Source organism: Aplidium turbinatum, chromosome 1 (genome assembly GCF_918807975.1).
Source record: "Aplidium turbinatum chromosome 1, kaAplTurb1.1, whole genome shotgun sequence".
NCBI lineage: Eukaryota > Metazoa > Chordata > Ascidiacea > Aplousobranchia > Polyclinidae > Aplidium > Aplidium turbinatum.
The window spans coordinates 7,744,146-7,816,234 of NC_137472.1; the positions used below are offsets into that span (position 1 = coordinate 7,744,146).

At 37.0% G+C, this 72,089-nt stretch overlaps 1 protein-coding gene and 1 long non-coding RNA gene across 2 annotated transcripts in view; both read left to right on the forward strand.

The window, feature by feature from the left end:
- The first annotated feature begins 10,218 nt into the window (after positions 1–10,218).
- LOC145784461 (uncharacterized) lies at positions 10,219–60,140 on the forward strand. Its single transcript, XR_014291005.1, has 4 exons — positions 10,219–10,344; positions 37,350–37,431; positions 59,007–59,207; positions 59,814–60,140. It is a non-coding gene; the product is annotated as an uncharacterized LOC145784461 (long non-coding RNA).
- An 11,320-nt stretch (positions 60,141–71,460) lies between these two features.
- LOC145771018 (E-selectin-like) overlaps positions 71,461–72,089 on the forward strand; it is a 1,311-nt gene continuing 682 nt past the window's right edge. Inside the window, exons 1-2 of the mRNA XM_082582790.1 lie at positions 71,461–71,539; positions 71,597–71,773. Of these exons, the coding sequence (XP_082438916.1) occupies positions 71,461–71,539; positions 71,597–71,773 (256 nt within the window). The remainder of the gene's footprint in view (positions 71,540–71,596; positions 71,774–72,089) is intronic.

Consider the following 72,089-nt stretch of genomic DNA (forward strand, 5'->3'; position numbering starts at 1 on the left):
CATAAGACCAAAAACATTGTTGTCAAATCTTGCAATTGGGTAAAATCTTGCAATTGGGTTTCATGGGGACGCCCCACTCTAGTAGTGAAATATTTCAAAGAAGGAAATATGCTAGAAATGTAAAATTTCTTGACTTTTAGTTTTTATTCTTTGAGAATTTTCTCCACGTATACTATCATTTCTTTACTTTCCTGCCCTTCACAATAAACATTTCGTCTCAGGTGGCTAGACATTTTCGTGTAATGGTAGTTATATATATGTTAATGTTAGTGCAATATAAATGGGTATGCGGTCTTTTGGTCGACAGACAGTTGGTCGACAGGACGTTTGATCGACAGGACGTTTGGTCGACAGGACGTTAGGTCGACAGAACGATTCATTTTAGGGTTAGAGTTAGTTAATTAACCTTAACCCAAACCAAACCCTAACTCTTACCCTAACCCTAACCCTAAAATGAGTCGTTCTGTCGACCTAACGTCCTGTCGACCAAACGTCCTGTCGACCAAACGTCCTGTCGACCAAACGACCGTATACCATATGTTAGAAACTCGACTCCCTTTCTTAAATGATTAACTTGTTTTACGCTCGGTTGATTTTCGAGCACACGATATTCGCATTTTGTTGGTAGCTCTTTCTTTTTGCTTCGTCTATTGTGGAGGTAAGAGCTGCCATTCTTATTGTAATTGTTTCTTATAGTTTGTGTTTGTGTCTTATTGTGTCTTTAGTTGTGCCATTATACCTTTGCTAACCTAGTGGTATTTGAAATAGAGAGGAGTATAGGGCAACTAGCACTTAAGCGACCAGACTTTGAGAAGTGATCTGCAATTCAGTTCAGGCAATAGACGAAAACTTTGGCCACTTGTTGGCAACTCGTGGAGTTAACCTGTAGTTAGGGTTTAAACTCTACACCATATAAATGGTAGTGAAATTACTTTGAAATGTAGAAACGTCCAAAAATGCATTATATTAATGAGCAAAATAATTTTTTGTTTAGTTTAGTTATAATTCAAAAATTTCAATTTTGAAGCTGAATTTGAGTAAAAATTTAACTTCTATACGCACAATACACATGGCTATTATCATGTAAAATATTTTGGCTTGGTGATTTTCCTAGCTCCCGTTATTAGCGATTAATTAGCACAGGGCTGAGATAGCCCGTGACGTGCTTTCCGCGTACGAAAACAGCTTGTACTAAGATAGGGTTAAAAGATTTATTCATAAGAAAACCTTCTAGTCTAAAACGATACAAATCCATTGACTTCACAATAAGAACCACCAAATAAACTGAAGAAGCCACTGATCTGCTGCTCTATACCAATGGATAAACCAATGAAACCCCATTTACTTACCAAGACTTAGAATAAATGTATAACCAGTATTTGAAATGATCTGAGATCGAACCGGTACCTATCATAACAAACACACAACCATATCTCACAGGAATAAACATAAGAAACATAACTATTTTTTTTTTAACTGAGAGGAACATAAACCACAACATGAAAACATGTTGCGTGGATATCATACCAGTCTCAATTCATAGGACAACAAACAGAGCCATCTTATCTCTAAGAAAAATTATGACGCATTTGCATTGCAGAAACCACAGCTTCGACGTCATCTCTCGTTGTTGTTTCGTTCATATTATGCTTGTTTGTTGTATTAATTAAGCCATAAATGAAGTTAAATGTATGAAGTCACTATATAGACCATATGTTTCAACTAAAACATATGTAAATAGCAATAAGCCGATTCAAACCAAAATGAACAACAATTCTCTTACAACAACATGTTTGGCTAAACCCCAAATTTTGAAACATGTAAATGTATAAAATAATGATGAATTTACATAAATCGTGCTTGTCACTGTTTCTTTCTTTCTCTTACCAGAAAAGAGACTTGGAAAGGCTCAATTAGCTTAATGGGTTATAACCGAAAAGCAGTCAATTAAATGTCGAATAGTTCTACTAGTGAAATGATATATATGAAAACGCTTGAAGTACTCCAACGAATGGTTCACCACTTCCAGCAATTAATCAAAGTAACAGTAAACAGCAATAGATTCCAATACTTGCGACTATTGATCGAGTTTAATGTAATCCACTCACAGCTTCTCATACGATTCTAATTTCAATCAGAAATTATATTAGCATCAACTTTGCTTTACTCGCATTCAATAACTTCAACTCTCGATCAACAATAATCTTTGCGTCTATTACCAACTGCCACTACTACAACAATGATCTCTCATAATAATGATACGCAAATTGCATCACTATTTATAGCAGGTTGTCTGGTCTAGTAACTTCGAGAAGGTTACGTAATGTGAAAGAACTCATTGTTCTGTCAATTTGCATTGCACGTAAGCATCTGGGTGATGTCATAAACTCTGCACCTGGCATATATGAGAAGCAAGCAAGAGCAGCTTCCAGATTCGCACGTAAGGTAGTATGTTCTAGAATGGCAATTGTGAAAAACAAGAGAATATACCAGATGAGGATGCTACAAATTGTTCTGGAAATACGTTTCATAACAAATATTTCCCAATCAAAGGTTACTACAGACAATAACCAGAATTTTACAATCAAAAAAACACGCTGGGTCAAGACACAAAGCAGTCCATCGTGAGGCCTTGCACATTGATTGTGACAGTGCCACTATGCAGTTTAAAACATTACTTGCGCATTTCCGGCAGGATAATGAATAAGTTTGAGCTGGTATAGCATTCACTAGTAAGCAAGTTAAGACCGTTTGCAAAAACAGATGTCGACAACAAACAAACAGGCTATCGCATAAGCTTCGCTTTCTACAAGACAATGTATATAGAATTTCAAACCATAGGATAGAATCAACAGGCATACGTCATGAGATGTTTTTAGATCTACCAGCATAGTTTTTCTGCCACAGAGGGGAATTAAATTTTTCAATTCAAGTTCACTTACGTGGCATAGCCTATACAGAATTAAATTGCTTAACCTGATTGCAGTAAACTTCCTTGACAGCGCGTAGGGAAAGTCCCTTCGTTATCTCCATGTATTGCCTCTGACGTCATTGTTTACCAGCGCTGCTGATTTCCGACTCTCCGAAGGCTTGCAAAACAAGCGGAAGACCTCTCGGAGGACCTCTGATCCTCTGGACCTCCGAAGTCGGACCTCTTTTACTCCTTCTACCAGCCTTACACTATTATTTATGTGTCCTGGCCACTTTCCATGCTTTGGTGTCCTCTCTGTGGTTATTTTGGCTCACCTGTTGTCTGGCATTCTTTCTACTTGTCCTGGAAGCTTGGCATGTCTTGGTGTCCTCTCTGTGGTTATTTTGGCTCACCTGTTGTCTGGCATTCTTTCTACTTGTCCTGGAAGCTTGGCATGTCTTGGTGTCCTCTCTGTGGTTATTTTGGCTCACCTGTTGTCTGGCATTCTTTCTACTTGTCCTGGAAGCTTGGCATGTCTTGGTGTCCGCTCTGTGGTTATTTGGGCTCATCTATTGCCTAGCATTCTTGCTACATGTCCTACCGACTTTGCATATCTTGGCGTTCACTTTGTAGTTATATAGCTCAACACCAGAATGGCTGGATTTTTGATTTACCTACAACCCTCAAAGAAGTCATTTTTGCTGCTTGTTGTTTTGTGCCTGACAGATATTGCGATTGTGTGTTTTGATGATAGCATTTTTAAATGTAGTTTATTTGCATTGTGTTTGTACACGGTTATCATCTTCAAGGGCATAAAATGGCTTTAACCCTTTGCTTTTCAACGTTTTATTGCAAGTTAAGTGTTCAAGGGGAGGCAGTTTTTCGAGCAAATTCAACGAACTGTTTCGTGTGATCCGCTGGTTCTATTTCAACAGAAGTTGCACTGGTGTGTAGAAAAATCAGTTGTTTATAAGTTTTAAAAGGCAATATTTTAAAATTTTATACGTTAAACTTTATATTTCAATTGTTGCAAAAGTACCCGAAAACAACACTTTTGCTTTATATTGCCACCTTTCAATTACCATGCTAATCCGATATTTGAAAAGCTGTTTATATCTTCGTTTGTATATGTTAGGTTTGCAGTAGGATTCGGGGTATGAATATTTTTAGTAGAAACAAGGCAGTTGTATAAACTATTTACTGTTGTTGAATTAATGTAAAAGGACAGAAGGTGAACAAAGATGACAAAGCGATGCACCAACGAAGTAGCCTAACAATTTTAAGAAAATGAAAGACTAATAACATACGATGAGTTTAAGAAAGCAATTGATACATTAAATAAGAGTTCAGCCCCTGGTTCGGATGGCCTCAGCGCAATCTTTTATGAAAAAAGTTGGCACATTTTGAAATATGATTTGCTTCAAATGTATACTAACTGTTTTCTAAAGAACACTATCACCGTAACGATGAGAGAAGCCATTGTTAAACTTTTCACAAATATGGAGATAAATCGTTTCTCAACAATTAGAGACCAATCTCAACATTGAACACTAATTAAAACTTTTTAGGAAAAGTCAATAGGATCACCCCCTTAATGAAAACACTGATTCTACCCAATCAAAAATGTGGTCTACCGAGCAAACGAACTGAACACGCTGCAATGAATATTCAAGAAGCCATCGAAGCAGCAAAACTAAAAAGCAGAAAATCATATATAATGATAACAGACTTTGAAAAAGCCTTTTACAGAGTGGAACATTCTTTCTTGTGCAAAATACTAAAAAAAAATCGATTTTAGCCATTGATGATTTCATACTTAACATTTCTACCCAAACATTTCTGGACGAGTTGAAATTAATTGAGCATTGACACAAATATTCTATAAGGCTAGGTATCCGACAAGGATGCCCTCTGAGAATGTTCATTTTCATAATATGCGCCGATGTACTCACACGCTGCATAGAGAGCAATGCATTAATAAAAGGCTTTTCCATAAATAAAAAAGCAGTAAAAATCGAACAACTCGCAAACGACACAACATTTATCACAAACAACCTTAATTAAATTACTGAAATACTTAAAGAATTAAAAAACTTTTCCAACAAATGTCAGGAGAAAGACTTAACGAAAATAAAGCACAAATGCTTGTATCAAATGTTTTTTTACAAGTGAGGTAAAACAACATTTCTTGGAATCTGATAAAGAACAACAACAACAAAAACTAGATACCCTTAACTGGAAAAAAAGTGATAAAACAAACTGAAACGACTGCCAACATCCATAAATTTCGGCAACTCACCCATCTCGGAAAAATCACCATAATAAATACGCTCATGCCTATATCTCTTTACAGTACATAGGAAGGGCTCTCTACTCACACAAAAAAAACAAAAAAACATTTCAAATCCTTACAAAATCTTATACAAGTTTCTATGCTATCCATATCCAATTGAGCAATTAAGCAGAACTAAATTCACAGCAGAAGTTAAAAACGGAAGATTAAAAATGATTGGGATAGAAACAAAACTTAAAACCAATAAAGCTCACCCAATTAGACACCTGTTCAAACTCGACAAAGCTACAGAACTATGTCACGAGTGGGCAAAGTGCAATCTAAACTATAAAATAAAGCACATCAACCCAAAAATATATAACCTAAGACTAAGTGAACTACGTTCTAAATGCCCAAATCCGTTTTATTCTGATATCTTCCGTTCCTTTGTCCAACTTCGAAAACAAAATCACAAAAAAGATAATAAAACTGAAATAAAGAACCTAAAGAATGAACCAATAAGCTGATCAGAAATACTCCTTACAAAGAAAAATATCAAACCCTATTTCTTAAACTCTGACACATCGATGTGTCAGAGTGCCTCCTCAAGCTTTTTACTTGATAACTTGATTCATTGGCGTAGCCAGGAATTTTGAAAGGGGGGGTTGACTGCCCGACGGCATTATCGCCAAATGCGACAACCAGCGGCGGGAGTCTGGGGGCTACCCCCAGAAATTTTTGAAAAATTACTTTGAATTTGGTGCATTCTGAGAGCACTTTCAAGAAAAATGTGAGTATAAATATTCCTGTAAAATGGTGCTGTCCAGTGGCATAGCAAAAGGATAAGATCATGTTTTCTTTGGCATTTTTCGGTGATAAACCTAAGTCTCTATTTTTACTTGTTACTAATGCCTAGCTGAGATATTTGAATGTTTGGTATTGGCAAAACTCGCTCTTTTAATGCAGTTTCGTTTAAAATTAGGCAAACTTTGTTTTGAGACATAAAGACTGAAAGCATCATTCGCAATATCGTGACGTCACACGCGTGCCAAAGGGAGGTTGTAACCCCCAACCCCACCCTGGCTACGCCACCGTCTTGATTGTTCCTTTTATAACTTTTAGGCATGTTTTTGTAACGAAATGTGTGGAGATTAACTAAACAACACTGAAAAAGTAAACGATTTTTTCATTTCACTTGATGAAGTATGATCGGGGTGATTTGTTACACACAGTAACATTTCACCCAAGAGAGGTGCTGGTAATAGTTGCATCTCTAACAGTTAGAAGTTGTTTGATACATAAACTAGCATCACTAACTATGCTCAAAACAACTATAAAGTTTATAATAGCTTGTCGTGAAGCTGAAGAACACACTTCTAAAGAAGGTCTTAACTTTTTCAAATAACTTTTTTTCAAAATTATTTTCTTAACCTCACAACCTTTTAAAAATTTAAAAAGAGCACGCCTTTCTGTTTTTTCTCAGATTGTGTGATATGACGCAATGAACATTTTGACTTAAATCACGCGGTTTAACTCAGTTTACTTTCGTTTTTATAAAGGTTGTAACAACCCTTCCGTGCAACATTTCTCCCCGGTCTCCCTAAAACGCATTTTAACTGAATGCACCTTCACGAAATCAATTTGAAAAAAAAATAGAAAAATTATATCATTCAGTAAAATAACAAGTGATTAAACTTACAACTGATCAAATCCTATTCAAACATTTTCCAAGCAGACAGGCAGACAACCAATTGATTCTGCTGATCCTAAATACAGTTAAGAGTAGCATAATTTAAAAAAAAATTCACTAGACATTGGAGATAAATATATGTGGGACAAAAATGAAAAATATTTTCAAAGTGACACCTCTTTGATACTGACGCTCCTTACAAAATCCTCACACTGTAGCATAAGTTGAATATGCCAAACAAACACCCACTGTTTCAAAAAAAATAAAAAAATCACTAGACGTTGGAGATAAATATATGTAGGACAACAAAAAAATTGCCAAAACAACCCTCTAGGTTTTTAAAAGGAAAAATGAAAAATACCTTCAAGGTGACACCTCTTTGATACCGACGCTCCGTACAAAATCCTCATACTGTAGCATAACTTGAATAGGCAAAACAAGCACCCACTGTCTTCGAAAGAACTGTGCTATTAATAATTTATCATTTACTGTGTATGCTCATGACTTATGAATTATATGGAATGCATAATAGTAAATAATACTTAATTCACATCCTCCCTATATGAGTAAGAGCTGTTTTTCGTACGCGAAATTTTATCGTGATTTTTAGCCCAAACTGTATTGATGTTATATCGATGACATTTTTGCCATTTTTGATGATGATGAATCGTGCAAAGGTGACGCTGGTTCGGTATTGCTCAAAATCTCTAAATTTGGAAATAATTTCAATAAATGATAATATTCTGCAACAGTTAATATTCTGCAATCTTATCGTGGCTGGCAATAAAGCAGATAATTTGCTGTCCCAACAAAAGCATTATTCATTTTGTATTTTCAATGCGACCGCACCTAAATTATACACCAGATGAATAAACAGATGAATGCGGTGCTTGTACTATTGTGACAGCGAAGACCACATGGTCAACAAAATCAGCTGCCACCCACATACAAACAATAAAACAAAGGTAAATAAGCAACAAAAACACAAAGTAAATAATCAATAACATAAGCTTCCAAACCTAATTGTTGTAACGTTTGAGCAAGTAGACTTTGATTTTTTTTGAAACATTTCAACAAAATAATCAAAATATAAAAAGCCAAAAAGGTAGAAACTAAACTCATGTTCAGTAAGCAAACATTTCGAAAACTAATCTGTCTTCATCTTCAATGCCATAAATGTTTTATATGCACTGGACATTTTTATTACATTGAAGATGAAGACAGTTCAGTTTTCAAAAGGTTTGTTCGCTAAACATGAGTTTTGTTTCTACATTTTGGGCTCTTTATGTTTTGATTAGATTAACCAGGCGCTCCAACCATTTTGCTCCTAAGTTTTAACAAATTGTTTTTCATTTCTGTGAGAATGGTGCTCACGCACATAAATATATGTGACAAAATTCATTTGAGTTTGGGAAGTGAGATATACTGCAATAGATTACAGGATGTATGTACCCTGCCAAGTTTGTGACATGAATAAAAGTTTTTCCGTTATTTCCTCCAACCTTGCTTGTCTCAGTTCGATTGAACTTGTCGGTAATATTTGAAATAACTCATGAAATCAATGCCACGTCACACATTTTTTGGCTATGCTCTTGCTGCTTATTTCATTTGTTCTTGCACATTTTCTCTTCTTTCACTGTCATAACCGTGTTAATTGCAAGTACATGTTGAGCGAACAGACAAAATAAAACGATTGGACTGACTACTGGGATACCAAAAAACACAGCGACTTCTATCGCAACTCACTGCTATGATCAAAAGTATTAACAAAGTTCATGTCAATCTAATCTAGAGGTTATTGGTACTTACACGAAGTAAAGTGAAAATGCTCAAAACTGTCTACACCTATTTGAAAACTCTATGTCAGTGCTTTTCAACCTTTCATACAGCGGTAGGTCTACACACTTCTTCATCTGTTCTTGCGTTATCATAACCTTGTTACTTGTAGTTACATGTTGTTCGAACAGACAAAATAAATCCCTTGGTTTGATTAGTTTGACGAATGGATACAAGAAAACTCAAAGACTTCAGTCACAACTGCTTTGAAAGTACCGTATTTATTTTTGGTATATATCTAAGACAGAGATTATTGTATCTTGCCCAAAGTGGCGAAGTGCGGTGAAAAAGCTCAAAATTGTCTACAGAAAAGAAACTAAATGCAAATTTATAAGTCAAATGCTTTGATGAAGTTTTATTAGAATTCTACTTTGCATTAGTTGTATGTGTTGAGTCTTACTGGCTAACACTTTTACAAACCAAACAAAAGTATGATTTTTAATTCCTTTCATACCTAAGCAAGACCGGGTCAGAGGTATCTATCTATAAGCTAACAACTTCATGTAAGTATCTGCAAATAAATTTGTTTTCAAAACAACAACGTTTTGAACTGCCATTGCAAAAATAAAACGTGCTTTGACTGTCTATCATGCGCACTGCACCAGGTACTGATGATATCAAAAAAAATATTTTTAAAAATGTTTGGCTGTCGTTGTTTGTGCGGAGAATCTATTACTTATATCAGGCGAGACAATTGAAGAGAAGAGAATCCATTGGACAGAATCCATTGGAGAGCATCCAGTCTTTGGTTTCATCGTTGAAGACACACAGGCCTTCTGCTCCCTTTGTTAATTCATTTCTTCAATTCAACTGTAGCGGCATTATTTAAGGATAAGCCGCCTATGCACAGCTGCAGTAGTGCAGCAACATCCCGAGCACGTAATGGTTGAGATAAACAGAGAACGGCGTCTATATTCTTCGTAATGGTTTATTGTGATAACACTTGATACATTTGCCAACTTGATAACACAAGCCAACTTGATACATTGGAACAAAGAGAGCAAGACCGGTCTGACGAAATTAAACCAACAACGAAATGAAAAACTTGAAATCAACCTTAAAACTGGAGCCCATGATGAGAGTTTCTATATAAAAAAAATAGAAACATATATAAAAAGACGTATGCAGAGCACGCAGGCGCTACTCAACTAAAGTCGAAATGAACAATCAACCGAAGCGAGATGTAGAAGATGGCTATTGATTGAGTGGACCAGCTTATTATTTATTGCGACAATGAAATTCTCAATCATATGTAGAAAGGTAACGGGAAAGAAGTGATAGCTTTTAAGATAGATTTTGATCTTAAAAAATATTTGAAAAGAAAATGTTATGAATAATAATTGCAAAGTCTACAAGTTTTTTGAGAATTTAATTTATCCAAATATTTTCATGTAAACGCAAAACAGCTCCTACGCAAACTGGAATGATGTCACAATTGTATTGTGACGACACTGTGTAAAACAAACACGGGGAGATGGGAAATAAATCGTTCATGGCAGGGATTCAGTAGGATGGGTCTACCTAATGTTATTCCTGCAATAGAAGGACCAAACAATCGCAGCGAAACAGGACAAGTTGTCTTTTTTCGTATGAGACAGGATTGCTCAAGTTTCAGGGCTGGTGATGGAAATCCAGGTGAGTGTAACTTTGTCCAGTGTTGCTATACCATGTATTCCGTTTGGTGCTTTGTAAATAGAACATTCAAAAATGACATGGCCAGCAGTTTGTTTCGCCTTGCCGCATTCGCAGACCGATGAGGGAGCCAAAACCCCACTTGTTGTAGGACAAGTTATCGTAGACAATTTATCTCATTTATTTAAACGGGTTTGTCGTGAATTTTTCTATTAAAATGTTATTATTTCATACTTGACCTTTTTAGATACAAATTTTTTCTCGAATCCTTCCACCTGAAACATAAAGGGAGGTAAATGAAGCATTTTATGTATCTCCTTTATTGCTTTTATTGCTTGTAACATTACACATTACAAAAAGTGTGTACTTTTGGTTCGTTTTTGCAGCAAACTTAAACCTTCTCAATTTACTTTGGATGAAACTAAGTAACGTCATAGACGTCATTGTACAGAAACAGACGTCGTAGCAAGCTACTAAGTAACATCGTATACGTCATTGCACAGAAATAAAAGTTAAAACATCTAGAAGAGGTCAGTTCAAGTGCAGTGAATTTGAAAACCTTTTTACGTCCAAAGTCAATAGTTTCCTGTGAGAGCTAGAGTCATGACATGAAGAAGCTACTTCGTTTTTCTTAACTTCAACTTCCTTCAAAACAACTTTAATTGTTGAGAGCAGGCAAACAGCTTCGTTCATCAATGCCATACACACACAAAACGTTATTGCTTGTTTCACTTATTTTGTGAAGCTTTTCGATTTCTTTTCAATCAAAGACGATTGGGAGTGGAGACAATCGCTCCCACATTGTTCCACTCGGGAGTGAACGCAATGTTCAACTGCTAGTAACATCCCGTAAAGTGTGAGAAACATTTGAAATTGAAAGAAGTGTAAGTGAAAAAGTGTAATAAACTTTTCGAAAAGTCGTTAACAAATATTAAAAAAATTCTTGGTTGTGGTCTTGGTGTCCATTGTCCAACGTGTGGGTCCCTGCCACACCACGTGGGGTCGCCATAGCACCAATGTTCTTTTTAAAAAAGTGAAAGAATAAAACATTTTAAAATTTTTGTAACTTTTTCAATACTGCAATTTAGCCTCGGTCTTGGATGTGACGTTGCGATTGTATTCACTCCGACAACAATTGATAGGCCTTATAATAGCAACAGTCACTATTTTACTACAATTTTTAGGCCTTTAATCGAGTAGTTGAAAACAAAAGTTAGCCATACCAACTACAATATGTTTAACCAAGTTGCTTGAAAATAAATTTGTTTTTTGGTAACCTCGATTGATCAAAAAATGACAATTTTTAAGTATAGAAAATGTGATCTTGATCTTCAATGAGCGTAAACTAAATGTCCACAACAATGGAAAATCTCTATTCTTCTGTCTCGAACTAACATGCCTTGAGGTGACATTAGACAGATGGTCCACCGAACTTATGAATCTAGTGCGTAATGCTTCATCTAACGGTTTAATAATCGAAAAGAAATTGCATGTAGCGGCTGTTGTCAAATTCCTCGGATGACAAAGCGTTTGGGGTCAAAATGAGAAGAATTTCGTTCATACTGAGTTGGTTCATGTTCTTGCTGCCTGCGTTTTAAGCGGATAGATTGAAAAGCATTTTATAAATATTTTTGACTGGTTACTAAGGTGAACGTGTGCCTTCTTTGTATCTTGAACGGAGTGTGGTTGTTGTATTTCCAGACGTTTAATATAAAATAAACAATAATAATTGTAGCGATAGCCAACCAAGTGAGAAAACCATTTACCTCTTGTTACTTACTGATTCAGTGTATGAAATCAACACAATATATAGTAAGAAAGAAACGCAAAGCAATCAACTGAGGAACTTGGTACAGAACGCTCAATTGATTACACGCGCAGTGCGGTGGTAATCAATTCCAACGTCTGTACCAGAAAACGCTGAACTGTGATTATGTAGTGACGCTGGTCACGAGTTACATATATTCAACGTAAATAAAATGACGACTATAACACCTCCACCGATAATTTTTATACACAAAGAAAAATATGAACAAGACACCGAATTAAACAATAACTCTCAAAGTCCGAAACGGGCCGGAAGTCTGCGGCGACGGCTCGACCTTCGTGGGTTGTGTGGCCCGAATTCCGGTACAGTCGGTGTGTCGTCCGAATCCGTTCGAGCTGAGGTGGAGACAGCGGAGGAGTCGACTGTTGGTGCAGGAGTTTCTCCCGGCTCCTGGTCCTCCGATGATGCATAGCGAGGTTGCAGTTGGTCCATACGGCGCCTCCACGTCGGACCATGTGGCAGCAGACCTACCAGGAAGATTCGGCTACCCTGTCGCTTAATCACCTCGGCTGGAACCCCACGAGGATCCTGGCTCCGTCGTGGAGTGAATGATAGCGCGTAACAGGGATCTCCCGGTTTGAAATGTCGTTTTGTAACTTCAGAGGCGTCCGTGTTGTGAGGGTTTTGTCGGGGTACCACTTGAGACGGTGTGGGGAGAAGCGTGTCGATCTTGGTTCGAATCTGACGATTGTTGAGTAATTAGCTTGGAGAGTAGCCACTCGGAGTGGGCGTGCGTCGATACTGCTGTAGGAATTCCAAGACTGCCTGTTTCGGGGGCAGGGAAGATTTGCGAAGTGCTTGCTTGAACGTACGTACGAGGCGCTCCGCCGCTCCATTGGTTTCCGGATGGTAAGGGGCACCCGTGATGTGTACCATACCCCTCTCCTTACAGAAAGTTTGGAATGCTGTGGATTTAAAAGTAGTAGCATTATCGGTAACTACAGTATGGGGATAGCCGAAATGAGCAAAATCTTCTTCTAGCAGGTTGATAGTAGCTGTTGAAGATAAGGAAGTAGTAGCATGAATACAAGGGTATTTAGAAAAAGCATCAATGCTGAGTAACCAATGGTAACCCATGAATTCTACCGCATGATCTATGTGTAAGCGACTCCACGGTGCTTCTGGAACCGTCCATGATTGGACCTGGGTTTTAGATTGCGGTTGATATTCGCCACAGGTACTGCACTTGTGACAAAGTTCCGCGATGTCTCGATCGATGTTTGGCCAGTAGACGGACGTCCTTGCCAACTGCTTCATTCTCTCAATGCCGAAATGTCCTTCATGAAGCAACTGAAGGACGGAAGGACGAAGTTTGGAAGGGATGACCACTCTGGAACCGTAAAGTAGACATCCGTAACAAGTAGAAAGAGAGTCTGCGTACTTACGGAACGGTTCGACCGGGTCTTGTGGAGAAGACTTGGCCGGCCATCCTTCATGAATGAAACGCATTACCGTGGAAATGATAGGATCTTTAGAAGATTCTTTACGCAGTGAGGCAGCATTTGGGGTCTGGACCTGCAAATCCAATGCATCGATAGCGCAGACGATATCAATGTCATCCGCACTTTCCTCTTCATCGAAGACTTTATCCCCTCCTGCTGGTAAGCGACTCAAAGCATCAGCGTTTTGATGATCCTTCGTCTTCCTGTACTCAATAGTGTATGTAAATTGCGACAAAAAGAGTGCCCAACGAGCCAAACGATTTGCTGCCAAAGAAGGTGTCGAGTTGGTCGGGCCAAAAAGACTAAGCAATGGTTTATGATCTGTGACCAATATGAATGATCTACCAAAAAGATATTGATAGAATATCTTTAGCGCAAAAATTATCGACAAAGCCTCTTTCTGAATTTGACTATAGTTTCTCTGCGAAGCTGTTAATATCTTTGAAACGTTTGCTATAGGCCGTTCTGTGCCATCTGGGTAACGGTGAAACAAAGTAGCACCGATGCCCACACTAGAAGCATCACATGCGATACCTACCGGAAGTGAAGCATTGAAATGTGTAAGAACCTCATCAGTAGATAGATGATGCTTCAGCTGAGCAAAAGAGTTTTCCTCTTGTTTTCCCCATCTCCAAGGAATGTCCTTTTTCGTGAGATGGTATAGTGGTTCTGCTACAGTAGAAGCGTTCAACGGTAGAAACTTCGAATAAAATTGTAAGGAACCTAAAAACGAACGAAGAGAAGATACTCCAGTGGGGGCAGACATCTCCAGTACGGCGTTTACCTTGGGACCTTTGGAGATGCCCTGCCTGGACAAAATGTGTCCGAGATACTCTACCTGAGGTTGTGCAAACTTACACTTGTCTTTCCTACACCTCAGGCCTTTTGAGTGAAGTCGATCGAGGAGCCGTCTAAGATTCTGGAGATGCTCCTCAGCAGTAGTGCCACTGACAAGAATGTCGTCTAGGTAGACTGCAACCCCTGGAAGGTCGGCTGTAAGGTCGTCCATGATCTTCTGAAAATAACCTGGAGCAGAAGATATGCCAAAAGGTAAAACATTTTGTAAAAGTACGCCACGGTGAGTGCTTAATGCGAGTCGTTTTCGACTGTCAGGACCAAGTCGGATCTGATTGTAAGCATCAGCCAAGTCTATCTTGCTGAAACCGTACCCACCACCCAACTTTTGCATTAAGTCTTCTGGTAAGGGTAACGGGTGACGATGGGTCTCCAGGGAAGGGTTCACCGTGACTGAATAATCGCCACAAATGCGTAACTTGGCCTTCGCTTCTGAAGAATTTGAACGCTTACGGACTGGAACAACCGGTGTGCCCCAATCGCAAAACTGAACTGGTGTCCATACACCACGTGCAATGCCCGAATCATAGGCTTGTGCTAAGTCCTCCTTTAGCGCGAAAGGTACAGGCCTAGGTTTTAGAAAAACAGGTTTAACATCAGACTTAAAATCTATGTCTAGTTCATAATCTCGTAAGCACCCGAGTTCAGGCTTAAAAACATCTTTGAAATCGTCACATAAGAGGGAGCATGCTTTCTCCAGACTCTTATCAGGCTTGTCGTATGACTGGATACTCTGTAAAGTAGAATAGTTAGACAGAAGGAATTTATCGATAGAAATTCCTAAAGACGAAATTGCATCACGACCTAGCAAGTTCAGTCCTTTGATTGTCGTGACTACAAAAGAAATATTATCTGACCTTCCCGTGGAAGGACAAGTTACCTGGGCCGTGAAAGAACCCATGATTGGTACTAGATGCTTGGTAGCAGATTGGAACTGCGACACTGGTGCTTGCAATTGAGGTGCGCCTACCCGAGTCCAGACGTCGTTGGAAAGGAAATTTCCATTTGTAGCAGTGTCCAGTTCTAAGTGTGTGGTTACCGAATTAATGGAGATCGGTACTTCCAACTTTGAATTTCGAGGTTTTCTGCAAGAACTAGAAAGCATGTTAATTTCCTCGATACAATTTACCTTAGAAGGTTTGAACTGTCTAGCTTTCTTTCGACAAACACTTTGTAAGTGTCCCGTAATATTGCAGAAATGGCAAGTGGCTTTCTTAAACCTACAGTCATTGGCGTTATGGTTGGAATTACCACAACGATAGCATTCTTTATTTTTAGAAGTAAAGAAAGTACCTGTAAGTTGCCTAGTTTTTGGAGGTTTGTTGATGGTCCTTACTTTCGCAACTGGTGCTGGTGGAGTGCCGTAAACAGTTTCTTTGGCCACCTTGGCTGCCTCTTCGGTTTCTGATGCAACCTCCACCGCACGTTTGAAAGTAAGTTCATCAGCTCTGATTTTGAATAACGCCTTAAGCACCGCCTCGTTACCTATTGAACAAATAAAACGAGTACGTAAAGCTTCGTCCAATGGATTTGAAATGGAAGAGAAGTCACAGGTGGCAGCTGCCTGGCGTATGCGGATGGCTAGTTCTTGAGCTGTTTCACCGGGCTTGCGCTTCATTTCGCTCCAGAAACGGAATCGCTCCCTCACGATGAAGCGTTTTGGGTCGAATTGTTGAGCCATGTAATTTGTAATTTCCGTCATGGTGAGATCGTTGACTTCTTTTGGGTTTGTTTCCTGCGCAGCCAAATTTGTTAACATTTTGTAGATTGTAGGTGATTGATTGGTGAGAAAAACCTGCGGCATTTTGTCTTGTGCGACTGAATGTGCTGCTACAAAGATGTTAAACCTCTTCCAATAGTCTGCCCACAGTTCAGTGGTGGCATCAAACGTTACGAACTTAGGTAAAGATACCTGTTGTTGTATTGTTGTTGGTTGTGGTCTTGTGGTCTTTAGTATGTTTTGAGTTGGGGTCTTGAAGTTTGGGCTCGTATTTCTCGTAGTTGTTCAAGGTGGCGCTTTTCTTGGTTGGCAATTTGATCTTGATGACGTTGTTCTTGTTCTTGGTGACGTTGTACTTGTTCTTGGTGACGTTGTACTTGTTCTTGGTGACGTTCTTCTTGTCTGGCAATTTGCTCCTTCGTCTGGCGTTCTTGGTTGGCAATTTGTTGTTGCAGGACTTCGATCAGTTTCTCCATGTTTCTAAAATCCTGTAGAAATTCTGTAAAAATCCTGCCGACGACGCCAGTTAAATGTCTGTTGTATTTCCAGACGTTTAATATAAAATAAACAATAATAATTGGAGCAATAGCCAACCAAGTGAGAAAACCATTTACCTCTTGTTACTTACTGATTCAGTGTATGAAATCAACACAATGTATAGTAAGAAAGAAACGCAAAGCAATCAACTGAGGAACTTGGTACAGAACGCTCAATTGATTACACGCGCAGTGCGGTGGTAATCAATTCCAACGTCTGTACCAGAAAACGCTGAACTGTGATTATGTAGTGACGCTGGTCACGAGTTACATATATTCAACGTAAATAAAATGACAACTATAACAGTGGTGTTAAAGAAGTTAAAAACACCATCAATAAATAATCTGTACAAATACTGCTGCAAATTCTAGTGGACAAACCTTAGGAATAACTTGACTGTTCTGCATTCCGGGTTCTGTAGGGATTTGAATGGATGGCATCAGTTGATTCAATTGTTGTTTATGTGACGTTCTTGGGCTTCTCTTGTTGTTGATGTTCTCTCCCAGATGCTTTTGGTTGGTTTTATATTTGTTGTTGTCGTATCTGCAACTGCATTATTTCCATGACCTACTCCATCTGCAATAGAATTAAAAGTGAAGATTCAAGAAAAAGTGACAGTGTCGCAATTAAGCTTCCTCGTTCAATTCTTCAGTAGCCGGCCGACTAAGTCAAAAACGTCTGTTATCTTTTTGCAGATAAATATAACACAACTAAGACAGTAAAACGTCTAAAAGAATATATAATCGTGGACTGACCTAATCACAATAATGTTATCGTTTCATTTATTGTCGCTCTGCAACTGCTAAGGTATTTTAGCGACAAGGCTCATTTTTATTTTAATGTCATATTTAGGATGTCACCACATTATTACCCGACTTATCTTCACTGCGTCATGCAAGAAAAAACCATAATCGCTACCGTTTTCAAAGTTTTCGATAAGTCTCGACCTGAAATCGAACCCATATATACCAGCACTACTGTAGAGCCGAAGCGGATAGTAATTCGGTTACTTTGCTGGTTGGAGTAAAATGAAAAATACTGCAAAGTAATATAATTATAGTCTGAACAAACGCAAATTGGAACAAGGCAAAGCGTTGATTTGATATTGAGTGCCGCACATGTAATCAAATCAGACGTTTGTACCCTATACACAAGAATGTAAATACTCGGGGTAATCCTAAACATGAAAGTGACGTTATAATAACGCAAGACCAGAAAAAATTCCATCTCAAAGCGGAGAGCAAAGTGGTCAACTTGTAGAAGTTTCCTCCTTCTCGTTTTGTTTCCAGAGCTTTCTATTGTCAAGTTGCCCGATCAGTGTTGCCAGATTACATGCATTTGCTGCTAGAACGACATTGCTCGATTTTTGGAGATGCAATGATTCGAGACATTACCGCGTGGTTGATTGTTCGGATGCAGATTAAGTGCAATTAGGGGCGCTCGCACACATGGCAACCCTGATTAAGCAAATGGTTTCTTTCAGACAGCACAGGTGTTTTTAATGAGGCATCTCCCTAAATTTCAAACGTGTTGAATTCTTTTTTTACTGCTTCCATTACGTTTGTATGATGTTGCTGATGACTTCAGTAGTCCGTCTCCCTATGTCGCGTCTATGCTCCTTCGATCGAATTTGTTGCGTATTTTTTTCAGACGTTTTTTGGCTAGGCTTTCTGGTCTTGATGATGGAGATTCCTGACTTCCTAGATTATCAGCAATTTTAAAATTTAAGATTACGTCATGCCCGATGACGTCATGCCAACAACAACTATTCATCAAATTTCAAAACCCACTACGGTACCTGCGAATCTTGCTGTTACGATTTCGTCATTTCTCAGCAGAGAAATATACTCACGTCATCATGGTGGGCATGAGCAACGTTACACTTGTGGTGATGACGTCATTTAGTTTCACTTGGATGAGGACGAGATTTTTGGGCTCCACGCTTAAAAGCTAGTTTGCGTACGTCTCCTGAAATTGCACGATGTTCTTTAAATTGTCGAGTTCATCAAAGAACTCAACATCCTGGCTACTGGTCATAGGTAACAACCGACACCTTTATGTTAATTGACATCTTATTTAACCATTTTTCAGTGAAGTTAAATCAGTTTTTTAGGTGAATGTCCTCGTTTTAAGCCATTTTAACTGGATTATCTCACTTTCCACGTCCTGGTGGGATTCGTAGGCTATGCCACGCTTTGAAGGAGAGCCAGTAGCATACAATTGGCCTCAACTTTCCATGCTGTCTAAGGTGTATTTGTGTCTATGGTGTCTAAGGTGTAATTGTGAACCACAGCTCAATATAGTCCAACAAGCTACAGAAATTTTTCCGTGCATCATCAAATGCCCAACAGAAAAACTTCCAATTTTATAAGCTAATCGATTGTTTCTGCGCATTTCCCTCAAGCAAACATCGCTCATCGTATACCAATAGGGGAGTACACTGTCAATTCAACTCACACTTTCATCTAGGCAACTATATCTCGATGTTCTCCAGCATAATTTTTATTTTTTGTGCAAAGTAAAGTTTACACGGTTCTTTCTTCGCATAACGCATAAACATCCCCGAGACAAAGTTTGTGTGGAAAGCTTAACACTTGCCTGACATCTACTGGACATCTACCTATCTAAGTTTAACGCAGTTTGAAGATATTTTTTAGATATCTAAACGGAAATAAAAAAAAAATCAAAAAAACGCAAAACTTTTGCATTTGTCTGAAATTTTATTCATTTAAGCCTTAAACGAATAAACCCTTAAATTTTAAGGTATTTAAAAAAACACACGAAATGTGTAAACATATTTCTAAAGACTGTTGAGAATGCAACAACTATCGCGTTTTGATTCTTTTTCTGGCATTCATCGTTTTCAAAATACAGCATTTCAAAATCAAAGCTCAAGCTAAATTCTGAAAAATGCATCAAAAAAGCATAGAAGTTAAAGGATTAAGCTCAATCCAGACAGTTTGCATACGGTACTTGTAGAGGCTTTGAACCACTGACACAGGCCGGTTACTCTGTTTGACAGAGGTCAAGTTCCCGATTGTTGTTGAAGTGTTGTTTATGAAATTTTCTATCTACGATGTTACGTGGCGTTGAATGAGTTGTAATGAAATGCGTTGCTCAAGCTCACACCCCGAGAATCGAACTAACGACGCTTGATCTTTCAGTTTCTTCGTTCGTAAATTCAGGTGCTTACCCAACTGAGCTTCATGATTTAGATTCAACAACATTTCCGAAACTTCACACTCTCAACCCAGATGCCGGGCCTGCAGCATGGATTCGAAGCCCTTACAAGCATACGAAGCTGCCAGAATTAAGCTCTCAAAAAACGTTTCTCGGTCCGAGGATAAAAATTCCCAAATCCAAGCAATTACAAAGCAAGGCAAATTTAAACTGAAAAATTATCAAAACGAAAATTGCGATTTTTCCCTTTGGAAAATATAAAAAAGTGTCAAAATTGCTGAGTGCAGTGTCCTTCTTGCTTTGAGCTTTTGGGGTCGAATGTCTGTGCTTTTACCACCCCAGGTTCACAGTGTTCCAGCAGGTCTGTTCAAACCAAGGATGAACATTCAATCAACCACTGCACTTGAAGTCTATTATTTAGCAGCCAGTCTTTGGTTTCATCATCCAAGACACGCAGACCTTTCTTCTCCGTTATGTGACTTGTAAATGGCACAATCGTTGATAGAATTATCTGCGTCTATTCCTCAGCACCAGTGACGTACCGAGAGGGAAAATTGTAGGAGGCAAACTGTTTGGCGATAAACGTTGTTCAACAGGAATTATAATAATATCATAACGTATTTTTTTGGTGACAAGATAAAATTAAAGACGTGGATATATTGTATTGCCTCCTTTCCTTTTGACTACTGTGAGTTGTTATTGTGTTGTCGGACTTCGAGTAAACGACTTGTAAGCGTTTCGTTTAATTTACTATAAACCTATAACTTATCTTACCGAAGTATCTCCGGACTTAACCCTATTAATACGAGCTGTTTTCGTTCACGAAAAGCACGTCAAGGGTTATCTTATCCCCGTGCTAACTAATCGCTAATAACAGGAGCTATGAAAATTACAGAGTCAAAATATTTTACAAGAACATAGCCACGTGTATTGTGCGCATAGAAATTAAATTTTTACCCATTAAATTTATTGAAATAAAGTGTTTGAGATAAAAAAAACGTCAGAAAGTCAGTTTTTATTCTAATTTCCAAAAATAGCTAATTGAAATTTTTGAATTATAACATAGAGCAAAGTTAAACTAAACAAAAATTACTTTTGCTCATAAATATAAGACATTTTTGGGCGTTTTTACATTGCAAAGTAAATACACTAACATTTATATTGCAATAACATTAACATATGTACAACTACCATTGCACAAAAATTTCTAGGCACCTGAGACGAAATGCTTATTGTGAAGGGCAGGAAGGTAGAAACATGACCAGTTTAGGTTTAAAAAATTCGCAAAAAATAAAAACTAAAAGTCAAGAAACTTCACATTTCTAGCATTTCTTTCTGTGAAATATTTCACTTCTTGAGAGGGGCGTCCTCATAAAGCCCCGTGTTGCTACAGACAGGGCTAATAACGAGGCATAAGTAAAAATACAACAGCTTTGTTTTACATGAACTGACTGTCCTTTAATTTTCCAAAAATGTTAGACTTCCGTCGTCAGATCACAACATCATCTGAGCGTGCGGCCCTTGCTTAGCCAACGCACTTTGGTAAAGTAAAACAGGTCTAACAAGCAGAGATAAGATCATCCAACAACTCAATTGCAATAATGCGGTCCTGACAAATCTACTGGATTAAATGTTCAATTTCAGAGTATTCTTAGAGCGGGCCAGAAACCAAAGTCTGCGCGGGCCACATAATTTATTTTTCAAGTGGCATTTTATTAATCGAATCATTATGCCCGTAGATTGCACAGTGCACATCTCTGGTTTAGAAAATACTTCGAATTGAATACTCAGTCATGGTGTGGTGCTGTTTTTTAATTCCAGAACAATAGATGCTATATTTAAGTTATTTTGGCAGCCGATTGTAGCATCGAATAGACAGCGATAGACACGTGTTTCGCCCATGAGGCTGGGCTCATCAGTATCGCACCGTATTCTTGCCACTTGAGTAATCGACCGCCGCTTTACCAGTCAGTTTAACTCTTATCTTTGTGGAAAGAAAGAGCCAACAAAACCAGCAGGTGCCAGGGGTAAGTCAATGTGAAGAAAAGGTTTCTTCACACAGATGCTATATTCTTACAAATACAATATCCAAATATTGTGCACTTAGCCTAAAAAGTTATCGATTTGTTCCATGATAAGGAGCTATTTTACGTTAGTTACGTCATAAGCAAGCAATTAACAGATTTGACAACAACTACATTGTCTATTAATTTTAGACTTTGATGGAAATGGTCATTTCATATTCCAATTGTGACTTCACGGTTAAGGATATCTGAAACATAAAAGTGTTTTAGAACTTAGCCAATGATACAAGTGAATAGTTCCATGGTCTAGCTTACATTCAACAGAAACCTTTACGTTTATAAACAGGGCCGTTGATAATTCATTTTGTTCATATGTCATAAACAAGTTGAGAGGATAAATTAGGCCCGGTACCAATGAGATTCTCAGGCTTCCAATCAGGACACTTCTAAGAAAAACACGCTATATCCAAAGAATAGGCGGTGGTTTCTTCAAGTTTCCTGGTCCCTTGAAAGGTTACGGGCCTCTAAAATCTTCCCAGGCCCGAATCCAAAGGTAACTCCTAGACCCCATTGTCAACGCTTATGGTCATACTGGTCATTGTTGTTAGTGAGATTAAGGTTTGGATACAATAACGCATCTTTAAATCCGAAGATTAAGTTAAGCGTCCGATTAATTAATAAAAAAAAAACAGTTTGCGCAAACTTTATTTGTCGATCAAAACTGTGATTGCAATCGGCATATTAAGGTTGGTGCAACCGCAACTAAAGTAGTTCGTGAACTAAGTTGCTTAATCAGCAGATTTGTTTAATGGGCGGTTAATCGTTGTTAATGTATCCAATCAAAAACAATGGTAATAAATATCACTTGCCGTGCTAATAAACTGAAATACAATACAAACCAGTAAATTTTATAAGTTTATTTTGCAAACTGGTGGAGGCCCATTTACATTTCGCATCAGTGATTTAACCTTAGAAGTAAGTATAAACCTCCTAAGATATCAACGCATGACGCGCTTTAAATCGAACTGAAATATCTAAAGTTAAAAGTTCTAACTTACCGATTGTGCAGAAGATCAGGGACGTAGTGAAGATGGTTTGCTGACGGAGGTGTAACTTCTAGCAGCCTGCATTATAATCTTGTTATATTTTCTGGGCTGAAAAATGCAAATGTATGTCGTGGAAAGTGATTTCGTGCTCCGTTGCTAAGTGTCGTCAAGAAGTTTGGCTAAGTTGCGACACTAAAGAGAGTACGGTAGCCAGTCCCTTCCTCTTGGCCGCTTTTCCTTTATCAACTACTCCCACCCAATTTATTACACTCTAGGTAGAGATGATTTATCAACAACCAGCTTTAGCGGGGAGTCGAACCAGGTTGGCATGATGAAAAACCTTCTCTTAGGTTTGTTTAAAAGGTAAAATGAGATATAATTGTGCACAGTTGCCGCGAGTTAGAAAACGGTGTTTATCCGATGATATGAAGATTTTCACTTTGGTGCCCTTTAAAAACAAACAGCTACATTTCGGTAAGACGACTGAAGATATGCTTGACGGTGGTATGTTCTCGGCAGGGCCGTTGACAGGATTTCTCGGGCCCGGTACCAATTTATTTCGGGTCCCTTTTATCGACATTGTTATGAATATGAAGGTTGCTCTTAAAATGGGAATGACACATGCCGTTCAAAGTAGAAAATTAAGAGGAATAGATCAAACCCGATATGCTAAAAGCATGGTTGTTAACAGATCCTGCGCAATCTTAAAATTTCCAGAACCGCGAAACTTAGGGGAGACCGGGGAGATCTGTTACAAGAGAGGGTTGTTACAATCCTTTTAACTTTTAAATTAGTTCACATCAACCGCTGGAATTAAGTTGTTTTTTTCAGGTTTTTAGTTTCCATGTGCAAACGAAGCTTCAGCCGTTTTGAAGGCTGCAGTAAAAAATTATTGATGAAAAACTGTTTTAGGGTATGAAAAGTAAATTTTTGCTTTGTCAAAGAAAATGTTATTGCTACAAAACTATAAGTGATATTTAACTGGCTTCAAAGTTAAATCAGACTTGAAGTGCAATACCTTTGATTCATTATAAATATTTTAAAGTTGAGTATCACATGTTTGACATATGTTGATCTTATTCAGCCAACTACTATTGGGGTGAGTTGTTACACAGTGTAATGCTTGCTCATCCCAACTGGAAAAAGTTCTTAATTTGGTACTCAAATAACAAATTTTGTGTTATTTAGAATAGTTGATTACATTTTTAAGTTCTACTAATATCTGTTGTTGCTGTATCTGTGCCTAAACATGCCAAAAACTAATAAAGGGTGCCTTATTGAGGCCAAATACCATGAATGGTTGGATGGAGAGCATGCGTTTGCAATCCTGGTGAAAATGCATAGCCAATAATGATGTTATTTGTTTGTTCATGATTTTTTCTATTAAATTTGGATGTTCAATAAATTCAAGAATGCTGTGTCAACGTACTCCATCAGTTTTAAGTATTTTAGTAAGAAAAATTAGTTAATAGAACAGCCTATTTGATATTGTAACATTTCACCCCATCTGTGTAACAAGTCACCCCAGTATCGGGGTGACTTGTTACAACTGACTCATTGATATATTAATGCAAATATTTTCCTGTAAACATAACTTTGTTAAATTTTGATGTATTTATAACAACTGGTGATGTGGCAAGATTGCATAAAATTTTCAGCAACTTTGTGCAAATATTGAAAGAGAAATCTTAGATTTACTGAAAATTGTAACAACCCTCCCCGGTCTCCCCTACTATCTCTATTTAGCGATTGCTTTTTTGAACTTTTATTTGTCACATGACGCTAGATTATTACTTCTCGATTCCATTGATGTTTCACTAGTTATTCTAGGCTTACCAGACGACAATTTACAGCAAAGCTAGTGCAGACGGTCAGAAAGTTTTTAATTTGATTTAGGAAAGGTTGGGCCTAACTCAAACATTAGATGATTGCTGCAATCTAATAATCGTTTTTGGTCTAATTTTTAGTCCATAAATAGGGATAGCAATCTCCTCACCTGTGCCATTTCAGTTTTTGAGTTTAAACAAACATTAGCTTGTATATTTTGAAATTCGTGTTTCGGGTTAATATTATTCGTGGTTAGGAAAATGTTCGTAAATCTATACTCAGTACTCACTATACAGTACTAGATTAAACTAAATTCTTATTTTACTGTTTGGTGGCTGAAGTGGCTATTTTAGTACCACAGGGCTGAGGTGGGCCCGGTACCCAGAAGGGGGCCCGGTACTTTACCATCTGACGGCTTAAGGGGCTGTTTTAACCAGTGATGGCAATTTCTTTAGATCTAATTATATTAAAATCTTGATAATGTTTGAAGTAGCGGCAAATCTTTTAAATACGGGTCCCTTAAATATTCCGAGCCCGGGTTCAAAAGTACCACCTAGATCCCCCAGTCAACGCCTCTGGTTCTCGGCGATAACTAGAGCATCAAGCCTCAAAACAAAATAACTTTTAAAAACATCTCAAGGAATAGTGAATTGCCGGTGAAAAGTTGGTTTTCAACCAAAAAAGGGTTGTCTCTAATCACATTCGAAGTAATATATCACATTAAGGATTTAAAGAACATACAGTGCATGCTTCCTGTTCATATTTCCGTTGAAATCATTTTGTGATTCAGTCCAACGATACCCCACGGACAGTAAGTCCGCAGCCTACCACTATTTTTATAGACTAACAAAATAATCAATTTAAATAAATGGAGATTTTATTTCTACTTACATCTTGTTTCTTTAGCGTCTCTAAGAGTCGCAATATGATAGCTAAAGACGGACGGGATGACCTCTGAGACATGTCAGCCATTCTCGAGACATCGGGAAGAAAATGATCGAGTCGCGGGGTTTCGACGTCAGTATTGTCGACAATGTTTTCTCCATCGCTTGGATCCCAACGTTTCCCACCAGGAGACAGGGACAGAGACCAGTGCTGCTTTTTGTGTAAAGTTTTATGAGGCATGTCAAACCACATTGCATTGACTTGCTTCAAATCTTCATTTTTAAAATTTGTTGAAACCCTTGTTTGAAACCCTTTCAGTCTTGCAACTTCGTCACGCATGAATGACGTCGGCGTCACAACCACTCGACATTGGGTTTGCATCAAACAAACCACAATGAATGCAAACTGCAGTAACAACATATTGAAACCTGCCTATAAATCTTTGACTTGACCGTCGAATAAATCTCTGTCCAGAATTATGTTTTTAGTTAAGATTTGGTTTTGAAGATTGTTTTTATAATTTGAAAGCATTTAACAAGAAATATTTATTAATTTTGGATGCAATAAATATTTTTGAAACCTTTAGATTTGTCAAAACCTTAGGCAGCATTCACAGAGTCTTTCAGAGTCTCTTTCATGGTCTTAGTACTTTATGGTAAGACATACACTTTCAACCCAACCAAGTACAGTGCTACCCTGAATCTATTCCTTCAATACGTCATCAACACTCTTCATGACGTACCATGATCGACCAACATAGCAATAATTGTCTGTCAGTGTTTTTTTTGTTGTCTCTTTTTTTTCATTCTTCACGCAATTTTCTTGTCTTCATTTATATTATATTATACAATTTTTTACACTTTTTCACTTTTTCAATTTGTCAAGGCGATGCGACAGTGCCAAATCTTTGTGTTTGGTAAATCATATCTCTCTCAAGCAAGCTTTAACGCTCGCATTTTGTCGCTTCTACCTTTTCCAGATCACTGATATTGTAAATAATATATTTTCACTTTGATGGTTGGAAATAAAACACGAGCCAATTTTGGTTTGATGACGTTTAACTCCAAATAGAAAAATCAGGAAATTTTACATTAATTTTACGTTTGCAGACGTTGAATCAATGTAAAAACGAAGAAAATCGCTGTCTGGGTCACAACAAGGCAGGGAAGCACGATACCTGACCACACTTAGCTGAGTGCAGTGGTGCCGAAGTAGGGGGATGGGGGGGATATATCGCCCCCAATAATTTAGAAAAAAATATTTGCTATGAAGTTTACCTCGATTTCATTGTTTTGCAATTAAGTCTATAGCAAACTTAGCCGCGACAAATGAATGAATTCTAAACTTTTGTTTGACTGAAAACATAATGTGATGTTATGACGTCACATTATGTTTTCTGTTATCAGCTTATTTACCGATTGTTTAATAAACTTAAATACTGGTACCACTAAAATTGTGTATAAAAATATGCATCTCCCCAATGTTCAAAATCGTCTAAAATTTGATAAAATGTTGATTTATCCCCCCCAATCCTCAACTAACTTCGGCACCACTGGCTGAGTGGAAGTTACGAGGAATCGGGAGTAGTGGGGAAGGATTATTGACAGAGAAGCCAAGAGTCGAAATAGATCAAGCAAATGAAGGAGAAGAAACTCAAGTACACTTCACCGTCCGTCAAGCATTTGTAATAATATTTATCTCACGTTTTCATACTGAAAATTTCAAAGTCGAAAGAATCATAAAAAAATATTTGAACTCGTTCACAAAACTTTCAACAACCCAAACTTCATTACTCAAAATCAGTTGTTTACCTCATTTCTACTTGATTTCTCAAACTACATTATCTGTTTACATTATTTCTTTTGGGTTTCTCAAACTGTTCAGAACATCTTTGTCTTTTTACAACAGAAATATTTTTCAGATTTATATCATAGCGATAATTATAAATTCTGTTACCTTTTATCATCACGTCACAGATTTTTACCACTTTACGGTAGTTTCTGATAGTCTAGAATGCGTCAATTGGACCTCCACAACAATGATAAAACTCGCCAATGACCAACAATACCTATTGACTATAACGAAGCTATACCCAATCGCCGCAACAATAAAATTAAACTTTTTTTAACTTTTTGACCATACAAAAAATCATACATAAAGCTATGGGATCAAAATGCGGAGTCAGCAAAATCTGCATGGAAGGTAAAGTGAAAATAGGCAGACCACCAAGGTGATGACATGACAACATCCAGGCATGGACCGAACTCAATTTGAGGACACTGAGCAAGCTAGTTCAAAACCTTGGCTCATGGAAACAGATAACCATAGGTGGGCAAAGTTACTTTCAAAAGTAACTAAGTTACAGTTACAGTTACTTGGCCAAAATAGTAACTGAGTTACCGTTACAGTTACCGATTTTAAAAAGTAACTAGTTACCGTTACTAGTTACAGCTACTAGTTACTTTCAGTTACTCACAAATGTGAACATAAACTTCTGCACCTGGCCAGCTCTGCATGCAAGTCCAGTTTAACCGCAATGTTTGATATATAGTGTTAGAGCCATCCATGCTAACATAACAGCACAAGTACAAAAACAACAAGGTTTTATTAAAAAAAATACTCATTGGCTTATATGTTTATTTCCTTTGAGAAATACGAGCATTTCAAAGTGCTCGTCACTCAGGCCTGCCCTTTTGGGCTTTAAAATGTCCTTGCCCAATCGTTGTCGTCGTGTGAGCCTTTGGGACCGAGAGTCTATTCCGAGTGGTTAGCGCGTTGGGCTCGCAGTCGAGAGCCTGCATGTTCGACTCCAGCCACCCGCACCTGCTGTTGTTTCTCTGGGCAAGAAACTTTACGATAATTGCCTCTACCCAGTGATCGATTTCGAGTAATGGGTAGTACCAAATTTAAGTCATAAGTAGAGTAGACAACCGGAAACAGACATTGTCGTCGGCTGCAGCGTGGGTCAGATGTACGTCGGAAGGCGTACACCGATGCATAGCGCTCGTCCGCTTTCCTGCAATGCAGGATAAAGATAAACAAACAAACAATACCGCCCCAGATTCACGATATTCCCCGGACTACACTGGAAGGCTACTAGAGAGCAGTCAGTCTGCTTTCATCATTCATGACACGCAGACCTTCCACTCCGTTAGGTGGCTTGAAGATGTTACAGTAATTGATGATGTCCGCCCCGATAGTTCAATTGATTAGCGCGTCACTTCTGGAACGAAGAAGCTTCAAGATCAAGCGGCACTGGTTCGACTCTCAGGGCATGCGCTTGAGCAACGCATGTTAAGGACTGCTCTCAATTTAGCGGCATCTAATAGATGGAATAATTTCCCGGCAACGGGACTTCAACAATCGGCAACGGGACTTCAACAAGCCTTTAATCTACTCTACAAGTATGCGAAACTGCCAGGCTTAAGTTCTGCAAGAAGCTTTCCCAGTCCGAGGATAAAGATTTAATCAATCAATCAATGATGTGGTCTGCGGTCTGTTCCTCGGCACCACATTAATTCACAGGAGGAGGAAGAGGCCATTTCCCATTGATGCATGGTTGAGCGGAAAAGCCCGACGCCCGCACGAAGACGGTTGAGGCGCACCCATGCCTGTCTTGGTAGTGTCAGGTCGATGGAGCGTGTGTCGGCGTCGGGGATGAACGAATAAAGTCTGGTGATGAACAAGTGCTGCAATGAAAACAATATTTCTACTGCAGCACTTGACGGAATGGGAGTGTTATGTTTTTAAAACAGTTTTTTCATCGGTCCAATTGTGAATCTGGATCCGCTTAACTTGTCCTCAGGGTCCGCTTCCAAATACTCCTGTAACAGATTCAACGCGCATTGCTTTCTTTTCTTGGTTTTTGCGTAAAGTGGTGCAAAAAAGTCCTACGTGACTTTACCTACCACCATCCACTTCAGTGTCGCTGCTACTCCCCTCTTCAGCAGAGCAGTTTGCTTCTTCAATTGCTTGAAGCATGTTCTGTTTTATTTTGGTCTTCAATTCAGCAGTGTCGCTTAATGATCAGGCATTAAACACAGATAAGTCTAAATTGAGGGTGGAATGCAGTCGCAAGCTGAAAGTCGCTGTCCTCGAACCAATGACCAAATCTGGTTTGTATTGCTTCCACAAGAACGTCCACCAACGGCAAGCAAACAGCAATGCTGTTGCTGGTTTTAATGTCAGACAATCTTTTTAGAGGCATTGCAAGCGTTACACTAATTGCAATAAATTTCAACTTCTTGAAGGTAACTAACTAACTGACTATAAGCATCAACAAATTACTTTTAATCGCTGCGTGTTTCTTGATGCTTATAGTCATTTAGTTAGTTAGTTACCTTCAAGAAGTTGAAATTTACTGCATTTTTATAAATATTTTCAGGTTCCTGATGAGGGCTTAAGTTAAACCGAAAACGTTTAACTGTTAAACTCATTTGTAAATATGGAAAATATATTATTATAATGCTCAACCCTGTTGTATTGTTGTGTCTTGCCTGTCTTTGGTACATATTGATTAATCGCCAAAAACAATTAATTTATCCAAATCAGTTATCAAAAATCGCCAAATCATAAATATGAAGCTGAACGTCTTAAAGTATCGCCAGATTTTTGGACTTTGGCGATGAATTCGCCAATATGGCAACCTTGGTCCACAAGACCACAAAACAAAAGTAGAACCGCGCATGCGCAGTGCTGCGCCGATACATCTGCGAGAAAAATGTATTATTGCGCAAAACGCAGCAAACACGCACTAAGCAAGACACAAACACGTGCAGAGAAATAAACGGCAATTAAACACTAAAATTTCAATGCAAAAGTAACTTGTAACTTGTAACTGTTGAAAAAGTGCTAGAATAGGAACTAGTTACCGCGTTTCAATACTTTTGGAAAATAGTAACGAAGTTACCGTTACAGTTATTCAAAAAGTAACTAGTTACAGTAACTAGTTACTTTTGTAACTAGTTACTGCCCACCTCTGCAGATAACCCATGTTGATGCGCAATCTGCTGCAAGCGGAGATGGCGATGGAATATGTGTATGATAGTTTCTGCAACTTCCAAATTAAATCTTGTGGAAACGAAATCAAAACGTCATCTTGAAAGAAAAATATTAAATGTAATCATGCTTGTTCCACGGCAGATAGAAACAGTTCCTTATATAAAACACAGGAGTGTAACTGTGTGTGCAATGTGCATGTGTTTACATTGAATTCAGCATCTTCTGCTTCCCTTGTAAAACAACAAGTTTGCAGCCCTATTCATTTAAATAGAGAAAGCTCATTATAATCTAATTTATCTGCTGTTTGATAATTTCCTTCTAAAGTAGAAGAGGCTATTGGAGTTACAGAATTATACTACTTTGATATCTGACGCAGGTCACTGCGTTGATGTTCTGTGTTCCACTGAACGACTTGCACTGATACTTGCTATTGTACAAAAGTGGTATATATAAGCAGTTATACCAAATTACGAGACATCATTTTTACGTAATATGTCACCGTCAATCTGTATTTTGAGAACATCATATCTCTAACAATTATTTCTGAAAATCAGCAATAATAAATTGGTGGGATACTTGTTATCACATGACATATTTTTGAAAGGACACGACCTATCCAACATAAGTTAACGATTTCACATTACTACAACATCTGGCCACGCCGAAATGATGTAAAATGATTTTATTCTTAGGCGTTCAGTGGTTTATATTTTGTTTGCAAACAATTACCACGTCTACAATTGAACAAAATACATCGGCGAGATGTGAAGCATCTTTTCATTGAAATCTGAAATCAATCTTAGACACCGATAGGCCAAAACAGGTTTACGTGCATTTTTAATGCAGTTGAAATGTATTATTCCATCAAAGTGCACAAGATGAGAACTTAGTTGGCTATCTAATATCTATTTATTATGCATGTAATATTTGAATTACGCCTTTATCTTCAAAAAATTATATGTCTTCATCGAAATGATATAGAATAGATTCTGTACGTTTTCACGATTAAAGTTTTGTTTTAAATACTTGGATCGTCCCTCAAGTTTCCGGAGAATTTCAAATTTAAGAAGCTTGTATTGTAAGTTTCCATATCCTTTTCTAAACTTCCTTCAACGCACAACTTTTTGAAGCACGGTAGAAGTATAATATTGGTTCGTTTATCTAAGCAGACAACACAAAGATTGTTGTCGAAGACCTCCGTCTCCACCCTTCTTTGTGGTCGTTGAAGTCCTTCCATGAGTAATTCCCCTGCAGGTCTGGCTGGTTCACTTTGTAGGCGTGAAGTATCAGGTTCCCCGGAAAAGAACATATATTCGTTTCGGTTTATGTTAGTTTCGGTAAACCTTTATTTCTTTAGGTCTATGTTTCGCTAAAAATCTTGCCTTAATTTCTGTCATTAAAATTACATTACATTATACATTACATAAGAGAGCTTGTGAATGACCTGATTTTAACTATTTTTCATCTTCGCTTCGAAGTACTGTCATCATCATCATCATAACCCATCGTCGGTTTGTTCCCCACTAGTGGGGGTGGCCGATTGTTTCCGCGCAGCAATTGTTTTTATCCCTTTTCTCCATTTCACCCTGTCCCTTGCATCTTCCTCCTTCAGTCCGACTTTTTTAAATTCATCCTTCACTTGTTGTTTCCACGTTCTTCTTGGACGACTGCGTTTCCTCTTTCCATCCACCTTTAGATCTAGTGCCTTTCTAAGGAAACTTCCTTCCTCCCTCTTTATCACATGTCCATACCATCTTACTCCATTTGCCTTTGCCATTTGGTCTATGGTCTCTCTCAACTCTAGCATATCCAACAATTCTTCAGTCCTTTTTTCCCTTCTCGTTTTCACCCCACACATTGCTCTCACCATTGACCTTTCCGTTCTTCTCAGGATTGCCAGTTCACTCTCTCTCAATACCCATGTCTCGCTACCATATAGCATTGCAGGCCGCACACAGCTCCGATATACTTTTCCTTTCATCCTCAGTGAAAATTTTCTGCCATACAACATTTCCCCACATTCCCTGAACTTTGCCCAGCCCAATCTTGCCCTTGTTGTCACCGCTGCTTCACATCCACCACTTCCATCTATCCGATCCATCTATCCTATCCGATCAACTGTCATAATTATTATTCCAATGTAAGTCCTAAACACACCTAAAGCATATACTTGAAGATCATAAAGGTTTATTAACGTTATTTATATTTCTTGCTCAACCAACATAAAATATCAACCGCACAAAATAATAGCTAATGTAGTGTTGCTGATTTAAACTGCAGATCTTTTGGTTCTAGGCATATAGAGCATCACGATTTAAATACCATATGTCAACGCATGTTTGGTTTTCTTCTCGTACAATACGTAGTGGGAACTGATCGCGTGTAAGTTAGCAAACTGTCTGTATGTATATGTTTTGTATAAGTTCTGTATGTATCTGTATGTTTTGTTAATTTTTTATCGGTTTGGTTGCAGCCATGTTTTTTCGTGAAGCTGTTTGCTTGAAGGAATAGAGTTTTCACTATTGATTCTGGAAAGTAGGTCCACTGGTTCGATTCCAGGTCTTTCCGAATACTGTGTTTCATTCTTATAGGCAGTAGATCTTTCGAGTTTCATAACTTGTCATTGATTGGTGGGATCTTTTGGTAATTTTATTGGTATGTGAGGTTTCAATGTTGTTTTGAATGTTTAGGTTGATTGAAGATTTCGTTGTACTTTGATGAGTTTTTTAATCTGTGGATCGGTTATAGTTCATTGTACGGTAAATGATCAAAGGGTTGGTTATAATTATTATAATCTACGACTTGTCCAAAAACCTTAATAAATACTGCATTTAATCATCTTGAACAATAATAAATACTGCATTTTTCATCTTTTCGGTTAATTTTCGTTTCGGTTTATGTTTGTTTTGGTAAACCTTTATTTCTTTAGGTCTACGTTTCGCTAAAACAGTGGTTTCAGCTAAACCTTTATAGTAACGTTTGATACATGTAATGATGTAACTAGCCTGGAGTAATAGCTTGGTCAAAACAACGTAACTTTAGGCTTATCATACAGGAATAACAGTTACGATTGTGTGTTATGATGCTAATTACAACTAAACCACTCTATGATAATGACATGACGATACAACTCAATACACAGTCACTAAATTAAGACATGTAGAACCTCCTGTTTTAGTTGTGTTCAGTTTAAACCCATGTATTTTACATTGATAGTAATTTTGATAAATATAGAACTTGGAAATTATTTTTGTTGATAGATAATATCGCTTAAAGATTGTAAGAATAATGGCTTGGTTAAAACAACATAACTTTAGGTTTATCATGCAGGAATAAATTTTACATTTTTTTATTTTAGATGATGCTAATACCAGCTAAACAATCAACATTTCTTTTATACAGTGAGAATACCCAAATGAACAGCTATAGAACAAATTGTTGCAACATATACTTCTACAATCTGAGGACTGGAAAAAAATCAACAAACCTAGCGCAATCTACATCACAAATTGTTACCTTAAGACAAGCATGAAAAAATACAAACTCCAGCAGAATGAGAGCACAAACTTTGCAACACGTAATGACACCTGCTGATAAAAACATACAAACAAATCTCCAAACACAGATTTTAACGTTACAAATTATGGAACATAAAGTTTGCACCTCGTTAGTTAATGTTTTTTTTTTTATTTATCAATCATACAAACTGAAAGTTTGTAGCTTGTTAAAAATATTTTTGGTTGTTGGTTTGTGAAAATTAAAGTTTGTGATTTGTTAAAACTATTTTTCAGTTAGTTTAATAAAAGTTAAGTTTGTGATTAATTTTTCGTGTATATGTTATTAGAACAAAACTTTCAGTTTACAATTTGTCAAAACTACTTTTTAGTTTGTAGAACAAAACTTAATTATTTATTTTTTATTTAAAATAATTTTTCGTGTGTATGTTGTTAGAATAAAATTTTTCAGTTTACGATTTGTCAAAACTATTTTTTAGATTATAAAGCAAAACTTAACTATTTTTTTTCGTGTTAATGTTTTAAACTGTTTTAGTTTACAGTTTGTTGAAATAATTTTGTTTTCAGTTTTAACTTATGGAACTTAAAAGTTTGTAGTTTGTTAAAAGTATTTTTTAGTGGTTGGTTTTTACAATGAAAAGTTTATGATTTATTAAAAATTTTTTTTTCAGTTTTGTAAGTTACAGAACTAACATTTTTAATTTCTTAAAATAATATTGTTTTTTTCGTGTTAATGTTTTAAAAAGTTTTAGTGTACAGTTTGTTGAAATAATTTTTTATTTCTCTTAAGAATAATACATCTGCTTATTTATCTTTTTTTTTTAAAGATGAGGTATTTCCAGCAACCATAAGCTTACTCCCAGCAACCTTAAGCGTATTTCCAGCAACTTAAAGCACAACTTATGATTTGCAAACTCTTAAATTGTTTGTATAATCTTATTCTAAAAATCATAAAACACTTTTGATGTGTCACATAAGACTTTTAAATGGCAGCACTGTTTACTTAGGGGTTCACCTCCATTCGCTTTTGAAGGTTTTATTGTTGAGCTGTTGGATTCGCGATCGATCCCACGCTTACATTATTTTGTAAAACGGATTAGTGTCTTGTTTATACTATGGTCACAAGTATTTGTTTTCATATTTTCAACCACTGTTATTTTTGTTAAACACACGCATGGTTTACTTTGTAGATGCTAAAAATTTTATACTGGTAGTTTTATGAAGCATATTACTTAAAGTGATTTATATTGTCTACCTGCTACATCTGCAACTTAATTTCACATTCATTTTTAGCGATTTAAAGATTACTTATGTATATTCTTCCTATTCCATAAGTACAATTCATCTGTAAAGATAATGATTACCTATAACTTACTGTTTTGAAGTAACAACACAATATTTTTTGAATCGTGGTAAGTTGTATTGCATAAATCAGTCTTAATGTTGTTTTATTAAAAACGTCTTTGGTAGGCTTCATATGCGTTGCATTTTGCAAACTCCACAACCACTACACAACAGTGTTTAAGAAACAAAGGAAGCCACGAAGTTGAATTGTTTTGATGAAATTCTTGAAGGGTAAAACTTTTGTAGTATTGACGTAAATTTATCATTCAAGAGTTGGTAGTTTATAAGTGTATAACACAAGATTCATTTTATTTATAGCTTAAGATTTACTTTAGTTTCCTTGTTGACTTGCATAAGTAACTAATCAATGTTGTTTTATGAACGTTCATAACAGGTTGCTGTTTCGTTAGGGCTCTTCAGTTTTATAAAGCTCAGTGCTTAAATTGTTTTGTAATTATATCTAACCTAATATGTAACCTCTAACAGATATACCAAACTATTTTATCACATTGAAAGATGCTTTTCTAGTAACTCATTGTTTTACACGTTCTATGTGCATTTAACTTTACGTAATGATTTTTCCACATCTACTTATAACCTAATTTCAGTGAGGTAGGGTATATTTAAACCAACAACTTTCTATGAGTATCAATCCACAACTAATTTTTTTTCACTTCAATTCATTGCTGGGTGAGAGCACACAAGCAGATCTCGGAAAAAAAAAATTATTTTATACCAATCTTAATACATTGTCTTGTATTCATCCAAACTTCAAAATTTATCTGTTAAACTGATTGATTTGTATAAAAACGAACCCATAGTTCCTTAATTCCTATCAAATTTGTCTAACGAAGTGGATCTTACAACTCAATCACTTCCCTTAATTGGATGACACCCTTTAATAAACTGCTAGCATCTCCTGTTTGAAAAGCTTAGACACCTGCTATAGCACATAATTTCATGATCACGAGTTTTCACAGTTGAATTATGACTTAAACGTCTTTGTTTTATCATAGTCAAAACATTTTTTAAATGAAATTGCAATAAACTGTTTTATGTTGTTAAAAAAAAAACGTAATATAACAATTTTTAGTTTGGTCATGCGTACTGAAAACTAAGTTAAAGTGTTGATCTTAGGAACAAATGAACTAGAGTCCGCGTGGGATCGACTCCCACATCTAGTATTTCGATTTTGGGTTAATGTTTAGCACTTAATTCTGTTTGTTTTGTTTCTTAACCTCACTTCAGTTGCTTGTACACACGGTTGTGGTTTTTCTTAATCACAACAAGATTCACTTTTTCACATAAAAAACATAGAAATCTAAAAATTTGCCAATAAGTCCCTTTTGTTTGCTCAGTTTCCAACATAAATAGATGAAAAATCGCTTTACCTTTCATCTATTTTACTATTTTCTGACAAACAATCAGGTTTTGGCAACACTTTTGCAACAACTTATTAGGTTTTTGCGTGTTTTCTAGCTACAATCTACTTATCACGAGTTTACTTATAATAAAAACGGTGGATAAAAATAAACTCAAGTTAGCATGATGTAACCTTCGTGATTTGCGATAATTTTGTGCCTACAAAATGTCAATTTTGAAACTGAACCAAAGTTAAACACATTATAACGATAACATTTTACTTGTTTGTATACAGAAATACCAAAAGTATTAATTATTTCCAATCATATAGCGCCATCCATTCGTTTAGAATCGACATAACCCATTTTTTTAAACAAGTCTGAACACGGTTTATGTGAAATTAGCGGTTTATTTTAAATCAACTCACATGTCTCGCTTACAGATACACATCTCAATTCACTATTCAAAGTGACAACTGCATAGACTTTGATAATCCAAGACAACCCAAGTTTCTTCGCTTCACAGTGAGTGCGTAAATATGACAAATTATGACACTTTTGGCATAGCCTACAGTTGCATACTGTAATGGGATGTTATTGTTGTATCAGATCTTATTGAAAGATATGCACTGCAATGTCTTACGATAACGTAAATTCAGTGTTGGAGGCAAATGCACAGGAGCCGAGTTGAGCAATACTAGTATCCGGTATGCCATTTGAAAAATAAGACAAACCATATTGAGTTGTTTTCACTTTCGAGATGATTTAAACTATGCTATAAATTGTTATAGTTCCAATACAACATGGTTCACCGCAAAAACATAACTTCTAAGTTGCAAACTTATGGACTTGTAGACTTGAAACTTATTTAAAGATGCAATGCAGCTACTTGATATCTATCAGCAAGCTACTTTTCAGCTGCTCTCCGTTTAAAGATTGAATAAATATTTGTGTTGTTTAAACATTTTTATCCTGACTTGTGTGCAAGAAACTATCCTGGCGTTGCTGCAAGAAATAACAGAATAGGTATAATTTCTAAAGATGAAAGATCTATGAGCAGATCTGCTGTCAATCCTAAAGTCAGTGTCACAGATATCGATCAGCTGACTAACGAGCAGGTTCAATTACAAAAGAAGGCATTGTTTAGTAAAAAACCAACGAAGATAGCTTCACTTTAGTTTTGAGCTCAAGTTTATAGTATTTTTTTTTAATATTTACTATGATAAAAGTAAGAACGTTTTAGCGCTAGCTGTATTTAGGCTATCCTAAGTAGTCTAATACTGCAGACTGCTTCGTTACCGCAAAACTCACAGATTGCAGTTGTACAACCGAATATTTTTCCATTGCTCTTTCCGTTAATCTTGTTACAAGTTGGACATGAGGTCAAACAAAGAAATTATTTAAAAGCGATAGTACTGTAATGACAATTAAAGACATGCAATGTTTGAAATATTAAAATCAAAACTATGTGAACTGAATTTCAACCATTTTACTTTAAAGTGCTATAGTCAGCTTTTATACTGCAAATTGTAATTTTTCTTTTTGCTTATGAAGCAGTAATTCAGATGAAATCTCTCAACTAATTTATAAAAATGATCTCTAATTTATGCATAACGTTGTGATACAAAACCAATTTGAAATGAACAGGTAGGCTATGGAAGATTTGTTTTGTTTGGTATATGCAGTGAAGTATTTTTCCATACCGTACCTGAAATACCTCATACTTTACATAGATATGCCCACCATCCTGTCTCTTATTCCTTGCTTGATAAGTCTCACCATCGCCCACGCATTTCCATTTCAGCGTTTCCTAAAATTTTCTAAGTTTGATATTGCAAACATCTGCATACTTGCGCAATGGAATTTACAACCAATATACGTTTACTGAAAAAGTTTAACGAAAAAAGAAAACAAGCAGATCACAAAGACGATGGCATGACAGCATTCATGCAAAGACCGAACTCAATTTGACGACCCTGGGTGAGCAGGTTCAAAACCGTAACTCATGGAGGAAGATGACGTGTGTTGATGCGCAGTCTGCTTTAGGCGGAGATGTCAACTGAATATACAGTACATGTATATGCTTTCACTTGTGTGTTTTGCATAATATTGTTAAATATTGTTGTAATTATCTCAAATCACAGCTTTTGTTATAACACCCAATTAATTTTGCTGTTTTAATTTATGTGCTTTCGCAGTGATAGCCACTTCTTAGTGTACCGTACAATGCTTGCTCCAGGCTTAGGCATTCATGCATAGTTCTTTCCATTTCTCCGGGTATTAAACTGTATTAAAAATTGTTCTAGTTGTAATGTGCCAGTTTTCGTTTGAACTTTTTAATAACAGCAATGTGTTATAATTTTTCTGTTTCTTTTGACATAGCCACAAAAGCTTATCTGTCGTTTGATCATATTGTTCAAGAAAATTCTGGTTTGATAGGTTGAAGCTTTATTTGTAATGTAATATTTTCTTTCAATCTTGATAAAGTATATATGTGTAGCCAAAAACATTCCCTTTATTTTATGTTGTTTGTCATAACATTAAATGTAGATTAAATCGAATATAGTTATTACTATCTGAAGCCTTTACAAATTGTTTCACCTAACGGATCATCTGAAGGTCTTATTCAAATAGAATAAGACCTTCTGATGATCCGTTAGGTGAAACAATTTGTAAAGGCTTCAGATAGTAATAACTATATTTGATTTAATTTGCTCTGCTTTGCTTTTTTGCTTAGCATTGAGCACTTTTTTGTAGTATTGATAGTTTTCATTGTTTTAAATGTAGATTATGTACTTTACAAAATAATTTTCCTGAGTGTTACGTTATGATTGCATCATAGTACTCATTGTACTTGTAGTGATTTACTTTTAAATCGCGCAAAAAAAAACGGTAAGAACAATCGTGTTCTACACTTCAACAAATTCTGAGAATAGGCCTACTGTATTTTACAATCTTACATCCTTATTGATACAGCGCTTCAACCATGCATGCCATACTAACCAGCATTATAATATACAGTAGTTTTTTTTAACAATTGTGGTATTAACATAAAAAATTTGAGCCAGCATCATCCACTGCATCATATATTGTTTCAGTTGCATCATCTTTATGCATCATCTTATATCTGATGCAATATTTTGAAGTAATGCAAAAATCGTCATAAATCAAGTCTGGTCTTAAACTTTTGGCCACAACTATATGTACCTTGTGACGTCACAGTGAACAGAATCACAGCTTGATGCGCAACGAGACCTCGCAAACAGGTATTAAACAAAAGCGGCCTTAGCGAGACGAGGGCAACAAAATTTGGATTTTTTTATTGCTAAAACGCATGTTGTACACAATGACATCACGCTGAAACAAAAAAACTCGCAAAGTTAATTTGGGTTTCCCCGCTCTTTAAAGTTTTTCAAAAAAAATACAGTGTATTTCAAAATTCTGCTTCTGGTTACATAATTCCGCTTCCTTGATTTTTTTTTCTTGTTAAACTTCTCGAAGGGAAAACGTCTTTTTATCTATTTGCTTCAAAAACCTCCGGTTTATAGCAATTTGATTATAATCTGAGCAAAAGCAATCAAGGTTTGTACTCAAAGAAATAGATCTATCGCAAAATCGTATATCATTGAGGTTCAACTTAATTGTGTCTGAAGTTATTTGGTTGATTGATTTTGGGAATTTTTATGGTTGGATTGAGAAAGCCTTTTTGAAGGCTTAATGCTGGTATTTTTATAGAATCTTTTTTGTAGAATTAGAAGAAGTGGTTTCAATGTGACATTCGTGTTCAGTGCAGCAAAGTCGGCCAAAATTGTTCTAATTCGATTCGTAAACAAAATGACTGTTGACCAGTGTAATAAACTACATTATAAAGTACTCAGAAATTCAATTGTCATTAACTGAAGTTTGTTAGTTTTTGTTTAATTCCATTTTTTTTCGCAAAGGGCCGCACGATCCCATGAGCATATTATGTCGTAGGTGAGCATGTTGGCATTGTGCATAGCCGCGCAATTCCATTTATTTCCACCAGTTGGTTGTTTTTTTCCACTATCCCACAAAGCATCAGTTACAATATCTCCATTAATCCATTTCCACGTTCCCTCTATGTCGATGTCAGTCATTCCAATCCACACGTGGCTTGCGGGGTTCAAGGCGTTTTTGATGATCCTGAGAACACAGTAAACAAAATACTGTATAAAGGCGGCGAAGCAGATAAAAAGAAAATCAACTTCTGCATTCAGGGCGGTATGTCATTCAAATACATTTGTGATTTCGAAGAATCTGATCCTCTTTTTTAATATTATAGCTTTGGAAGAGAATAATTAATACAAAATAATATCACGGTTGTTTTGAAATTTGCACGATCTATGCCTCATTAAAAAATATATGATGCTGACACAGATCTTTCTATATCAGGGTAGTTCAAACTTTTCTCGAGAAAGGCCAGGTTATAATGCAGAAATATCAAAGAGCTCAAAGTCTCTACACTGGTCAACACTTTTGCGATATTAACTTTGAAAACTGATATAGAGTAATTTTGAGTTGCTGATCTGACTTCAGATTTATTTTATCACGTCAGGTTTTTGAGATATGATAACAGCAAATTGTTACTTCTGTCAAAAGTGGAAGATTTGACGTTGCGCTTGTCACACATAAACACTGCAATTCCGAGTAACCCGTGCCATGTGGTGCATAAGTTAGCTGAAACATATTTACACGCTACAATTTTGACACCAATTCGTTTTTGACTTAAGATTATTAACTAAAAAGTACTTACAAGCTAAAAGTGGAACTTAGCACCATCAAGTTTTGCAGCAAGTCACAAAGATTGAAGCAAGCCTATGGCAGTAGCCTACTTGTCCGGTAACTTTATTTAAGCTACTTTTGTGTGTCTAATACTTATCTTTCATTATGGCACTGCATAGTACTGGGGGTGCACGCAATGTTAAATCTTCTACTTTTGGCAGAAATAAAGTATTTTTGTTATCACATTTAAAACACGTATATGATGGAAGAAATCTGAGTTTAGTTTTGAATTTTAACCCCTAAATTACCCTAAATCAGTTCAGGCAAAACAGCAGAAAAAAAATGTTTACCAGTGTACTATTTTTTTGCGTAATTAAAAATGCACATGCGTATGGTAATATTGTGTTATTTCATATCAATTTCATACAACAAAGCAGAGTGCAGGATTAAATACTTGCAAATCTTGCAAGCGCTGCATGCATTGTAGCTTCACCTTCTATTCTCTATATTTCGGATGCCGTAATTCGCCAAATCAGCTCCAATGTCTTTGCAATACTGTCTGCTTGCGTTATAGGTGGAATGGGCACTTGATAGTTTGTATTGATATCCATTGGACAGTCCAATCCATCCGTCATATAGTCTCGCAAATCCATTTTGAATTGCTAAACAGAAAGTTAGCTGATTAAAGTACAGCGATTTTCTTACTTTTCAGCTTTTACTGCTTTGAATACTTAGTGCAATCCACCTACTTTTTGTCTAGTTTGTATTTATTTTTTGATATATTATGAACCACTAGTTTCAAATTGTCCGTTGTTTGAAACTTTGAAAGGCGTCACACAATCACGTGGTTTCGAAATTCTTTCTACGACTGAATTAAACGTCAATATGAAGTCGCTCCAAGGAATGTCACTACTTTAAACTGAAAAGTGTTGCTATTAAATCATGAGCCTCCTTGCTCATTACGCGAAACTCGGTCTACATCATGTGGTCCAGATCTGGTAAAGATATGGTCAGATCCATACCCGATCTGACAAAGATCTGGACCTGATAAAGTGGTTGTCTGGAAACCAACGGCGCAGTGGACTTGTTAAACCTGCATGGCGTTCGGTTGGCATGGTCATTTTGACTGTATTGAGTTTTTATAGTGTGAAATTTCGTCTACAAAAATTGCATTAGCATCGAGTTTCTTGACTTTTGCATGTTGTGTGTCAAGTCGAAAAATATTTTCACCTATATTTTAAAAGGCAATTAATTATCACCGCTTGGCAAAATTATTTGTAAAGCCCCTAGTCTGCTTTCCACTACATGTGACTACAATATTGTCTCTGTGAGCGATATGAATAATATTCTTAAAACAATGTATATCCGTTTATGCATGAAATTGTTTGTATCTTTGACGTTATGTAATAATTTGTTGTAATAATTGTACAAATTACAGTGGAAAGTTTCGACTGTTATCTCTCCAGCTCATGACGTACACTGACGTCACATTGTCGTAGAGTTTTTGAGACCAAAACAAGTTTGAAAAAAACGTATTATTTTACGTTCAAACTTTTGCTGCAACACCGTACTAAAATGTTCCTCGTAAGCTGATTGTAGTGTTCAGTAGCAAGGATTGACAGCGATGGGCACGTGTTTTTCCCTTGATGATGATGATCATAGATTTTGGCGTATGAATGAGAGGAAGATGTGCAGGTCAAATATCTTAACTGAGAAATCAAGTCTGTCAGAGTTTTTCATAGCATGACAGACCATCCCGTCTGTGCTTTCAAGCTATATTAAAAAGCCACTAAGCGTCAACACAGTGTAAAATAATCAAAAGCTTGACGCAAGACAAAACCAAGGAAATTTGTTGCAATTGCAAAAAAATAAAATGATGAGCATTCCCGATGTGCTAGATGTGCGAAAACATAAACGTAACAACGTTGCCAAGTTTATGATTATTATCAACATCAATAAAGTTACACATTTACACCAAAGAATTGAAGCAGTTACTGGCACCAAATCTTACAAGAACAAGCCGGTTCCACAGAGAAAGAGAGAGAGAGATCAACAGTCGATTGCAAAAAGAGGCAAGAGCGGTCTTCCTCGACCTGACTGGGGCATGCAATATTGTTTAGCTCATGAATCTTACTTACAAGCTGTTGCATACAATTCCAGACAGACACATGGTTAAATTTATTGTCGAACTCATTTCTAACTACAGCTTCATCCTTAAAAAACCAGCGACGGAAAGAAAAGCTTATATTGCGTTTTAAGAAATAGAGTTCCACAGGGATCTGTTCTTGCTTCATTGTTGCTTAACATTTATATCTACTGTATGACCTTCCAAATTCTTCATCCAATAAATACGTATATGCAGATAACATGGCTATTCTTTATTAGCATCACAAATGGAAAGAAAAGTTGAACACCTTGACTAAGAATATGGACATTCTATCTTCCTATTTGGACCAATGATGCCTCGATTTGAGTGACGCGAGGACTGTGTCTTCTGTCTTCCACCGATGTAATGGAGACTCAAATAGAAAAATTAACATCTAAAATAACGGCCGTACACTTTCTTTTGAAGTCACACCTACATGCCTTGAGGTTCGACTCGACTGGTTTCCTACATACCGTAAACACCTGGAACGATTTCGCGGAAAAGTGTTGGCTCGTACCGCACCTTTGAAAGTCTTGTGGCCACAAGATGGACTGCCCCATTAAAGTCTATTTTAAAGCCCTCGTTGTATACTTTGTTGTCATGTCTCTTGTTAGTTTATTGTTGGTAAACCTTTCGAAAATGAAATTACAGTTAAACTTCACCTTCACGAGTGCCTACAGAACGTGGAAGCATTTTTTTGAAAAGTAAGAAATCGATTGATGATTTTATATTTTCAACTAAATGTTTCATGCGACACATTATGGCTCATTTGTGCTTACCTGTAAATGTTGATACAAGTTTTCTTTCAAAAGCCACTATTTTATCTGAAAAATAAGTTTGAATGCTAAGCATTTAAAGATAAAACACGAAAAAATATTTATATTTCGGCAGCCGATGACAAAGTAGCAACAATTAAAAGCGATACTGATTTCGCCCATGAGGCGGGCTTACCAATATAGCAGTTTATTTTTTCTGTACAAGTGCCTGAATTTTTTTAATGTGAAATCGTTTTGAATGTCGAACAGTTCATTTCAACAATTGACATAATATTGGTGATTTTCTGTACATTTTGACCAGAAAACTATTGTATCGCACCATTGAAACACCTCTATTTTTACCGATCTTTATTTCATGGTTTGGTATTCCACTGGCATAGGTTGTTCGTGAAGACATCACCCAAGAGTACTGGAACCAGTTTCTCTGAACGTTTATGCTCATGTAGTTTGTTTCTACTGTTTCAAATATTTTAAGCCATTCTATTTCCCAGTGAGATACAGTAAGTAGGTTATACTTTGCTTTTGATATATGACAACCCAGACAGCCACTTATCTGACCTAGATCTGGTAAGAATCTGGTTAGATAAAGTGACTGTCTGGGAAGCAAGGTTGATTAACATGACATAAAAATGTGTACGGTAACCTTGTCTGCTGTCACATTGAGACTACTGTTTTGATGCTACTATTCCGCTAAAAAGGAACAGTTCAATTCAAATTAAAATCTTACAGTTTGTCTACCTTTGCAATAAACACTAGAAACGTAAAGAAATTTTAAAGCTAAAATGAAATTTTTTTATTTATACCTGATTGATTTGCCAGTTGTTCATGCAGAGATGATATTTTATCTGGAACAATAATAACACAAAATCATTAGGAATCACTATAATATTAATGTCACAATTCTTTTTAGTTTTTACACGTACAGAGGCCTTGGAAAAATTAATGACGTAGTTTAATGGGATATCAAAAGTTAAACAGTAAAAAAAAAGATCGATTAGTTCTAGTTGTGAGATAAAAGATAAATATTCTTTAACTGACAAATGGTTTACCACTTCCAGCACATAAAAAAATCGAAGTCTGAACAGCAAACGTCTTTGTCGATCTCAAAATAAATATACATTATTACTTGCAATTGCTACTTCACAATTTGCAATAACTTCCACTTTACAATATGTTCAATATTGGCTGGAACTCTACAATCGTCTTTAATGTACTTTTTATCACACTTTCTAACCCTCATAATACATGACTCTCAACACAACTCTAATAATGATTGTAATCAAATTACTACTTATAATAGGTTTGCCTGGACCAGAAGCTTCCAGACACTAGGGTAATATTACACCACAAGAACTTTTTTTTTCTGGTCAACAAGTCAAAAAGGTTTCCTGTATTATATGTACACAAAATTTTCAGAAGATTTTACAAAAAAGAAATAACTAAAGGTTACTATCGGTCAGTAATCGTCGAAACATCACAACAGAAACACAAGAATAAATAGTTCACCTATCTAGAACAATAATGTAGAATCCAAAGTTATCCAGTTATCATAAAAAACAAGCTAAAAGAGACTTTTTATTAAAAAGTAGTTTTTGAAAATAGGCTTTGGTCAATTTATGGCGGCTCATCTTCAACCAGCTTCATACAAACTGTTTGCAGTGATGTTATGCTTTTGCGCATGCACGCAGTCATGAGCACCAATCGAAATGACTACTTTTCCGTGTTTTACGATGAAATCAAGACCAGAAAAATGCTTACTGCAGTATTGTAACATATTTAATGAGTTTTAGTACAGTAGTAAATAATATTTGAAGTTTAAATGCTATATACAAAAACTGACGTCCATACAATATTAGGCAATTAAACGCGAAAAGTTATTTTCAGGATAGATGTTACGAACAATCGTTACCAAAATCAAACGTAACAGAAAATCGTTCAACCGTTAAAGTCTAATTAAATGGCGTCTTAGGTCATAGAACATTGCTGGGCATGATGAAATGTTGCAGCATTCACGTCCTAGAACATTTCTGGAAATGATAAAATGTTGCATCATTCAGATTTACCTCCTGGGGAATTATACGACAATATGTTGACTGTTACGTCATAGATGACAGTTACTTGCGTGCTGAAATATTCCATTAGTTTCGTTACTTTTTGATTGTCGCTTGAGAAGTTGGGTCGAACATTAAACTGCTCTGCTTTGTGCGTACCAACTGGACGAAACTTCCGTCCTTTATCCAGAAATCTGTCCTGCGGTGTCAAGTTTTTTAATGCGTACGTGTTGCGCCTCCTTTATAGCAGCATGTGCTGCTGTCCTTTGCTCCCCAAAAACTTACGTTTTGGTGGAGGTAGCCTGCGACCCTACGTGGCTAAGTAGCCTACCTTCCTTGGATCTGTCACTGCTTTGGTAGATACACAACAAGTAAAATAAAATATTTACTTGTACGTATTTAGTACATGGCTGCAATTGTTGCCACTTTAACAATTTTTCTATGTCTAAAAACATACTTTCAATCAACTCGAACTATTGAACGGTAATTTGGACGTATTTTCTCTCGACCCGGTAGCAACCTTTTTAAGACAAGGTACTGGGTCGCGACCCGGTGTTTGTGGACCCCTTACCTAGTTAGCTTACGCTGTTGAACTTCCACGTATTATGTGAACGTATAGTACATTTTGCTAGAAGCATGCTTTTTGTAACTGCACAATTAAAAACGTCATAATTGCTTTATATAACGTAAAACTTGTTGTCAAAGATCAAGATCCATTCACAATATTGCCTTACTAACCAGTGTCTTTGAACTTATCACAATCGACTTCTTATTGACTTTCAATTTTGAAAAACTTGTAAACTTGCGTGCCGTCAAAACTGACAGCTGCGGTCTTTCTGGTGTTCAGTTGACTTTTTTTGTAATAAAAAATGTTACTTGTTTTAATTAATCTTTTAGTCTGTGGGCGAAACACGTGTCTATCGCTGTCTATTCGATGCTACAATCGGCTGCCAAAAACTTAAACTTTTAGTCTGTGTTGACCAAACTTGTTTGATTTGGATAAAAACAGTTGTTATGTTAAATCTACTAATGACGTCAGGGTATCACTGTCCTGTAGCTGAGATTATTACTAACAAAGACACCTTTCTGGTCATCATTGCATTAAAGGCCGTTGCGCTTCAGCGTCGTGCAGTACGAACTATTTTTTTTTTAATTATTGTTTGTGTTGGCCAAAATGTTTTTATTTGCCCAAAAACAATAAATAAATATAAATCTACTGATGACATCAGAGTATCACTATCCTGCAGATGAAAATGATGGTAATTTACCACTAATAAAGGTAGTGCGGTAATTGTTTTATCGATTGCACTGTTTTATGTTGTTATCTAGGCTGTCTACGTGTGCTGTTAAACTTCCAGGTATTATGTGAACATATTACACAGTTACTAAAAAGCAAGCGTTTGGTTGACGCATTGGTTTAGGCACATTCTGAAGCGTTTCTATTTAATCTTTACACAATATTAAGATTGTCATTAATGCTTTACAAAACATTATTCCCTGTTTATCACAACAAACTCACAGCATCAGACTAAAACAAGTCGTTAAGATTTGCTTTGTCAAGTAATTAAAATTGCATTCGATAAATCGATGTAGGCTACATCTTTGACAAATATAATGGCTGGTCTTTCATCTGTGCATCAACTTTTGATACTTTTTTTCTTTGCTCCTATCTAGTGCTGTGAATTGTTGTTTTTACTGTTTTAGTTTATCTGGATCTCAAACTAATGCAAACCTGGCCTGGTACGATACTTGTGACTGTGCTATTGCTGAATTGTTTTCAAGAGACGATTGCCTCGTAGGAAATGTATCCTACTGAGGGTTTGATGGTTTCCCTATTTATCATTGTTTGACAATCGGTTTTAGCGCTGACGCTACAGTCCAAGCTTTCATATAAAGTCTGTATCACTGGTCGAATATTGTAATGTCTTCGTCTTACGCCCTGTTAGCTCAGTGGTTACGCGCCAGACTCATGATCACGCAGCGATGGTTCGACTCTCGGGGTGTGCGCTTGAGCAACGCATTTCAGGACTGCTTTTCATTTAGCAGCGCATAGTGAATGGAGTAATTTCCTCGCAATAACACTTCAACAACCAGAAACTTCACTCTGCCAATCTCGGTAACCAGCCCTGCGTCAAGAGCCTCTACAAGTATGCGAAACTACCAGGATAACCTATCAAGGCTTTGCCAGTCCTAGGATAAAGATTTTAAACGAAACCAAACCATTACCAAAGTCCTTAAAGTCACCACCGCGTAAAGATTGCATGACCTTGGTAGCATTTCAAAGTCTTGCATTTGCCATCTTGAAACAAATTGCTACTTCAAACTAAATTGTAAACAATAAGTGCAGGCTACCTAGCTGCATTTTGCAAATTTTTGATATGCCTTTGTATTGGATAGCTCGTTCAAAATTCAGGGCAGCTAGTGGAAAGCCCGGCATGGTAAAGATAAGTCCAAACTAATGTATTCCAGCATTCCAAAAACTTTACACAATGTTCGTCGTCAACCGATCTTCATTTTTACATACTTGAGCAAAAAATAAAGATTAGGCTTCAGCTTTCCTCCTTTGTTGAATCAACGTCTGTGAATGTTCAATCAATTTGAGAGGAAAGGAGCTAATAAAAAAATTGGTAATTTCCTTGTGGTATTTTGCTTTGATAACATCTGGTTGCACTAGCGTACGCAGGGGGGGGCCATTGGGCCATGCCCCCCCCCCTTAAGATGTTGTGTGACGTCACGATATTGAGAATGATGCTTTCAGTCTCTTTATGCTTGGGAATGATGCTTTCAGTCTGAAAAAAACTTGCCTAATTTTAAACAAAACTGAATTAAAAGAGCGAGTTTTGCCAATACCAAACATTCAAACATCTCAGCCAGGAATTAGCAACAAGAAAACGTAGAGACTTAGCTTTATTTCCGAAAAATGCCGAAGAAAACATGATCTTATCCTTTTGCTATGCCACCTGACACCACCATTTTACAGGAATATTCATACCCACATTTTTGTTGAAAATGCTCTCAGAATGCACCAAATTCCAAGTAATTTTTCAAAATTTTGGGGGAGGTCCCCCAGACCCCCCGCCGCTGGGTGTCGTCTTAAGCGAAAACGCCGTCGGGCTTCGCCCGCCGGTCGTCAAACCCACCCTTCCAAATTTCCTGGCTACGCTACTGTTAATGGCCCCCCCCCCCCCTTGAAAAAATCCTGCGTACGCCACTGTCTGGTTGTCTGGCATAGAAAAAAAAAAACAATTTCAAAGCATTCTCGTGACAAAATAGGCCATGTAGTAGTCAACTTTTATCTCTGATTTTTTTGGTGTAGTCCTTCAGTGAGCAGGTTTTGAAGATTGCATCAATTTAACGTTTTCACTTCTTGATATATTTAGCAAAGTTAGGAAAACTCATTGAGTGACAACGGCTACTTTGCACAAACCACGAGATGAGAGAGAAAACAAAATTATCTTTTAATCAAAAAAACCGCTAGTTTTTTTTGTGAAAAAAATTGAAACATTTACTTACCTTCAACAACTTTCTCAATTATTTGTTGCATCTCTTCTTTCTTGCACCCATCGAGTGGTGTTTGTCCACACTGTTGTGCACTTGATCCAGCCGTAAACATTGTGCGAACACACTTGCTGCTTGGTTGGGATTCTGTTTCAGGATCAAACGTTCTGCGAACCATCGAACATTCTTCCCGTATACCACCAATGGACAGATGAATGGTGGGAGCCAAAACTAAAACAAAGTATTTCATAAACATGTTCAAAACATGTTATTTGAGTCGTTGAAGTAATTTACAAGCTTTATGACATCGGCCTTCTCGTAGACAGCATATTGTTAAACTGACCTAGTTGACCAATTATAGACAAATGGATTATTGAAAATGCATGGTAGCAACAGAAATTGCATTATTTACGTCACATCCGTGATGAAGGCCTGACGCAAATGAAATACCCTTTACTGGCGTGAACGACTTTCTAGTATTTTCAACACAATTTTTTTAAATTTTGTGTCTTTCACGTCAAACTAAGAATAATATCAGCTTGGATTTTGATATTATTATCAGTTTCTTTGTTTTTTATTATGTTCCCAAAATGAGAACGTTGGCATCTAAAAGTAGGTCAAAAACAGAGTATTTTTTGCAGATCATACGCCATCGAATAAAATGTAATACAAAAGTTGTTTACTGGTGGATGGTGTAAAGAAGCAAAACTTCAACAACAAAACACATTAAATAATAGGAGATGTTCTACTGGTGCAAATTGAGCTAAACTATCACAAGATGTATACAGTGACAATTTGCTTTTATTTCGACGTTTCGTCAATCAGACACGACTGACTTCTTCAGGGGCTAGACCAGGTAGTGACTACCTGTCTAGCATGGCAAAACACAGGACCATGTTGTTGAAACCAACTAAACACGCAAAATGAAAATTCAACTCTAGACAAAATTATCGCGCGCAAAGTTTGAATTAAGTTAGAAAAAAAGGAAGATTAATTCAAACTTTGCGCGCGATAATTTTGTCTAGAGTTGAATTTTCATTTTGCGTGTTTAGTTGGTTTCAACAACATGGTCCTGTGTTTTGCCATGCTAGACAGGTAGTCACTACCTGGTCTAGCCCCTGAAGAAGTCAGTCGTGTCTGATTGACGAAACGTCGAAATAAAAGCAAATTGTCACTGTATACATCTTGTGATAGTTTAGCTCAATTTGCACCAGTAGAACATCTCCTATTATTTAATTTAATGCCTGGTGAACAGCCTCATTCAATTTTCAACAAAACACATGTTGAGTAAATCTACAAGGACTGTTTGCAATGATAAGCGTGATTTGCTTTATTTTTTATTGTATTCATCACTGCATATCTTATGCATTCTCTTTTCACATTTTGGACATCTCAATCTTGTGCTTTGCATGCACACTTACACATCGTCCTTGTGAGTATGATACAAGGATATAATTTACAGCGTCAAATCTCACGGTTGCGCTCGGAAGCGCAGTTGGTTCTCCTAGGCCTTGGCACTTCCATGTTTGTTAATGATCGTGCGATCTCCCTCCTAAATTGGAGATGGTTTTCAGAGGACTTATTCACATGGTTGTAAAAGTGGAAAGAAGCCACAACTGATAAATTGACAATGTGAGCAAAAATGTTCCACCACCATTTCTTGGATCAAAGTCGTGGTCTATAGGAGGAGAGTAGCCTGTCGCATACACCTACGCCACCCATTTCGCGGTTATACATCGTAATAAGAAATGGCTGCTCGACTGATTTCTTTTTTTCGTTCTTCACCCTTAGTTAGACAGTTTGCATTGGTGCAACAAGTAATTGCTTGCAACGGTGACGACACAATTATCCTTCCATCTGGCGCAGACTATAGTACCATCGGAACGATAGTCATATGTTCCTCTAGGCTGTTTTTGACGTACGTACATTTTGAAAGGCAGTTGTAGTCTTTGATCTCCAGCAAACTTTAAGAAATATAGGTCATATCATTGTTAGATAATAGATTAGAGGGCGGTTACAGCAATGCCATGCTAGAAGTATCGCTGCTGCGCTCTTCAAAACCCAGCTTGAGCAGCGAAGCGTGCGACTGTACAGTCTACGTAATAAAAGACGAGCAATCAGCTGATCACGCAACAGTTGTTACTGCCGGCAATTTAACTGTAGGCTATGTATGTATGTACATACAAACATCAGATTTCAACTTCAAAACATCAGACAGTTTGCTCAAAACCTCAGATCTGATGTTAAACATCAGATGTTGTAACGTGGCTTTTGTTATTGCTGCCTTTTGTGACGTATTCTCGAGCTGTGTCTGCACTTTTTGGTCATTTTGAAAAAAAAATGAAAATAAATGAAACATTGGACTTTGGGCCTTGCCAGCGCCATTGAAAACAAATTTTTTTCGGTAATTTTTTTTTGAAATGTGTTCTTGAATGTTCAGTTTACGCATTTTAATGCTTAATTCCCGTTTGAAAATTTCATTTAGTATGCTTTTAAGAAGAAACAAATTGGAACGCGGTTACATTTTTTTCAATTCTTTCTTACCTTATACCCTTAGTACTTCGTGGCGAATTGTAATCAATCAAATTTGTTAAACTTTCAACAGCACGTGCAAACAACAGGAAGCAAATGTTAATAAATTATTTTGGATCATTGCTGTGACTAGTTTGGCTAACTGACGCAGAATATAAAAGCAAAAGCATTTGTTAAATAAATCTTGCGGCTTAATGGCGTCAAAATATTCTTGCTATATGTTTTAGCCTTAAGTTTGCACGTATATTCTAATGTAGCTTGCAGTGGTCATGTGCAAGATTAGCAACAGTATTTTACAATCAGTTTTAAGTAAACAGTGGTTGCCGATGTGAACACTTGCTTTGTCTAAAAACTTGCTAAGTAAAAATACACAAATTTTTGGAAGAAGTTGCAGGTTAAGTTAACTCTCTTAGACCATGTACACAAAAAGTTATTTCTAAATCAAAACAGGATGACTCAAGAAATACGTTATTTTAACTGTTGTTTTATATTCAGTAAAGCAGTGTTTTTCAACCTATTTTGTGTCACGGAACACTTTATGCATTAAAATAATCTTGCGGAACACCAAACGAAATTTTATAATGATGCAATAAAATAAACAACACAACATCAATTCATTCACGCTTAGTTTTTGTCAGTGCGACAACTGTTAAGATGTTCACAGATTGATATTCTGGTAGAAATGGCAGAAAGACAAGCTTTTGTGATTTTGATTTTCGACCGGTGGTCCATAGAACACTAGTCAAATTAATAAATTTCTTGCGGAACACCTGATGATCTTTCACGGAACACCAGTGCTCCGCGGAACACCTGTTGAAAATCACTGCAGTAAAGGATAATTATATCTAAACACATAAATAATGATGCAGTAAAAGTAAGCCCGTCGACGAGAAAGCAATATAAAAGTTTGAAGAGTGTGCTGCAGATGCCCGGCAAACTGAAATCTGAAAGAAGTTTTGATAGGCTGCTATGTAACTGATTTACATTTACATTACAATTACATTTCGCCAATGTTCGAATTTTAAATTGAAAACTGCGCTAATCGTAATTTTTCAATCACCCTCGAAAATAACCATCTCATCCGAAGAATTAAAGAAATCCAAATTACGTTTATTTTCTGCTATTTTACTTTACTGAAAAGATTCCTAAGCTCGAAACAGTTGGCTTGCTTCAGTCTTCGGTCAGCCTGATACTGCCTTTTTAGGCGCTTTTAATAAAAAAATAAAAAATTTTGAAGTTATGCAATTTTCACTTAGTGTAGTACTACATACATCTTAAGAGGTTGCTGGTATACTTTTGTTTTATTTTCATAAAAAAATTAGTGTCTGCTTTAAAATTAATACTGTTTTGTGATGAAAAAATGCTTGCATTATCAGTGTTGATTGGATTTTATTTCTTGAACTTAGTCGAACTTGGACAAGGTGAGTATAACATTAATAATCCTGAAGTTTACTACTCATCACAGATTTTGTATCGTCTCTTCGATATTTCATGTATGCTACTGTGTAATATTTGAAAACTACCCGATCAGCCAATCCGTAAGATTTAGGACAGTTTTTATTTTTTCGATTAATATTATTGATATTGATTTAGATTGATTTAGGCAGTTTTTATTTTGGTATTTGATAAGGCTTTTAATCATGTCTCACGCAACTAAGGTGAATGTTGAAAAAATGCTTATTGTTTAATACAAATTAAGCAAAAGTTGATACCAATAATAAATACAGCATACGTTTTTGTATCCAGCGCTGTACATTTGTAGATTTGGATGGCTGTCAGTGGAATGAGTTTCAATACCACTTTTAAAAAATCTTTGGTATGACCCGACACACCAAATACATGCCTGGGTGAGTTTTAGTCAAAATTCCGGGCTATGTCAATTACGCTTATAGATTTTAATGAAACTTTAACAGATTTCAAAATATGTTTTTCTAATTAATATGCCACTTACATAATGTCACTTGTAAGACAGCGACAAAGACTTGAAGTCGTCAAATCAAATACGCACAAGTTGCGAAAAACTAATTCTGCACTTAACGGGTTAAGGCGTTTGTGATGCAGCTGTTGATCAATCGTGGCTTTACTTCGAAAAAATTGTTTTTTTTTTAAACCTTACTCATCAGTGTTTCCAATAAGTCACAAAGGACTTGTCGTTTTTCGTCTCCTTTTTGTGTGCGCTTGTCAAATTTAGTAGATCATAAAATCTCAATAAATTGTTTCTTGTCATTGTTTCTCTAAAAACTCTTCTTGCGCTATCACAATTTCAGAAAATATAAAGTTTACTTTTGATTACACTGCAAATTATGCAGAGACCTATATACGCATAAAATTTTTCAACTGAAATTACAAATTTATCATTTCTTTGTATCTACTACTTGTTTTTGAATCATCAAAAAATGCTCTGGAAGCAACTTCAAAATGTGTCTGTTGAGGTTTAAACTCTGGCACAAATAAACTATTTTCTGCCTTTTTGCTAACCAAAGTTATTTCGAGCTCTAAATCTTGCAGTTGCTGTTGTGAGCTCGCCTTGCAATGCGTTTCTGGTGATGACAATTTCCGTAGATGTTTTTCATTTATAGATTCATGTGTTTTATTTCCAACCATCAAAGCAAACAAAATATCACTTGCAAAAACATCGCAAGGGTCTGCAAAAAGCAGAAATCACCAAACGGGAAAGTTAAAGGGTGTGTGAAAGAAAAAGGATTTACCCAGGGATTCATAAGGTAGGGATGAGGAACTCATTTTTGCTATTGACAAGCGGAGTGTTAAATAGCTAAGATTGCGAAAACATTCTAACACTATTTTTTACACATCGCAATAAATCATTTCGATTTTCCAAATAATCTGAATGGTGTATTTTTAAGCACATTCAAAACATTTAAGTATTTCAACCCATTTCGAATGTACGGTTTGCAATAACTTTGATATGCAATCAGTAAAATCACCATATATGCATAACGTTTCCAAACAGTCTTTCTGAATCGTTATGCTACAGCTAAAAGATTTGTTCAAAAGCAGAACACAATGCAAAATTAAGCGTAAATAAGATATTTAGAACGGCAAACGAAATAGGGGCACAGACCACCAAGAATTTGGACTAATGATATTGAAGACTGGTCAGGACTTAATTACAAAACTGCAGTAGAAAAATCTCACAACAGAGAAACTTGGCGCTTCATTACCTCCAACCCTCGACGAGAGGAAGAAACCTGATGATGATATTAAGAACAAGTTTGGCATTTGGCTACGCTGTGACAGATCATATAAGAACGCCAAATAAACGCTTACGCAGTAGAATACAGAAACACAAAATGCAACTTTGCAAATCAGCAAACACGTTTCCACAGCAATGCAGAAGCATCAACACACTCACGCAGTTGTGTAGAACAAACAACATATAAGGTATCAAACACAATTACATTTCAAACAACAGCAAACTTTGCAAACCAAGGATTCATAAAGGTTGGGCTCGCTAACTCACGTTTGCAGCTGACTGTTACCGAGTTAAAGTGGACAGTAACACAGTAAAATACAGCGACACCAAATGCAATTTGAAAAAGTACGAATTGAACACACACATTGCCTCAGCATCAATCACGTTGAAAATGTGTGAGTAGCTCTAACGGTCTACAAGTATGATGAAATAGCGTAGCATACAATAAAAAACTTATCACAAAGTAGAATTAGTGGAACTTCTGCTAGTGAGTTTTCGAACAGTGCGAGTCATCTTTGCTGGAGGCTCAATGACAACGTTATTCAAACGTTTCAATTCATTTTTTGCAAAGCAATTGAAGGCCGTTTGAATAATAAATTCAAAATTGAAATGGCCATCACAACACTTTTGTTTGACTAAAACACAATCAATGTCAGATTTCTCAGCCACGTTTAATACGCTCGAATAGAATGCAGAACGTTGATTGTGATACGTTAAGAACTTTTTTTTAACCTGTTCATCTTCTGAAATGCACTCAAAAGCTTTCACTCCCAAAGCACATACTGCAAAGCAGAATTCCGATGGCTTCGACAAACCACCTCGATTTGCCATCTCCAGCAAACGTACCATTTCTGGTGAAAAACATTGAGAAGGGTAACGATGTTCTTCCTCGTCGCCTGTTATCAACAGGTCTGTACATCCTTGACATTTCCTGCGACGGGAAATAGATCTTCCGATGTAGCCACTGACGTAGTATATAACAGAGCAATCTGAATCGGATAAGTCATGAAGACTTGCAGAGGTTAAAAACTCACTAAGCCAAGTGGTGTCATCATTTCCATCTTCACTTCTATCAAGCAAACCACTATGCAAATAAAGGCAACCAGCGCCAACGATTGCCTTCTGCTGAAACAAACTGAGGCAGCGTATCTTTTTTTCAGCTTGAAGCAACTGCTTTAAAGACATATAAAAGTTGCCACCACTGGACTGACGATACCATCCAAACCTGCCTTCTATGGGATCTGATGAAAACTTTCCCGGAAGAACATAATCAAACTCATGATTCAGCAGCAAATATTTCGCAAGGGCAGGTATAGCTTCTATGGTTTGACTGCAAGCTAAAAAAGTTTCTTTTGTCAAGCCAATGCTGTTTGATGACTTCCATTGCTTGAACAGTTTAGCTGCATCAGCCAACAACTTTAGGCCTTTGTGAGTCCCTTCTTCAGCAAGTCGAAGAGGTTGGCACATTTCATCTCTTTTATGATAACCTGAAACACACACCGTAAAAATTTGAACAAAGGTTTTGAGCGGTCACAAAAGGTACTAAAGCATTTTGACATAGTTAATATATGGATATGCATCTCACATACATTTATAGAAACATTTAGCAGTGCTATGGGTAGTTTTAACATGCATTTCCCATTTGAACAAGATATCAAAATAACACATGTTCTACATAATGTAATTGTTTTTGAATTGGAGGATTAACAGCCTTTACTGTACAAAAAGTTGTGTTGACACTGATCATGAATATTACTGCATAAAAGTATGAAGGGCTATCATAAAATATTGTCACATAGAGACATAGTCATGAAAAGTGTAATTATGAACCAATAACCATACAGTTTGCAGGCCTCATAGCTATTTACCTTTTATTGGTGATTTCAGTGACATGACTTTCCATACATCAACAATAAATTGCACATATCTGGATGTTTGTGTGAATCCAGGATTGTTGTTTTCGTAAAACTGGAGTAAACGCACTGTAGATTCACTAAATACACCTAAAGATATATAAATAAACAAACAATAAATGCAGTTTCTCTAGTGGTTGGGGATAGTCATGTCCAGCAAACCTGATCTTAAAGTCATCAAAATAAAGCAAACCAGTCATTGATCAAAACAGCTCATTGTTAAATGATACATACACTGGATTGTCAAATTTCTTGACAATATGGAACCAGGTTAAGAAAATTCAGGATTAGGTGTAGTTATCACACTATTGCCCTTAAAAAATTCAAGTGATTTGTTTCCATGAATTCATATTTCAAACTCATATTGCCTACGTTTCAATTTGACAAGTGTGTCTATGTTAGATCACAGCTCAGTTTAAGCTGATGTTGTACTTACTTAACGCATGTTGAGGAGAAGTTCGAGAGATGTTACTTGGGTCCAAGGATACTTTCTTTAGGGCATGTGCGACTTTCAAGACCTTGTTCTCCTCAATAGCATACAATCGCTTAATATGGCTAAATAAAGCCGTGCAAGATTCTCCAAGTAAGTGTTCAAAGCCATTAGTAGGAATGGACATCCTACCTTTGTTAAGCCAATTATTGAAAATATTTTTAAAGTTATGTGTAAAATCAAATAGAAGAAACAAAGGCTGATCTGGCTGTGTAGGATGGCTAATACATGTCTTCAAGTCTCCTCCACACAAATCAACATATAATTTCCTGCAAATGAAACAGAGTGTTACTCATGGATGAATAAAAGTTTTCATATTCTGACACAGGTCATTGAACGGTTGTCCAAATCAATTCAGCGAAAGATAATGTCAGGGATTCATAGTATATACTATGAATCCCTGGATAATGTACTTGATACATACGTTTCAAGTACGATATTTTCAATAGCAGATACTTTTTACTTTGTCCTGTTTATACTATATATAATGCATATAAATCAGTTTCATCTTTCAAGAACAAACAAAAAGATAAGATTATAGGACACATACCTGTTGCAAACATGATTGTCTACAGAAACAGCTATAACCAAGCAGACTTCATCCAGTGCCAGCATTACTTTGTCGAACCATGACCGTAGTAATTCAGTGTTCAGTCTACTCATTGGTATTAAACAAACCACGTCTTTGTACTTGGAGCATGTAGACTGGATCATAAAAGTTAGCACGGTTTTTGCAGGTAATCCATCTTCAGTCAGACCAACAAACATGCCATTACTGTACTCGATACGTTGAGCGGTATAAACTTCATCGATCATTAGCGTCACAACCTTTTCTTTATCAGAGAGAATGGACATACGTTGCTTCAAGTATTGCACATCTATTGTTCCAGTACCTACTGTTGTAGCACAAGAAAGCTTGCGCAATGTACTAATGGAAGGTAAAATAAATACATTGCATAATTTTTTGTACAGTGCAGTGCTTGTCAGCTGCCACAGAAATGATGTAGTGATTATGGTTGTAGAGTACCGTCGACCATTTTTTTGAACTTTAAGAAGTTTCAACTGTTCAGTAATAAATCCAATTAAAACACAATCATGATCATCATCTGTTATTCCATTTGCAATGAAACTTTCCAGTAATGTCACAGCTACACCAATACAATCCATAGTAGGCTTGTCTTTGCTGGACTGGACATTACTCAAAGACTTGCAAAAGGCAAGTATGTTAGCCAGTTCAGTCATTGTTTCCAAGGAATCTGAGCTCAACAAATGTTTATAAGCACTTTTTGGAACGAGTACAGAAGAAACAAAAGCAGAAATCCTAAAATCTTCCATTACAATAAAAGACACAAGTAATTGTGGTGCTACTGATGCATCATCACCATGCTTGATGTAGTGAAATGTAACTAATCTCTCTTCAACAACTGTTACAAACCCTGCAGGCAAAATCACATCTTTCAGTTGTGACACAAAGGAAGAAAAATCAATTAAAACATCTTTCTTCATAAATTCTTCATTTAACTGTTTGATTCTGTTGTTTTCAGAATCTCGCCTGGAGGAAGAAGTGCTGGAAGTTGTTGGACGAGATGTAGGCAAAGAACTAGAAAGATATTTTGGCAACTTAGAAAACTTACGAGGAATAGCTGTAGCCTTTAAACGAATATACTGCAACTGTTGAGTTTCTCTAGCATTGCGTCGGTCGGGTCGCTTATCAGCAGAAACTTCTTGAAAGTCTTCCTCGTAAAAATGGTGTGCACACACTCTGTGTGAACTATTCAATTTCCAGTCTTTTCGTGGAATAGCTCTAATCCATTTTTTTTTTGTAAGTTTTCTTCTTTTGGAAATCGAAATAAAGATATTTTTTCTGTGGGCTCTTTTGATTTATATCGGTAACCAGTCTTGCAGTTAGGGACACAGCAAACATTGGGCATGGTTCAACAGCATGCTAAAATTAAATCATTAAAAAAGATGTATTTGCACTACAGTACAAACTGCAAAATGTGTATTGGACAATTGTTGGTCAATATTAGAGATGTACCGATACCAATATTGTGGCCGATACCGATCCCGATACCGATATCACTTTTTTAGGCCGATACCGATATTGATACCGATATTTTGGCCGATACTTTGGTGTTACAAAAAGATGCAATTTTGGTATTTGCAAGGTATTATATCAAATGCTAAGTTTTACCTTATTTGCATAAAACTATTAAAAAAAGCTTTCAATTGGTATAATTTATTAAAGATTCAAGAATCCAATCTCAACCGCATTTTTGTGTCATAATAGTAGGTTTTAGTAATGAAAGGCCACCATAATTGAGGACTAGGGTATAAGGGAAGAAACATTACATCATAATTGGGGTTTCTGAAAAATTAAATAAAGTATTTGCGCAAACTCTCCAAATAGGCTATTATAATTGATAATAAGATGTAAAATGTAAACCAAGTGATTTGTGTAGTCGTACAAAAACTATTCAACAAGTAATATGCAACCTAAGGGCGCTTGTCGTTTGGTTGAAAAGCTTTTGCCAGGCCAAGACCACCCAGGCAGCAAAAATGCACAATCCCGCATCGCCCCCACGCTGCTAAACGTCCAAAAAAACTATGCAACCCGGCTGCCCCCAGCAAGCCGGCTCCACCAGTCCGCGACCCAACTTCCACCCCTCGCTGCAACATACCCACCAAGCCCAAACAATTCCACGGCAGAACTAGCAGGCTGCCCAACACGAAAGCAATGGGACCACGAATCCTCACCAAACCAATCAAAACGGTCCTGCCGCGCCCAAGACGACAACCCCACCGCGAAGAAAGGAGCGCCCCTCCCGGCCACCAGCACAAGGCCGAGCACCCACCAGCACAGCGAGCAGCTGCGACCCGCCAACCACAACGGTGCAGCTTCCACACTAGCCATTTCAATTCTTGTCGATGTCAATTCTTGCTGCAAAACGGCTGCCGAGAAACATATAGTTGATTGGATGGTCTAAATGGCTAGCGTGGAAGCCACACCGCTATGGCCAGCGAATTGCAATAGCCCGCCACACCAGTGAGTGCCCAGCACCGCGCCGACAGCCGAGAAGAACGCTCCCCCCACAACGAGGCCGCCATCCCAGGTGCAACAAGACCACTTATTGACCAGCCCAGCGAGGACTCGCAGTCTCACCGCTCCCACCCACTCCGCCACGACATTGCCCAAGCTTGGCGAATCCACCATAACTAAATGCGGAAACCAAATCATAAACCGACAGAACCAGCCCACCAAAAAGAACCAAGTTACACGGGTCCCCCAAACGTCCAGCAACGCAAAAACGATGCAAAATTATACACATTTCCGCCACCTGGGCAGTCCTGGCCTGGTTTTATCCTCTGTTGAGAGTAAAAAAGAAACACAAATGATAAATATTGGAGAAATTGAGTCTCCTTCACAACTTAAGAGTCGAACAACGCAAAACTTCTGAAACAAAACGTTTTGTTTGAGTGAAAGAATCACTGTAAGCAAACAATGCCAAAAGGTGTGCGCATGAAGTCATGGGAGTGTGAGGTATCAAAAATTTGAACAGGTTTTTATTTTTCTACATCAATGTGACGTTAGTTACTACTTTAAAAAATCTATATCTTTGCTTCTGCAGAAAATTCGCAGCAAACGCCTTTTTATTACATGTTTAGTATCGGCCACAGTATCGGCCAAATTTTGCCGATACCGATGCCGATACCGATACTCAAAAAATGGCCGATATCACCGATACCGATGCCGATACCGATATATCGGTACATCTCTAGTCAATATCATAAAATAGCATTATACTGAGCTAAGCTAGGTAGCTTAAATGTTTAGGCTAACTGAGTAAAGTATGTTGCCACTGACTGTTGAAAAAAATCCTCTACCATGATGCTTAATTCAAAATTTTGCAAAACTGCAATGATGGTAAGCTTGAATACCTTTAAGCTATTCTGTCACAAGTCTGCACACTGGACCAATGCCATTAAATTTCAACTAGTTTTGCAGATGCAATTAATCTAACCCTAACCTCAACATTTCCTTAATGTCAAGTGTTTGCTCTCTGCGACCTTAAGATTTATAGGCTATCCAATATTCCTCAAATCGGAAAAAGAATTTCCTTGTACAATAATGGTAGAGTAGACTAGTAGAGCGACTCTACCAGTTGCTTGTTGTACAACACGTGAGCAGAGCTGCCATTTTACCAACGTTAGTTGGAGATGGCAACAAAAGTTAAGTATTGCTAAATTTTTACTCTAAATTGATATTTCCAGTAAATCATACAGCAATAAGACCAAAAAAGTAGAATTAACAACATCATCAAGAGAAAAACAAGAAAATTGCTCACAATTGTTGCAAACTGATTTGCACTGTAAAAGTTATGTATCTAGACAAAAATTACAAAGTGAAGTTCATTGTTTTTATTTCCGACCATCACAACAAAAAACAATATAGGCTATGCCAAACATGGCAGAAGTCTAGAAAAGGTAAAAGCGAAAAAACGCATACGTTATAACGTACTTCATACTAAAATAAGGCAATCAGTTTATAATATGGCACAGCCGCAATACATTATTACTTGCTCCACTATAGCTTAAGAAAAGCAAAAGAAACGTAATTGCCGGATGCAATGAAACTATTGTTTTGTTGACATTTCTTAGGTATAAACAGCAACCTCTCCACCTAATTTTTTTTTTAGTTATCTATGGACTTCTTAAACGGAGCCCATGTCAGATAACATAATTAAACTGCTTTATTTTATTTTTATTTATTTATTTGCATCAGACTCAAGATGGTCCATATTACACAATCACACATAGCCTAGAAAGTAGAAACAAAGCAGATACTCAACTCCGAAGAGCTGAGTCGTAATGAACCAAATACAAAGATTGATAATAACAGTCTGTTCGCATTAGTTCATAAACCCATTGATTGGAAGACAAGTTACATCGGGTTATAAACTGATATAATCTTTTGCGAATGAGAGCTTGAAAGGTTGTGGTATTGTTATCAACGAATGCAGAGGTGATGCTGCATCGTCTCTGCAGATTAAACAACATTCTGTAACAGTTATTGTATCCAACACGTAAGCGATTACTACTGGATGAAAGATAGTTGCACCATAGTTGACAGGCATATAAAGGCATACAATAGGAACGAAACAACACATTTTTAACAGCAATCGAACATTTGGAAAACCTTGCTTTCAACATGTTTCCAGCACAATACAACGACCGTAATTGTCGTTTCATGTCTTCATCATCGGATAGTAAGTCGTTAATTATTACTCCTAAATATTTCACAGAGGTCTCAAAGCAGATACGTTTTTCATTTAAATATACGATCGGGTTAAAGTCAAGTTTCAACATCTTGGATTTAAATAAAATAGCTTTGTCAACATCAAACTGCATTTAAGTATGAGATTTCAACAGTAATATGCTGCAGTATAACTCCTAAAAAGTATACAATTTTCAAATCTACTGTAACTTTTGAAGAACTTTGTATAGCACAGGCATGGGAATTTACGGCCGCTGTGCCAAATCCTTCCAGTTGAGTCTTTTAATCTGTCCTAACAAATGTAACATATATAAAGTAGTGCATCGACGCAAGTCATGATTCATCTTAAACCTTTCTTCCAGTTGACCACAAAAGACAACTGAAATCCATGCACAACCCGTCTGCTTTGCTGCAGTTTGGTTTATTGTTTTGTCACAGTATATATTTGCAAACTTTCAAAAGTACACAATTTGTGTAAGTTGGATTAAAATGCAAGATTAGCTCGGCAAACCTGCCTAACATTACAAGACTTGAATTTCCATATTATCCTTATCTACAGGTCAATTGACTGGTGTGGTTGTTTTAGATGTAATGATTTTCCTGTAGTTCTACAGTTAATCACTTTCAATCCACTTATAAGAAAAAAGTTGATTAGTAGTTAGTAGTAATTCGCATTTTTGTCTGAAAGTTAAATTATTGTAACATAGCCTATAGTCTATTGCACTGTAGATTCACATATTACTTTTGTTTAAAGGTCAATGCCCCACAAAGAACCTAGGAGCAGCTCTCGCCGTGGGGAGACCCTCATGCCTACGACGACCATGCTCACCAACTAATGATGAATGTGCAAATGAGAGAAGATGTTTGTGCGACCAGGAATGCGGATATTCTTGTATTGATCCAAGTAAGACAAGCTCAAGTCCATCAGTAAAGATGTTATTTAGTTCAGAAGGAATGCAAGTACGGTACTGTAGTTGTTCAAAATAAAATGTAAAGATCCCGCAATAAAGAAACTCCTACGATACTGTAGTCTAGAACAGGGGTCCGCAAATACTGGGTCGCAACCCAAATTTGGGTCGCGAGACCATTCACAGTGGGTCGCAAAACGGTTTAAAATTACCATAAATATAACTTGTATGGCAAAAATAAATACAATCATAGTCTTTGATGTGCTGAGTTTCGTACAATTTGGTAGGCTACAAGAAAGTTTATACTTTCGATTGTAGTACAGTAGTTAAGCCCACGGTTATATATATAGCCTGGAAGACAGCTTGAGCCAGGGCATGAAAACTCTCTCAGCTTAGGCTATCTCCAGAACTGGCGACTGAAACTTAGCCAAAACAAAACCTTGGCGGCAGCTTTCCACCTATAGCCTACAATCGGGAAGTTGATCGTGAGCTACATGTTCAGAACAATGGAAAACCTTTGACCTTCTGCCCGAACCAGAATATCTTGGGGTGACACTGGACAGATCGTACACATACCGCCACCATTTGGTGTCACTGTGCAAGAAAATGACACCCCACGCTGCACCACTCAAGCGCCTGGCAGGCCACAGCTGGAGGGCGAGGGCTGATACTTTGCGTATAGCAGCCTTAGCCCTTGTCTACTCTTCAGCAGAGTACTGTGCACCTGTTTGGTGCTGCAGTGCACACTGCCATAACATCGGCACTGCCATAAACAGCGCCCTGCGCACAGTTACCGGATGCATGCGTCCCACATCATTGGATAATTTTGCCATTCTCGCTGGCATCCAACTTTCTGAGCTTCGTCACGAAGAAGCCACTCTGTTTCTTAGCCGACGGGCACTAAAGCCTAATCATCTTCTTCACCACAAGATCTCTGCTTCCCGAAACCAGCACCCTAGTCGACTGAAGTCAAGACAACCATTCCTGCCAGCCGCTCAATTTCTGATCAACGCAGCAGATGAACTTCATCTCTGCGGCTACTTGGGCGGACTATAAATGGAATTCTGAAAGGAAGTCAAGTACCACCGGACTTCATTCGTTCATCCCCAACGCCGACACATGCCCCATCGGCCTGACACTACAAAGACAAGCATGGGTGCGCCTCAACCGTTTTCGTACGGGCGTCGGGCTTTTCCGGTCAACCATGCGCCATTGGGGAATTGGCCTCTTCCTCCTCCTGTGAATGTGGTGCCGAGGAACAGACTGCAGACCACATCATCAATAAGTGTACTATCTTCAAGCCACCTAACGGAGTGGAAGGTCTGCGTGTTATGGATGATGAAACTAAATACTGGCTGCTCTCTAATAGACTTCCAGTGTAGTCCGGGAACATCTTGAGTCTAAGCTGGTAAAAGGATAGAGTAGACCCTCGGCCCCAGAGGCTTGCACGACGACGAAGCGCACGGTTAATAGGTCCACCCGCTTATTAAGCCCAATTTGGTCCATTCCGGAATTACTGAAGGTATAGGAGTGGTAGAAAATTGTCTCCCGCAGCCAAAATCGTCCGGTCCCGATGTGGCCTTAATAAGTGGGGACGACCGTATTGGAATTGATATGAATTTGCAAAGTGTTTTGCGCAAAATTATATGCTTCCGAAACGTTTGGGTCGCGAAGACTTCGAACGATTGCTTTTTGGGTCGCACCAAAAAGTATTTGCGGACCCCTGGTCTAGAAAACGTTTCGAAGTTTAATTTTGTTCATCTTGAAATTCAATTTACTCTTTGTTTTAATTTCTGGTTTAAATTCTGTACTTTATATTAGTAAAAAAATGATTTCCTTGTACGTTTCATTAAATTTTCAGGATTAAACTTTCTCAGTCCAGAGTTAAGAATTTTCACAATCAATTAATTAACCAAACAATCATTCCTATCTGATTTGCAACTGTTTCAAACTTCACCTTTAGGTTACACTGCTTTGCGAACGTGTTATGGCAGTTTGGACGAATTGCTTTACCGTTAGTAAGCTTCCATGGATTATTTATCCGTCAAATTAAAAGAGGAAATATGAGTGATATAGTAAGAAGTGTTGAAGTATCAGGATCCTCTGAATCAGGATCTATTTGTATCAGAATCTATCTGTATTTCTATCTATCTTATTTCCAGCTTGTGGTAGCTCATTGCTGAGCGAAGACCTTTTCCTTTTCTTGCCAACCCATTTGATAGTGTGTTTTTGTGCACCATTTTGTTGTTCCCATGTCATTTTTGGCTTTTCTCGTTTGCGTTTGTTTTCCAGGGTATCCAAAATGTTGATTTGTTAGTCCGTCTGTCGCTCTGATATCTCGTTATATCACTTGCCCATGATCATTTCAGCTTTTTGTTATTTATTTTTTTTATAATAAGTACAATATTCAGTAATTTGTTTGATTTCGAATCCATTCAGCATTTTTTGTTTTAGTTTTTGTGTTGTCACGTGAAACCCATCATAATCTTCATGTTAATACATTTTCGTTTTATTGTTGTGCTAACCTAAAATGGCTTATGCAAGAAAGAAAATAGTTAAATTAAAGTTGTTTTTTTTTCAGTCAGATTTTATTTCCATTTTTATTTTGAAACAAATAGTAAGCTAATTAAAATGCCAATATACTTTAGTTGACTTTGTAATTATTTGAGTTTGCAATTCGTCAATTCGTCATAGCAATGATAAAAAACAAAACAAAGAGAGACTGTTCACCAGGCATTTGATAATTAAAGTAATTTGCGTTCTTCTGGTGACTATTTATTAGGTTACCTCCTGATGTTAAAGATGATAACTAGCTTTTTGTATTTCCGACGTTTCGTCAGTCAGCACGACTGACTTTATCAAGGTGGCTAAAACAGGTTAACACAACCTGTTCAGCAACGATGGCACAACACAAAAACATACTGATAAAATGAATAAAGTAAAGCAGCAAGAATCAGAGTTAAAACACGCAACAAGATACCTAGAGGTCAGTATGTTTTTGTGTTATGCCATCGTTGCTGAACAGGTTGTGTTAACCTGTTTTTAGCCACCTTGATAAAATCAGTCGTGCTGACTGACGAAACGTCGGAAATACAAAAAGCTAGTTATCATCTTTAACAGCAGGAGGTGACCTAGTAATAGTCACTAGAAGAACGCAAATTACTTTAATTAATGATGAAATATTTAAAGATTTTCGTTTAATTTTTCCAATGGTATTTTAATGTGAGGAATGCTCGACACATTAAGCTTATTATGTATCTGATCTGTTAGATCTAACAGATCAGATACATCTACATTGGTTATAGGTGAATTGTTCGTAAACAGTTTTTCGTAAAACAATTGTTCGTAAACAATTGTTCGTAAAAGCAATTCTTCGTAAAGCAATTCTTCGTAAAGCAATTCTTCGTATACATCAATTCTTCGTATAGGTAAATTGTTCATAAACAGGTGATAGGTCAATTGTTCGTGAACAATTTTTCTCAACAGCAAGGTTTGTCTTCCAATTTCCGATGAGGGTGCATAATGCAAATTTTCCTGAATAACCAAGTTACAAGACATAAATAAATAAGCACAATGAAAAAGCGCATTTTTTGTTATTTATTGGAATACAACAATTGTCTGTGTTTAGCAATTGTTTGCTTACACTACCAATACTACTTTAAGTAACTTCGTACAAATTGTCCACAAGCCAAGTTTAGTATGAAGTATTGTGTACAATTCCACGCAAGTAGGCTAATCACAAATTTCATCATCTTGAAAGTGTTGACGCCAGGTTCGGACGACTCTAGTTAGTCTTTCTGCACTGTCCTTGTACTTCTTCTTTGGAGGGAGTCCTGCCTGGCCACTGACATACTGTCAATGCGAACCTCATTTAGGTTTTGCTCTCGCTTGATTGCAGATATGAACTTCCAAATATCTGGATGATTTGCAGATACCTGGAACATGAACCCTCTGTGCCATCCTTCAATGCTATTATTAGTTTTGGGAAGGCCACTGAGGACGCCATCATAGCAGTTCCACATTTGAATTGCAAACATTGGAGGACGGCGCCCTTGACGACGATCTGGGCGCCCAACCCAAGTGTCTTCAAAGTAGTCAATTACTGGCTGAGCAACATCTGGTAATACATTCCCATCGTGTTTCTCCAAATGCACTGGCACAAATGGAAGAACCAGCCACGGTGAGTTGAAAGTGGGTACTCTCTGCTTACTGCATTGACCATGGCCATCTCAAAGTCAGTCATGATTGTCTCTGGAACAGCAACAGCAGGTAACAACTCCATGAATGTATGTCCCTCTCCTTTTGTCCCCCAGCAGGGCATACACCAGAGGCACTGAAGTGTTTTCCGTCAGTCCGTGTATTGTGTAAAGCTGTTCAAACAGTGAAGGCACTGTCTTGAAGGTGCCTTCAGCATACCAGTGCTTTGAACGGGCAAGGAACTGCAGATTTCTTTCAGTGGCACAATTATGTGTTTAAGCACAATTAGCACATCTCTAGCATATAGGCTACCTTAATTGATTGTTCGTAAACAATTGTAACTGCTTTTTTTAAAAAAAAGCTGTAGCCTAACTTTTATGAACATTTGTTTACGAACAATTAGTATTACGGTCAATTGCATGCCCGAAGAATTGCTTTACGAAGAATTGCTTTTACGAAAAACTGTTTACGAAGAAAACGTCGGACACCATCAACATTGCATCACAGCTGGTTAAGGTAGACCAAAAATTTATTGGAAAAACTAGTAAAAGTTGATCTTGATGTCTTAAACATGTACTCTACATTTCCAATGAACCGCTAGGTATAGAAAGGAAAAAATCACTTTGGACAGGCAAACAAACCACACTTTCGACAAGAGAATGAATTCATGGCCTGTACATTGTACAATCTAAATTAGTTGATGATTATAATATTTAATATAGTTTACCTTTACTGCTTTACACAAAGAAATTCACAGTCGGTGGTGTTTCTCATTATTGTTTTGTTCAAAATTTAATGGCATCAGAACAGCTGCAAATGCACTAACAAATCATATACTGAAATGTTATAACTTTATTATGCTCATGAGTGTACTCATATCACAGGTATCGCCTGCGACCCGCCTCCAAGCATCGCAAACATGCTTGAAGTCAACGTACTTCGGCAGCTGTCCAACGGTTCACTCGTGTTGGTGAACAGTGCTTCTTATCTATACAACGACGTGGCTGAATACGTGTGTGCAGCGGGATACAGACGCGCGTGGCCAATAACGAGGCATTTTTGTCACAGAAGAGGAAGGTGGACTGGAACGACAATTTGTACACGTCTGTCTTATTTTTTGTGCACACTGATTTATTTTCAGCCGAATCAGTTGCTTGCAGTACACAATCTAATTAGCAAAAATCGATGATTGACAAACAATATTGCATATGAAAATGAGCTTTAAGAATGAATTTTAAATTTGTTTACAGCCACTAACAATTAAAAGTTTTTATTTGAATTGAAATCGCTTTGCAATGTTGAGTATTTTTTAAAAATTAGCCAAAATTATTCAAGCTATTTGCCTGGCTGTTATTCATTAGATACAAAATTAAAATCTTCACTTTCGCGCAGTATCTTGCCAACCGTACAGTTTCATTGATGTATTTGAAAACAACATGATCTGTGGCGATGCTTGCGTGACAGATGATAATTGTGCAAGGTCCATGCAATGCAGGTGTGATGGTCCGTGCGGGAAAACCTGTCTTAATCCAAGTAACTACTTTTTTGCATTTGCGCAGGTAAAGTTTGTATATACGTTGTTATTATTCGTGCTCAATTTTTGTTTATAAAGGTGTTGGTTGTTAAACCTATTGTTACTAAAACTTTGGTAGAATGCCGCAACCGATGCTAGTACGAGACCTGCTAGAACATAAATAAATGAGCTGAATGTTTTTTTTACACTCTGGCATAACCACTTTATACAGCATGATTAGATCGCTTTGTATGATCAACAGGACTCTACTAAATAGCATGATATGTGTTTTACTGGTGCGAACTAAGCTCAACTATATGTATAAGGTGATTATCTGCTTTTATTCCGATGTTTTAGTCATCAGACGACTGACTTTTTCTGGGGGCTAGGTCAGGTAGTGACTACCTGTCTAGCATGGCAAAACACAAGACCATGCGGCTGAAATCAACTAAGCATGTAAAATTAAATTCTAGCGATGGTTCAGCTGAGTTTGCACCAAAAGAATCCATATCATGTTATTTAACTAAATACCTGGTGAACAGCCTCGTTCGACTCTGCTATGCTAATATTCTGAAGCGTATTGTTAAGCTGCTTGCTCATACATGTAATGGCCTTAATCCAAGTTGAAAAAAGCAAGCCCATATTGTGAAACAAATCAGTAATTCTGAGCTGAAAGGGTAAAGAGCTAGAAGTACTATCATACAAAGAGCAAAAAGTCCACAAGCACATATTTTAATAACATATTGCTTGAATGACGTAGATTACATTTTCACAAACATTGACAAATTTACTGCTGGCTACAACGGTACGTTTTTTTTTCACCTCATGCGAGCATAAAGTAATTACTTTATGCTCGCATGAGGCATAAAGTTAAGAGTGGTATTTCTACCCAGTTCCACAATACAAAGTTAAAAAATTTGTTGTATTGCAACGGTTGTATACCAGACTTTAAAGGTAAATTAAAGTAGCTAATGCAGTAGAATTAATAGTTTCAAAAAATAAAATTATTGTGCTACTGCCACACAGTATGCAGATGTGTGTGACGCCACAACGGTCTTAAAAACTTGTTTTATAACTTTGCTAAGACCACCTTACGTTATTTACATTGTGTAATCTCTGATACTGTGCAAATTGTGCTCAGGTTGTATAATGTTTGAAGATGCTACAATCACATTCAATGTTTATGTAGAACACAACATAAAGTAGCCTAATGTAACTGACACTTAATGACTTTTTAATCAGTACAAAAAATTAATGTAGGCTAGCTACAAAATTTTGTGCATGCTACCTGGGAAATAATGTTATTGATTGAACATTCTCCGAAAGGCTCAGCTCGTGAATACTTGCCTTCACACATCAAGAACAAATCACGAGCTGGTTAGACATAAACGTCTTAACTCTCTCATATTCCATTTAAAGGTGGTATATTTTCAGATGTGAACTGTGGCAGGGCGCCTTCTTCTGCCCACGCGGTGATCACTTACTCCGGAGAAGGACACGAACGTGTCGCTAGATACAGTTGTGCGGATGGATACTTTATCAGCTCTGGTAGTTCATCAAGAAGATGCACTGGAGGAGGGACATGGGATGGACAACTTGCATCTTGTCAACGTAAAGTTTGATACCAAACGATTTAAATAAAAATTGAGTTGTAACAATAATAGCTGTGTCCTTTATCTCTAAGAGATTTTCTCACATTATTTGTTTCCAACTATAATTTAGAATCCAGCTGTTTTTGATTTAACGTATTCTCAAAATGTCTTATATTTATTGATGATGAATTTCATATTAAATACTTTTAATTCAAAATTTTATTAGTAACTATTTTCAACCTTCAATAGGCCGAATAATTGATAGACAGGTAAGCCACAAATTGAATATGTACAGTACAAATATACATTAAAATACAGTAGTAAGTAATTATCTT